At 36.5% G+C, this 72,089-nt stretch overlaps 1 protein-coding gene across 1 annotated transcript; it reads left to right on the forward strand.

The window, feature by feature from the left end:
* The first annotated feature begins 16,749 nt into the window (after nucleotides 1–16,749).
* LOC101976506 (testis-expressed protein 13B) lies at nucleotides 16,750–17,850 on the forward strand. The gene has a single exon (XM_005319513.1). It carries the CDS (start codon nucleotides 16,750–16,752, stop codon nucleotides 17,848–17,850), a length of 1,101 nt encoding a protein of 366 aa, XP_005319570.1.
* Nucleotides 17,851–72,089: the final 54,239 nt, after the last annotated feature.

Below are 72,089 nucleotides of genomic sequence, written 5' to 3' on the forward strand. Positions count from 1 at the left end.
TGAGAATCAAACTCAGTGTCTCATACATGTTAGGCAAGTGCTCTACCACTAAACAACAATCCCAGCCCAAGTATGTGTATTTTTAACTTTTTTTGTACCAAACAGAGAGCCCAGGGGTGCTTTACTGCTGAACCACATCCCCAGCCTTTTTTATTTGTTTATTTATTTATTTTTATTTTGAGATAGGGTCTTGCTGAGTTGCTTTAGAGCCTTACTAAATTGCTGAGGCTGTCTTTGAACTCACAATCCTCCTGCCTCAGCTTCCTGAGCTGCTGAGATAAAAGGCCTACTCCACCAAGCCTATTTTGTGTATGTTTAACTTAAGAAACTATCAAACTGTTTTTGCACCAGCAGTGTATGACTGTTTCCATTTCTCCAAATCTCTCCAATAATTGGTACTATGAACTGAATTGTCCTCCACCCAAAAAAGCATATGTTGTATCACTAACCCCCAACATGACTATATTGGAACATAGGATTTTTAGGATGCACTTAAAACTAAATGACGTCATAAGGATTGGATCTTAGTATGACAGGATTTTAGCCTTATATGAATAGGAAGTGAGATATCTTTCTCTCTTTCTACTATGTAAAGACAGTGTGAGAAGGTGTCCATCTGCAAGCAGGAAGGAAAGATTTACCAGGAATTTGATCTTGGACTTTCCAACTTCTAGAATTGTGAGAAAATAAATTTCTAGTGTTTAACCCAGTCTATTGTATTTTATTGTGACAGTCTAAGCTAATACAGTTAGTATCGTTAGCCTTTTTAATTTTAGTTGTTCTAACAGATGTGAAGCAATATCTCATGTGTTTTTTTTTTATTTTTTAGTTGTAGTTAGACACATTATCTTTATTTAATTCATTTTTTGTGATGCTGAGGATTAAACCCAGTGCCTCACACGTGCTAGGTGAGTGCTGTACCACTGAGCGACAACCCTCATGTGGTTTTGATTTGCATTTACCTAATGATAATAATTTTCAATATCTATTCATATTCTTATTTGTCCCCCAACTATCTTATTTGGTGAAATATCTATTCAAACATTTTTCCATCTGTTAATTGGGGTATTTGGTTTTTTATAACTGAATTTTGAGTTTTTATATAATCTGGATACACACACTTTATTTGATGTGTTATTTGCAGGTGGATTTTTTTTCTTTTCTGTCTCCTCCATAATGTAGCCCTTCAATTGTTGTCACGTTCTCCAGGGAATCCAGTTCTAAATACTATTTTCCTCAGTCCTAACGTTTCATCTTCTTTCCTCAAATAGTGATTGTTGAAATCCAAACTCTTTCACTTTTTTATTACCATTTGGACATCCCTCCTTGCAACACCTCAACCCTGAGCAACAGCTTCAGTTCATTTATATTTATTGTTTTCAGAGTTCCTCTTCATTTTTTCCCCATAGGCTTCACCTCCTTTTTCGCAAATCTTAGCTAATATTTATATAAAAGGATGTTTGCTGCATTTAATCCAACATTCTAGGATTTACTGGTGTACATTTTTGACAATAGGGTCAGCTACAGTCACAGAATTTTTGTGAGTAGGTGTACTAATCCCTTCATAGTACAATACCTTGTACTTAGTTTAGCTTTTGTCTTTTGAATACTGAATTGATTTGAAATTCTTTGACAGAGGACTTTGGACTTGATAGAATAGGTAATAGGGGACAATACAATTTTGTAAAAAGGGGAGAAAAGTTTTAAGCCTCATGATCTCTAAACTGGATTATTGCAGTAGTCTCTCCTAAGTGGTCTCCTAAATTTTGCCCTTGGCACCTGTAATCTGTTATTTGACTATCAGGTAGTGTGATAAATTCAAATCAAATTATTTCATTCCTCTGCTTAAATCATCCTGTGTCTTCTAATCTCCCTTTGATAATAAAACAAAGTCCTAACAATGACCTAAAAAGTCTCTACATGATCTGAATCTTTGCCATCACTCTTATCTCATCTGTCACCATTCTTTTACTCTCATTCCACTGCAGGTATACTGGACCTCCTGAAGGTCTTGAACAAGCAAAGCATACAACTGACTCAGAGCATTTGCATTTTCTCTTCACAGTGAACACTCTTTGCTCATAAATTCCCTGGATTAACTATTTAACCTTTAATTAATACTGATAAAACACATGAACCATTTGATTCTACTAGAGCTATTTCTCATTCCTGATGAACTTAATATATCAAGTGTACAATTGAAAAATCAGGTTTTTTTTCAAAAATTATTTTATGAAGATATAATTTACATGCCATAAAATTTACCCATTTTGAGTATACAATTCAATAATTTTTAGTAAACTGAGTTGTTTGGCCGTCACTAAAATCCTGCTTCAGAACATTTCCATCACTCTAGTAAGATCTCTTATGCCACTTGCATTAAATCTCTCTTTTTCACTTTATCCTATAAAACCACTAATCTCTTTTTGGATACTAACAATTTATATAAATGGAATGGAATCATGCAATATGTTGTCCTTTGTTAACTAGATTTTTTTCAGTCAGCATAATGTTTTTGAGGTTCATCCATGTTGTAGCACATATCAGTATTTTTTTTTCAAATGGTTGAGAGCTTCAAGTGTTAGTTTCCATTTATTCAGGAATTTTACTATTTTAATTTCTTTTTTAAGTTGTAGATGGATACAATATCTTTTATTTTATTTATGTTTTTAATGTGGTGCTTGAGATCGAACCTGGTGCCTCACGCATATGAGGCAACTGCTCAACCACTGAGCCACAACCCCAGCCCATACTATTTTTATTTCAATTCATGGATTTCTGCTTTCATACTAAATTAATTTATATTTTTATCAAATTTATTTTGGTGTTTTTCAGTTGACAGGTTAGTTAATTTATTTACTTTTTCTTATTTTGTTACACAGGTATTTAACTCTATTAAATTTTCTCAATAGATTTCATTTTTTACTCCATATTTTAATTATCAATTAAGTTTTTCAAAGATTTTTTGTATATTTTCACACTGCTATTAATTTCTAATGTTATACTACAGTTATAAAATACCACTAGTATAATTTCTGCTACTAGTATAATTTCTTTTTATTTATTCAGATTAGGATCCAGATAAAGCCAAAGTCAAGTTATGTAGCATTTGTCTGTTATTATTCAGGCATTAATAGCTCTCCTCTCTCTCTCTCTCTTTCTTTCTTCTCTCTCTCTCTCTCTCTCTCTCTCTCTCTCTCTCTCTCTCTCTCTCTCTCTCTCTCTCTTTATTTTTGTTTGTTTTTGATAGTGGGAATTAAACTCAGGAACACTTAACCACTGAGTCACATCCCCAGCCCTTTTTTATTTATTTTTAATTTTTTTAAGTGTTTGATTTTATTTACTAATTTATTTATATGTGGTGCTAAGAATCAAACCCAGTGCCTCACACATGCTAGGCAAGTGCTGTACTACTGAGCCACAACCCCAGCTCTATTTTTTGAATTTGAGACAGGGTCTTACTAAGTTACTTAGAACCTCAGTAAATTACTGAGGCTGGCTTGGAACTCATCATCTTCCTGCCTCAGCCTCTTAAGCCACTGGAATATGGCATATGCCACTGCACCCAGCTCTAGTTTATTTATTTATTTATTCATTTTGTACTATTTTTTTATACTGGGTATTGAACTCAGGGCCCTCGACCACTGAACCACATTGGCTATTTTGTATTTTATTTAGAGACAGGGTCTCACTAAGTTGCTTAGTGCCTCACTGTTGCTGAGGCTGGCTTTGAACTCATGATCCTCTTGCCTCAGCCTTCCAAGCTGCTGGGATTACAAGTGTGCCACCGTGCCTAGCTTCTAGTTTATTTTTATGCTATTGATTTGTTGGAAAAAACTGAGGAGTTTACCTATGGAAGAATTTATATTTAGTATAAGTTGATTGCCTCCTCAATTTGTTAATTTGATCTTTATTGGTCTACTATAAACTACTTGTTAGAGCTAAAAGATTAGATTCAGTTCCAACATTTTTAGCACAATACTTCACAGGTTTTGTATACTTCTTATTACAATATCTTATGAAATACAGTGATATCCATATGTACCAATTTTAGTGATGTGGAATTTGATCAGTTTATTCAGATGTTGTCAATCTGGGCTTCCTATTATAAATTTTCCTCATCCTACTTAATAGTTCTAACATCTGTTGATGACTATTGCCTAGATTCATTATTTCATTAGACATTCTAAATTGGTGATTTTATGACCTGCAATTATTGATTAAAAATTTTATGTAAATAATTTCTACTCTTTGACTTTTTGTTACTCTAAAATATAGTTTACACTGTTCACAGTGGCACCCACCTGTAATCCCAGTGGCTCAGGATGTTGAGACAAGATCTTAAGTTCAAGGCCAGCCTCAGATATTTAGTGTGCCCTAAGAAACTCAGCAAGACCTTGACTCTAAATAAAACATGAAAAAGGGCTGAGATGAGGCTCAGTGATTAAATGCCCCTGGGTTTAATCCCCAGTGTCTAAAATAAGTAAATAAGTAAATAAATACAGTTTATGTGGAAAGACAGGTTAAGTGACAATTTTTTAAAATTTACATGTCAACATTTAAAATAATGAGTTATCCTGTAACATCATTCAATGTTGATCAATGAGGTTTTTTGTTTTTTAAATATCATTATATCATTATAAGCATACTTTTGAAAGATTTGATGTGTTTTAATCAATTTCATATATTTTGGTTGTCAAAATTTTTCATCTTTAGCTATTTGTAGGCACTTTACTTAGCCCCATGTATCATTTGACATGACCACATTAGATTTTGATAGTTTCCTTAGACTAAAACAACTAGATGTTCCCAACATTTTTTGTTGTTTCCTCTCAAGTTTAGACATATCTTTAATAATGACAATAAACTATTATAAACCCAATCTAGGAAGTAGCTCCAGACACAGTGAAGCATGTGGCACTTTGCTAAAGCAGTTATTGACATAGTATGATTTGTGGAAATGCATTATTTTCCTTTATTTAATTTTTATGTGGTGCTGGGGATTGAACTCAGTGCTTCACGCAGGCTAGGCGAGCACTTTTCCTCTGAGCCACAACCCCAGCCGGAAATGCATTCTTTTCTATCTCAATTACAAACAGTTCTTTTTTTCTTTGAATGAAAACAATATACCTTTATAAATATATATGTGTATATATGTATACATATACATATAAAAATCACAATATGTCATCATAGTCATATATATAATTTTTGGAGAGTTTTAGACAATTTGGATCTCTTAAGAACATCGTTCGATCCATTACATTAATCCTATTTTATATTCACAAGAGGTGACTAGTATGCTAGAGGCTTTGATAAGACAGATGTGCTCCAGGTGGTGGAAGGTAAACTTACAAATTTTAGAGACCTGCCGCATCTATACAAGTTTTACAGGAGTGTGCCAATATATTCCTTCAAAGTAAAAGACATATTCCTGCAACCTGCACTTCCTAACACATAATGGTTATTCAAGTTCTGGAGGAAGAATACTCTGAATATTACTCTGACCCTTTGCTAAGTGATATAAAATATTGTCAGCTTTGATATCACCCAGAGTAGGGCAAGTCTGTGTAGGAAGTCTAGGCTGTGAGGCCTGCAGTCTTTCTACTTGGGCTATATTCAGTGTAGCTTATTATACTTGAACTATGATTGGTATGAAAAGATGTCATATGGCATTCATGGCAAACTCCAGTAGGAGAATCACAACCCAGGGCCATTAGATCCTAAAGCAAAAGCATAACCTTTCAAAGACATTTCATAGTATTCTACTGCCCTAGTATTCTACTGGGGCTTAGAATGTTTGACCATGTGTACAGAACTAACCCATGAGGAGATGAGTCTTTTATACTTTCCAAATAAAATATTGAGGTAGAAGCCAGGCACAGTGGTGCATACCTGTAATCACAGTGGCTCAGGAGGCTGAGGCAGGAGGATCGTGAGTTCAAAACCAGCCTCAGCAAAAGCAAGAAGCTAAGCAACTCAGTGAGACCCTGTCTCTGAACAAAATACAAAATAGGGCTGGGGATGTGACTCAGTGCCCTGAGTTCAATCCCTGGTGCAAAAAGAAAAAGGCTTTGCCAGCTAAATATTGTGGTAGACCTAGCAAAAATCCATTATAATATAGAAGTAGTATATCTATGATAGAGCACAAAGAGAACCAGAGTCCACAAGCACACTGTATGAACAGGTAGCTTGCAGCCTTGTGGCATATAATTACACTATATCTCTACATCAGTTTACATTTGTGATTGTGTGATCTTCTCATATGACCATCTGAAGGAGAAATAAAAAGACCGAGGTTGTTTTGCAGATAAGGCTACCCTCAATGGGGTCCTGACCAAAATGGATAGCAGTTATATTCCAAACTCTGTCAGGATGGTTTTATTTTTAATATCTATATTTTACATATTTACTTTATTTTTATTTATATGCAATGCTGAGAATCAAACCCAGTGCCTCACACATGCTCGGCAGGTATTCTACCACTGAGCCACAACCCAGCCCCTGTCAGGATGGTTTTAAAAGATAAAGGTATAAACAGTTCTCTCAATTTCCTGGGCTGTAGATTTTATAACTAGTTATTCACTTGTTTTGAACACAGACGTGGTCAGAGGTTAAAAATACCAAATAATCAAAAATGTGGAAGGCTATGGAAAAGAAGGCCTAAGATAGTCAGATGTGGATACACATACGGGTAGGCAAGAAATACGAAGATCTTTATATCATATATTAACAGCCACCAGAAAGCATCTGCCATAAAAAAAATATCATATAAGCAGACGAAAAAATCAGCCAATTGATATCAACCAGCCTCGGTCATCTGTCAGGGTTTTTAGCCCCCCATCTCCTCCTGACCAGCTGGAGAAGCGGGGAAAGCATGCCCTGACCAAAACAAGCCAAGAGAGGTAAGCCAAGAGAGGTAAAGGTCGACTGGCGGCCTGCAACCAGCCCTCCCTCACGGGAGGACAATCAGACATGTCAGGGAGACGAGTCGAAGCAGGATCTCATTTATTGAGGAAGTACACACAGCTTATATACTGCACAGGAGCCAATCAGGATAAAGGTCAGAGGGGTGGAGCGAGTCCATGTGTACACCCATCCCATAGTCTGTAAGGGAAGGCACAAGCTGTCCACTTGGGCAGAAGAGTCCTGGACCTATCCTGGAGGTGGTCCACCTCCTCCATCACTGCCCTAGAACCACCTCCTGGCTGATTGCCAGGAGCCATCCCAGCCACATGTGCGGCCCCAAGACCGGGAAGCGGGCAGCCACGCTCTACATCTTCCCCTTTTCATTTTATTAGCAGGTGTTTGCCTTACTCAAGGGAGTGCCTGTCTTAGGTTGTCCCCCTCTTGGGATCTTACCCGTCATTGACTACCACTCTAGCTCTTTGGGCAATCCTACCTGCAGGGCCTGATCAGGCCCAATGGGAAGCCTCAAGGAAGAGAGATGGCTCTGCTCCCGACTTACATCTGCACATCCCGGTAGAGGCTGTGGCCAACCTCATAGGGTTCACAGTCATTATCTTGTAAGATGGCGTATTGCTACCCGACCACCATCAGTTGAACAGCTCTGGCTCTATCCTTGAAAAACTGGAGGAGCCCAGTAGAAACAGTACTCCTCCTGTAGGAACAGACATAGTCCTCCTTCTCGGGCGGTAAGCAGGTTTGGAGGACTACTGCAGCCAAGGAGTCGAGTTGAGATTGCAGGTAGTGCTGACAACATGGTGCACTGAGGCCAGCACATCTCCGTGGCCATGATGAATGCCATGAGGGAGACTATGAGGAGTCCAGTCACAACCAGGCAAAGCATCCAGAGTGGTCTTTTCATTCCTACAAATGAGAAAATAAAGAATCCTACCTCAAGAGGGGGTGCTCTTGGGTAATCATTTTTGTTCTAATGAACAGTCATTTAGATGTCTAGCAGGTAGGTACCCAAATTGGACTTGGCTCCCCAATTGGGAATACACACCCAAATCTCCTCCCTGCACTAATGAGGGGATCAGGACCGCACCATGATCCAGTAAGAGGGTCCCTCCATCAGACCTCTACCTTTAAATAAGGTGTCTGATTAGACCAATGTCTCTGGAAAGCAGTTAGAGGTTGGTCTTTGGAAAAATTTAAAATATTTAATGTAAGCATGGCTGTCCTTAATTGGTCATGGGGGTTGTTTCCCCCTTTATGTTGTATTAGTTGGTCTTTTAAGGTCTTATTATGTCTCTCAATTATAGCTTGACCTTTTGGATTGTATGGTATTCCAGTGGTGTGTTTAATATTCCAAGTTTGGAAGAATTCTTATAATGATTTGCTCACAAAGCAGGGCCCATTGTCTGTCTTAACCTGAAGGGGTAATCACAAAATGGCAAAACATTGTAGGAAATGGCTTTCAGCGTGTTGAGCTTTTTTGCCTGACTGAGCAACAAATATGTGAAAAAGTATCTATAGACATAAATATATATTTTAATTTTCCAAAAAGTGCATAGTGGGTCACATCAGTTTGCCAGACAACATTAGGTCTGAGGCCCCTGGGGTTGACCCTGGGGGATTGAAGAAGTGGGACCTGTAAAAACGGCTTCTTTTTAAAATCTTTTATGGGAATCAGGGGGAATCTTTGATGTAACCCTCTCCAGTTTAAGTGAGTAAATTCATGAAGTCCTTGAGCCATCTGGAGGTTCTGTTGAGACTGAGCAGTAGCTATGATAGTCCCATTGGTAGCCAATCGATCAGTCATTTGGTTCCCCTGTGTCAAGATTCCAGGTAACTCCTGTCCCCTGAGATGCTGCAGAAAAATTGGCTCAGCCTGCTCTTTTAACAAGGATTGGATTTGAATCATTAGAGGAATAATTGGGTTTTTGTCCAACTTAATATATGTTGACACTAGAGTTGATAACAAGTTGACTACATATAGGCTGTCAGAAAACAAGTTCATTGGTCCATGGAGATGGGTCAAGGCCAGGGCAATTGCATATAGTTCCTTAAATTGTGCAGATCCCATAACTGGCTCAAAATAGTGGGTATTTTTTCCTTCACTGGCAGGGGAAGAGGTGGAGTACACCATGGCGGCAGATCCTGCCTTTCCCCCATCAGTAAAGACATTTACCGCTTTAATGAGGGGTCTGGTGGAAAAAAGTATGGGGGGCATCCATCGTAACCTCGAGAATGACGTCACCCATCTCGAAGTAACATAATGACAATCCACCATTCCCATGAAATCCTCCAAGGCATTGGATACCCAACTATGGTTTCTTCTGACCCATTCAAAGTCCGACAACCGGTAAGGGACTACTAGCACATCAGGATCCCGCCCATAATGTCTTAGGGAAATATCCCTACCCTTAACTATCATCAGATCAGCCAACTGGTCAAGTTGGGAATAGACCCTAGGGGCCCCTCCCACAGACACCTGTATCCATTGAAGAGGCTCACCTAACTGTGTAATGGCGGCTGAAGAAACCTCCAAGCTAGGGAGGATCCAAAGACAGAGGGGGCATTGGGGCCTATAGCAAGCCAATTGTGCTGCATCTAAGGCTGACTGAATCTTTTGGAATATCAGTTGATGCAATGGAGTCATTGTGATGACATCTGTGGGGACTTTATCTCTTAAAGAGTCAAAAAGCAGAAGCAGGTCTTCTGTAGGCAGGTGAAGCCAAGGCCTCAACCAGTTGAGTTCGCCCAACAGTTTTTGAAATTCCACCAAGGTATAGGATGATGAAAAAGTAATTGAGGCTTAAGGGGACAGACAGAGTCTAACTTAAATTTGGCCCCTAGAATTTTAAAAGGGGGTAAGGACTGGATCTTGTCATTAGATATATGTAATCCTCCCTTTTGTAAGAGAGTCCGGAGTTCCTTATAGGTGGAGCCTAACGCTTTGGCGTCCGCCTCCCCAATAATGATGTCATCCATGTAAACATATAGAATTATATCCAATCACCTCCAAAGGGGTTGCAGGACTTGTGAAACATAATGTTGACAAAAAGCTGGACTGTTAGCCATGCCCTGGGGTAACACCACCCACTCATATCTTTGGTCTGGCCCCTGGAAGTTAACAGAGGGAACAGAGAAGGCAAACTTCTCACAGTCCTGGGGATCAAGGGGAATAGAAAAGAAGCAATCCTTATATATCAATCACAATGAGAGTCAAATCCCAAGGGATGGAGAAGATCCAGGGTAGTCCTCGAAAGGTGGTACCAACAGGAATCATCCGCTCATTAATCTTTCTTAGGAACCATAACATTCTCCATTTCCCTGTGGCCTTTTGTATGACAAATATAGGACTATTCCAAGGGCTCAGGGAGGGCCTAATATGCCTAGGGTCAATTGTTCTGATATTATCTCCTTTAGCTTTTGTAGTTTATCTAGGGGAAGTGGCCACTGTTCCACCCACACTGGAAGGACCGGAAGCCATTGAATGGCAGAGACGGTAGGAACAGAGGCCTTTAGGATTGGGAGTGAGACCTCACACGGCGTACAGGAGTGTTTTGCCTCAATGTCTCAAAAAGTGGATCCCCCCGGTAATTTCTAAGGGGACCTGATGGGCCAAACTGTTGTTGGCACTCCTCTTCCTCTAGGATATCATCATATATCCCTTTGTGATCTGTGGTGATGAACACCTCAGCTTCCCCCAAAATATCCTGTCCCAGCAGATTAGCTGTCAGGCCAGATGCCACCAGAGGGCGTACCTCTCCCTGATTACCATCTACATTCTTCCAAGTAAGCCAGTCCTTGGTTTCTTCAGACCTTGTATCACACCCTACCCCCAATAACTGAGGTGCAGGAATCAGCTTCCATTGTGGGGGAACCTCCTCTTTCCTTAATACTGTCTGATTCACTCCAGTGTCAATCAAACAGCAGAACTTTTTTCCTGCTATGAAAATGTCCATTTTTGGCCTAATTCCCGGGATTATTGGGACTGTCCAGTGGGCCCTAGGCGGGCCACTAGGCGGAGTGCCTCCTTTGGGTGATGGGGCTGGAGGGCACCTGGTTATTAGTTTAAAGGCTTCCCCTCAATATCAAATTTGGACTTACAATCCCTCCACCAATGGAATCCCTTTCTACACCGGGGGCAAAGCTTCTTAGGTGGAGTTTGCCCTTTAGTCCAGCCTGAGGGACATCCCTATGGGGCACCGGGTCTTATTCGGCCTGAAGGGTAGTCTCTCTTGAAGTGGCCCTGTTGACCACATCCATAACAAACCCTTTCTTGGTGCCACTGGAAGAGGCAAGCGCAGTAGTAAGGGCCTCAGCAAGCAAAGCCATTTGGGCCTGCAAGGCTGTGACCAACAACTGTGATTGGTGGGTTTGAGTACTGACATCCTTAGTGGCCACTATCCACCTCCCCAAAGATCTGTCCTTCATCCCCGCACAGGCTAGTTTGTGGTCTGTGATCATCCCTTCCCAGACCAACATCTTGACAAATTGGTCCCGAAGGGGCCCTGTGGGGAATTTCCTTTAGAGGCTCTTTTCCACCCTCTCTATGAAGGTGGCAAGATCCTCGGTAGCCCTCTGAGTAATTCCTGCTATCGAGGGCTCTGAGAGGCCTTCCTCCAACTTTTTCCATGCCACCAGTCCTAAAGCCCATACTTGCTCCTGGTAGAGGGCGGGGACAGCAGCCTGCTGAAGGCCTGTGGAAAACTGATCACTGCACCCCGACAGCATCCCGTAAGTTACCGGAACCAGGGATTAATGGCCTGATTCCTCTCAGCCCGAGCGTGGCATTCCTCATTAAAGAAAGCACACCACTTCAGGTACAGGGGACCAGGAAGCACGGCCTTGGTTAAGTTTTTCCAGTCTTGGGTGGTACACTGTTGGTGGGCCAGACCCTGGAGGATGGTTTCAGCCCAGGATGAATTAGGTCCATCCTCAGAGATGGCCTTTTTGAGTTCTTTCAAATCTTGGGCCTCCCAGGGATACCATAAGGCCAGTCTATTGTCTCAGGGTTAGCATTTACCGGGAAAGCCATACAAGATGGTGGCTTACCCGGCTTTTCCGGGTTTGCATGAGAGGGCAGAGAATTTTCGCGGAGGGAGAGGTGATGATATGGCTGAGGCCGCTCCCCATCCTGACTCACTACCACGTGTTCTGGGTATCATATCTGCAGATATGATAGCTGAAAGTGAGAGGAAACTAGAAAAGAGAGAAAATGAGAACTGATTATGGCAGACACTATAATCCATTTCATTAACTTTCTCCTTCTAAGTATCTATACTATTTCAAGGCTGCTCATATCCAGTGACTAGGTGAGGTGGAGGTACAAGACCTGACCATTTCAGCCTATTATAAGGTGATGATTTTCATGGGTAATACTTCCAGAGAAATGAATTGAGTTGGGAAATGCTTGAGGGGCCTGCATTGAAGTCTGACTTCTCTCTCTGCTCAATCATGGCCCTTACCCCTTCAGAGGTATTAACCTTTAAGAAACATTTGGTATCCTTAACTCCATCTCAGAGGCTGTTTTAACATAACTCCACCCATGACAAGGGACTGTCTATTTAAGTCTTTAAGCTTTCATGTAATGCAGCCACAGGATTTAGCAAATGACATAAGAAATTGATCATGTGCTGGGACTCCTCCATCCAGTCTTCACAAAAACTCCAATAGTTTTTATATTCCCTAAGGACACTCTCTATGGGTGCAAAGCTTACATTTCTACCCTTCTGTCTGCTTTCAGAAATGATTGATACCACTGCTGAAATAATTTCAGAAGGAAGTTCATTGCTCTGAATTTTTCTTCCTTCTTTTTTTTAATATTTATTTTTCAGTATTATGTGAACACAATATTTTTTTATGTGGTGCTGAGGATCGAACCCAGTGCCTCATGCATGCCAGGCAAGCCCGCTACCACTTGAGCCATATCCCAAGTCCACTTTTCTTCCTTCTCATCTTGGCATTTCTAGTTCTTTGGACTCAAAGAAAAATAAACCCCTTTAAAAATAAATGGTGAAGCCAGGCAGCATGGCACACATCTGTAAACCCAGAAGCTCAGGAAGCTGAGGCAGGAGGATCATGAGTTCAAAGCCAGCCTTGATGCAGTCTGGATGGGCACACAATAATGAGCCACTCACAGCTTTGTAGATTCAAACAGCAATTCTTTATTCCTGAAACTCACACCGGATCTCTACAAACACGTTCTGGGGAAATCATGTTCTCCGCCCAAATCCACTGGGCTCTGCCGGGCTTTTTATCACAAATCTCTCTGAATCCCATGCGAACTCAACGGGAACTCAAGAATCGGGCATGCCTGAGGCAGCAGGATATGCCCTAATCCCAGCAGGGTACACCTTAAACCTGGAACTGCCCTAAACCCAAGGAGCGGGATACTCCCTAAACCCTGATCAGCCCTAAACCCAGATCCACCCTGGTCCTTGAGCAAGGTCATCTCTCTCAAACATACATGCAATGTCACTTCAAATGACCAAGGCAAGTCCATTTCCATGAGTCCTTCCTCTAAGCAACATGGGGTACGCTGGCAAGGAAATTTTGATGCATCATTCCTACTTGGCAATGGCTCTCAGACAGCCTCAGCAAAAGCAAGACACTAAGCAACTCAGTAAGACCCTGTCTCTAAATAAAACATAAAAACTGATGTGGATATGGCTCAGTGGTTAAGTGCCCTGGGTTCAATCCCTGGTATTATTATAATAATTATTATTATTTAAAAATAAAATAAATAATACAATTTAAAAATAGTGAAAAAAGAAAGAATTCTACCTTAATGTTTGTGCAGAAAATTGATATTTTGATATCAAAAATAAATAAAGGGGGTGGGGATATAGCTCAGTTGGTAGAGTTCTTGATTTACATGTACAAGGGCATGGGTTCAATCCCTAGAACCACTAAATGAGTGAATCAATCAATCAATCAATCAAGGAGCCCAGGCATGGTGGTGTACACCTGTAATCCCAGTGGCTCTGAAGGCTGAGGCAGGAGGATCATGAGTTCAAAGCCAGCCTCAGCAATGGTGAGGCACTAAGCAACTCAGTGAGACCCTGTCTCTAAATAAAATACAAAATTGGGCTGGGATGTGGCTTAGTGGTTGAGTGCCCCTGAGTTCAATCCCCAGTACTCCCCCCAAAAAGAAAAAAAAAATAAAGGAGTGAAAGGAATATAATAGAGGAGAAGAGAAAGAATAGGGGGAGGGAGGTGGGAAGCAAAAGGGGGTGAACAGGGATAAAATCAAAACACTTGCATGTATTATTTTGTCAAAATAAACCATAATACTCCATATAATTATAATTGTCTAATAAAAATGATGAAAGAGAAAAGATATTTGCAATACCTTGGTAATGTAAGGGTCCGGCGGAGCGTCGGAGGAAGAGACCACACAAGAGACTGACTTCATGCAATTGGCATAGGGGATTTATTAATTCAGCATGCTGAGGTTCCAGGCTCACTCAGGAAGATAGAGCAGCCCAGAGCCCAGAGCAGAGGTCAAGCAGAGCTTAAGTACACTTTTTGGAGAGGGCGGGGGGGGGGGGGCTTTGCATACATCAGAACAAATCATCATGAGGGGAGGGAAAATTGAACAACAACTCTGAGACATGATTAGTACATTCATTGGCGGGAACAGTCTGGGCAGGGGTGATTGGTCACTCCTAAGCGGGGTACACATTTAAACTGATTGGTTTTGGGGCCTGGATGCTTACGTGCCGAGCTACTTGGAGCCCTTAGCTATTAAACAACCAGGGGACCAGGAGAAATATTTACTTGGCAGTTCAGGTATTGCCCTAACAGTTACAGGGAATACAGGTTCCGGGGGTAGCAGAGGAATTTTAACAATACCTAGTCTTTTACACTTTAACTCAGGCTTTTGCAGCTTAGAATCAGCTTAGAAATTTTACCTTTACAGTAAAAGTATATACCTGTAAAAGAAATACAAGGTATTTTCACATGATCTTACACCAATGTGGATCTAAAAAAAAGTTGATCTCATAGAAACAGAGAGTAGAATGGCAAAGGCTGAGGACTAAGGGATGGGAAAATTTTGATCAATGAGTATTAAGTTATAATTAAGACAGTAGTAAGAAATTCCAGTGTGATGTCACACAATAGGGTTACCATAAATAACAATCATATACTATACATTTTAAAAAGCTAAAGGAAAAGATTTTGAGTTTTTTTCCATAAATAAGTGATGTGATTATGAGTAGGTACATATGTTTAACCTGATTTCAACATTACACAATGCATACATGTATGAAAACATTACAGGGTACCCCATTAGTATGTAAAATTTGATGTTTTATTTACCAGTTAAAAATAAATAAAAATAAATATAAGGAACTTAAATAGATTTAATAAAAATATTGTTTTGAATAAACAAAGATGTTTAAATAAACTCTTTTTTCTGAACTTCCCAAGTGGCAACATATTACATTTTTTACATTTTTATTGTGCTGTATGCTATTTAGCATTTTGGGATCTTTAATGTTGAAAAAGAGAGTTGAAGTATGATTTTATAGTTAAATGCTTTACATGTTTAATCTAGTTTTATCGTTTTTCTCAGGAGAAATTGTGCTGATAGGAAACATCTTTGTTTCAGAGTCTAGTTCAGTTCTCTACTTAATTTAAAGTGTCTCATTGATATTGGCAATTCCCCATTGTATTTATGTAACTCCAGGATAAGCAATTTGTGTATCTCATATGTGAAGCAGATATGTCAAGAATCAGATATTATTGATTATATATTATTCTTAATAATAATGCTGGGGAGTTTTTCTCTGAGGTTTGCACTTTATTTGCAACAGGCTTATCTGAAATATACTGTTCAAATTGGTAGTAGAAAATAGGCCTCTATGGCATAGGAATTATGTCTCATTGATCTTTATATCTCCTTCCATCTAACAAAATGCCTGGCCCTAAAAACTATAATAAATATTTATTGTAATATTACCTATTAAAAATACAAATTTTACTCTACAGAAATTAAATCTCAATTGGTAAAATATGGGTTTGCATTATCTGTAGCACATAAATGATGACCTACATTCATCATCAAAAATAGTTCTTGTGGCTAGGTGCAGTGGTGCACACCTATAATCCTCCCAGCGACTCAGGAGGCTGAGGCAGGAGGATTATAAATTTGAGGCCAGCCTGGGCAGCTTAGAGAGATCCTATCTCAAAATAAAAAATGAAAAGGGTTGGGATGTAATTCAGTGGTAAAGTGACCCTCTGTTCAATCCCCAGTACCAAAAAAGTGTTATTGTGTATTAAATTAATATTATTAAATACTATAATTAGCATAATATTTTAAAACAAGTATTGCCCAATTCAGTTTAGTAAATATTTATTAAGTATATATCTATATTCACTACCAGACTGAGCTGCCTGAGATAAATATTTCACTGGGCTTTTAATTTTGTGTTAGATTTTAATATTTGCATGTACCTCCTAATGGTTAAATTCACTGACATTCTCAAGACTCGTTCTTTTTTTTTAATATTTTTTAAGTTGTCAATGGACCTTTATTTTATTTGCTTATATGTGATGCTGAGAATTGAACTCAGTGCCTCATACGTGCTAGACAAGGGCTCTACCACTGAGCCACAACCCCACCCCTCAAGACTCATTCTAATGAATACAGCTCTTAAGTAGTTAAGTATGAACTGTGGGTTAAACCCTCACCCCACTAGATGGCGTTTGACTTTCCATGAGGAGCTGTTGAACTCAGAGGTCAAAAGTTCAGAGTTGAGAGGGTTTCATTTGGTTGCCAGCCGTCTGGTTCTCTGAGGCAAAACAGAGCAGAGAGAAGTAGTTAGAATGGCTGTGAATTTTAATGACCCAGCCAGTGGCTTCTATCAAAGGGAGGTTGTAGATTTTATAAATGAGCAAATACTTCGAAATGGAGTTAGTGCAGACCTCTATACAATGCAGACAAGCAAGACCTGGGGTGAATTGGAGAAGAAGTTACAGGCCATCCTGACTGACTCAGCAATTCCAGAATCCATTAAGAAGTCTTGTGCCTGGAGTGCCCTGGCCCTGGCAGTGCGCTTGGCCAGGAAACAGAAGAAAGAGTACACAGAAAAGGTAAAGAAACTGCAGGAACAGGTAGATGAACAGAAACTGTTCATTAATGTGCTGATAGGAATGGTAAATAGACTCAGGGATACTCAACAAAAGGAAAGGGAGAAAGCTCAATTTCAACTCCAACAAAGCCTTATAATCCTTCATAGAATAGAAGGGGAACGAAATTTACTCAGAAGTGAGCTTCTTAAGGTATTAAGCACTCCATTTCAGGGGCCGGAAGTAATGAAAGAAGAGGAGAATGGAAATGAGACAAAGACATTAAACAAGTTTGCATTTGCTCAAGACACAGGAATTGATTGGACTGGGGAGGAAACTGTGGGGGAATCAGGTCAAGAGGCTGCAGCAGCCACAGCTGCTACTATTACTGCTTCTGATGCAGAGGGAGAAGAAAAGGAAAATTTGATTTCTGTTAGTGAGAATGACCAGGAGTTAACCGTTTTTTCTTGCTCTGGTATCTTGGAGGACTGGAGCCAGGCTAGTCCACTGCTACCTCTTAGTCTGTCTGAACCATCCTGCTCATTCCTGCCTAGCTTCCTTCCAGCAGAAACTGCAAGGGAAACTGTGGTAGTTTCTCCTGGGAGTTATGCTGGCTCTAGCTGGAAGGGTAAGCGACTCCATACCAGGAAGTTTCTGCCAGAAAGGTTTAAGCCAAAGCCTGGCTCCTCTCACTCAACAAGATGTGGCATCAAGCGCAGAGAGGGAGATTGGGATTGTGAACAGTGTCATCTGATGAATTTCTCATGGCGAAATGTGTGTTTCAAATGTGGAAAATTCCCGTACACAAAGGAAAGCGTACAGTTTTTTCTCCCAGTTAAGGATCTCTCTGAATTTTAAATAATTCATATCCTGAGGTCCTTTTCTGATTATAAGCAAAATGAGAATACATTCTTGACTACATATTATTATAAGAACAGTCAAGCAAAAAAGGAATAAGATATAAACATCATCTTTGACCTTGATACTGAGAAATATTTTATCTGTTTACTTCCATCTCTGAGTACAACCAACTATGTCAATGAACCATAGTAAATAGTTATATTAAACAGTTTTCTACATTTATTTCTACATGTATGAATATAGTAGTTTTCTACCTGTTTTTCTACATTTACAAAGTATAGTAAGTAGTTACATTAAATCATTTTCTTATAAAATAGAATTGTTTAGAAATTATTTATAACTTGCTTTAAATTGGTCTTTCATTTATTTGAGAAATTTTGGAGAATATGGAAAAAATACATATAAAGAATAAAAATCACACAAATGCCATCACAAGTAACAATCCTTAGAGCTGTTTTGCTCATCTATATTTGCAGGGCATATAGATTTAACAAACACAAATTCACACACAAATGCATGTGGAAACATGCTATTTTCATTTCTATAGTGAAACCAAACTACATATATTTTTGTAATCTGATTTTAAAAATTACATTCATTTACATTTGGAAAATTAAGGAAGATACATATATACATATGAAAATTTATCCAACCACCTGCAGACAATCTCTTTCAAATATTTGGATGCATATAGTTTTCTTTTACTTGCATATATATAATTATATATATAAAATATTACATATTATATATAATATATATATAATTAAATTTAACACTCTCATTTCCAAAGTGAAAAACTGAAGAAAAAGTGAAGAACAAAGAAGAAAATAATGTTCATGCTTAACCTCATTATTCAAAAAAGTCATTATTTTATCTATGTAAATATTATTTTTATGAAACTTTTTTGTGTGATTTATATATTTTTCCCAATTTTTTGGAACCTTGTACTAGATTTGGCTATTTATTTATTTATTGACTATTTTTATTTTATTTATTTATTTATTTTTTTGTGGTGCTGGGAATTAAATTCAGGGCATTGTCCATGCTAATTATATGCTCTACAACTTTGCTACACCTCCAGACCAGCTCTTTCTTTTTTATTTGTTTATTTTTATTTTTTTTTAGGTCCTGGAGATTGAACCCAAGGGCCTTCTCTATGTTAAGCAATCACTCTACTACTGAGCTACATGCTCTGCAACTATTTCTTTGTTTTTGAGCAGGTGTGGTACTGGGGATTGAACTCAGGGGCACTCGACCACTGAGCCACATCCCCAGCCCTATTTTGTGTTTTATTTAGAGACAGGGGCTCACCAAGTTGCTTAGCATATCAGTTTACCAGAGTTTGGTTTTGTTGTTGTTTTGGTTTCATTTTTGTTGCTGTTTTCTGGTCCTTACAAATGAACCTACTCCTGATTTTATTATTACATTTTTCTATGTACTGTCAGATTTATCTGTTTTTCTTTATTTTCATCTGATTTTGAGGATTTTTTATTTTTGTTTACATTCTAAATTCTTGATTTTATGTGCAGTTCACATATTTTCATTCTTTTTATATAATTTTTACGGATGAAAATTTTCTACTAAAGTGTGACTTGGCCTTTATGCTATAAGAAAAAATTGTGTGTGTGTGTGTGTGTGTGTGTGTGTGTGTGTGTGTGTGTGTGTTTTCTCTGGAATTCTAATCAGATATTCCTAGTTAAAATGAAAAAAATTGGTTAAATTTTTTTGGTTATGTTTTTTGCTATGTTTTAAAAACTGACTACATTTCAACACTGTTGTGGCTGTGCAAACTTTACAGAAAAATTTGGAGAATAAACATGGTATATTTTAATCCATGCAAAGATTAGCACGTTTCCACTAAATTTTTCTTTGACAGTAAATTTCAAAATATATTTCTACATCTATGAATTATAGTAAATAGTGATATTAAATCATTTTCTTTTTAAAACAGAATTGTTTTAAATTGTAACTTGTTTTAAAATGATCTTTCATTGATTTGAGAAAATTTAGAGAATATGGAAATACAAAAATACAGAATATTTTATTTTAATATGAAAAATATTTCAATATATGAATGTGTTTGATATAATATATTCAGGAAATATGTAATATGAAAAGCATGTGTAATAATTATTAGAATATAAAGTAATCTAATTTGTGTATTTTAAGACATCAAAAACTTAAAAATTTGGGGCTGGGTCTGTAGCTCCCTGGCAGAGTGTATAGCTTTGCATTCACAAGGCCCTAGGTTCAATCCCCAGCAACACACGCACAAAATGAATTGTATATGAACTTTTCAAAATTAATCTACAGGAATTTGTTGTATAAAAAGTTTAAAACGTTTAAATAATGAGAACTTTTTAATAGTAAAAATTTTACTATTAAAATTGCTATTATAATAATTACTATTTATATTGATTCTTAATATAAATTTCATTGTATTCGCGGACATTTTAGTTTAAACTTTGAAGGATTTTGAAGTAATAAAATACTCCAGCAATATATCTAGTCTGTCTATATCTGAAAGACACTAAAACATTAACATTTGCTGCTAATAATTTCCTGTGAGAGCAGTAATTCAGATAGAACTAGTAAGACAGTTACTAAAGAAAAAGACCTATGTTCAAAAAGAGGGACTCAAAGAAATACATGTCCACTTGGGCCTATGAAAATGAAAATTCAAGAGATTTTAAACAGTGTTAAAAACTAATATTTTTCATATTTCCCTTTCTGTTTATATCTGTTAAGAAATGTTTTATATGTGATACTCAATGATCTGTTTTCAGATTTCCTATTATTCCCCTGGGAGTAGAATTTCCAGATAAGATACAGATATATTCAGTTAAATTTGAAATTTGAGATAACAGATATTTTAAAGTATGTTCCAAATATTGCATGCACATTTATTTACTGAGGCTGACACTTCTTTCTGAATGGAAAGGCTTTCATTTTCAAGTACAAATAGCGTAGATGATTCTGTAATTGAAGAGAATTTGGATCTTTACATATTTTTTATTTTTGATTGATAAATATTGATTATATATATATATATTTATGGGGTATAATGTGATGTTTCCATATATGATGACAACATTCAAAATCTATTTTTTAGCAATTTTGAAATGTACAATACACTATTATTAACTATAGTGTATACAATGCAATAAATCTCAAAAATTTATGTTACTGAAACTTTGTATATTTTGACCAATGTCTCCCCATTTTCCCTAGCCCCTGATTCTGGTAACCACCATTCTACTCTCAATTTCTGTGAATTTAACTATTGCAGGTTCCACATATATGTACATATATACTGCATTTGTCTTTTTGTGTCCGGCTTATTTTGGAACTTTACAATTTGGAGTAAACTTCAGGATCCATAGAGGAAGAGCCAAAAAGAAGAAGGAAATGGAAGCTTCTGAGTGTTTGTCAACAGTGAAATCTCCGTGCAGGAATTGGGCATGGACAATATATAGCATGGTATGGCACATCATGATTGGTGAAATTGGATTTGTAAAAGTACTGATACATTGGAAATATCAGCTCTTGCCTGTGGAGACTCTTGCTCTGTGGCTGCAATAGCCTGGTCATCTTACCCATTACCAGTTGCATTGTGGAAAAAAAAATCTTTGCTGTACTCTAGCGCCTAGATTTGGCTCCTTACACTATTCTTCATGAAAAGGAACCAGGGCTCCTTGGAGGGTAGCTGGCACCAAATCGTGGGCTGGAGAAGGTAAGGTGAGCCTGGACCACCTTGCCATTTGCAGAAAGTGAGAATGCTGACTGGGGTTACAAAGGATAAATTGGCCTGAAGAGGCCTCTCACTGGGCAAAGAGTGTAAATTGAGCATAAAAAAATGTGCAGGGGGGCTAGTAGCATAGTGGTGCAGCACTTGCATAGCATGTGTGAGGCCCTGGTATCAGTCCCTAGTACTGCAAGAGAGAGAGAGATTGAGAGAGAGAGAGAAGTGATTTTGCCATCCATGATGATACTAAATATAACATAAAACATGCCAAAAAATACCTGTAATGAACACAGTAATTTCTAGTATGATTTCTGAAAATGCTATATATTGACCTATCCAATTTATGCAACTCCTACACTCAAGTTTTCATCAATGAAGAAGTGAACACAAAAGGAGATATGGACTACATGATTTATATATAACAAGTTATTAGTTTTAAGTTGGAGAGAGATGTGGGCAATACAAAGTTGGACTTTTTGAAAAGAAATTAATATAGAGTGACATGTAACAGGTGGAAGCAATTTCCTTCAGAATAAAAACAACGTTTTGGGAATTGGAGACTATTGAATTAAAGAGTTTGTAAAGCTTTAAAATATTACTAGAAACAACATGTTATACTAGAAACAAAATGTTATGCAATATTTTGCAGTCCTGAAATGTATGAAGATATATATAAGAAAGAAGATGTTTGATTATTTTCATCATTGTGACTGCATATTGAGCTTTCATCCTTAAGAATTTCAAGTATTATTATACTTATATGATGTTCATTTAGCTGATGTGACCATAGATAGCATGAATAAACCATTTTTGAATTTACATTACCATATGTATCTTGTGCATTTCTATTATATGGAAAGAAATACTGGCACAGGGTAGGAGCAGCCTATTTTTATAATCATTTCTCTTAAATGCTGAGTACTTAGGAAAATTTTTTTTCTGCTTGTTCCTTTCCTCAAGTAACAATTTCTGTTTTGGTTTATGGTTTATAAGAGTAAGAAAGTTCATATTTTAATATGCATTAGATTCTGAAATCACCAATTTATCTTGGAAAATTGTGGGAATTGATTACTTAGATTATGATTTTTTAAAAGTTCTCTTTTATCCTGGGATATAGGCTGATTTATCTATAATTTTGAATGTATGAGGCTGGTGTTTGAATATTTTTGTTTCCTAGTAATTTAAGCATTTAGACAAGTTGTATAGATTATTTACTTGGGGTTAAAATATTCAGTATTTAGACATTCTTAAATAGTAGCAAACTGAGTCTCAATAGAAGATGATACAAGCTATAGCTGATTAAAAAAGAAACCCAAACTTGATTCTACTGAATCAAATTCTCTGGCTGAAACTGAGTAGTATTAGAATAAATAGGATAGGAGCCTGGTGCAGTGGCATGTGCCCATAATCCCAGTAGTTTATGAGGCAGAAGCAGGAGGATTGCAAGTTCAAAGCCAGCCTCAGCAATTTACCAAGATCCTACGCAACTTAAAGGGACCCTGTCTCAAAATAAAATATAAAAATGGGGCTGGGGTTGTGGTTCAGAGGTAAAGCCCTTGCCTAGCATGCATGAGGTACTGGGTTCAATCCTCAGCACTACATAAAAATAAAATAAAGATATTGTGACTACCTATAAATAAAATATTTTTTTAAAAAAGTTGGCTGTTTAAAATGTATATATCTGAAGATGTGGCTCAGTGGTTGAGTGCCCCTGGGTTCAATCCCCAGTACCAAAAAAAAAAAAAAATAGAATAAATGTGATAGGATACTGTGGCTACATACTTAATTGACTCTTGGAAATAGAGGAGACAATATTCATTCTGTGGGATATTTTGATAAGGGAACAAGACATTTAACTTAAAATGGTTATGGTGAGTGTAGTATGATTAAATAGTGATGACAAATTTGGGGTATTTGTATTCAGCTTTGTATTTTGTGGACTCTTGTCTTTCTTTCTTTTTTTTTTAAGTTGTAGATGGATACAATACCTTTATTTTGTTTAAAGCACTCTACTGCTGAGCCACAACCGCAGCCACTTGTCTGCTGTAATTTATACTCTTGAATAATCTTTACTAGGTAATATAGCTTATGATTTATCATGGAATGTGGACTGAACAGTATCAAAAAAACATTTGTAAACTATTTGGGGAACCATGTTGTCCATCCAATATGACTCAGATGAACACACAGGAAACATGTCAAGTTTGGAGATAGTTCTTTCTGATATGTCATTGGTCTACTCCATCATTTAAAGGGTCACTTGCATGTTGGAATATCATTTTATAGGTATGTTGGATATTTGAATTCCATCTTCTATAGAAGCTCATTCTTTGCACATTTTATCTCTTAATAGATTTTTATTTGGCACAGTATAATTATGCATAATATTTAAAATCATTGTTGCACACTTATACATGCACACAGTACAATAATATAACTTGGTCAATTTTGTTTCCTAGTACCTCTCCTTTCCCTTCCCTCCTCCCTCTCTCTGGACCCCTTCCTCTGTTCTAGTAGTCTCCCTTCTGTTTTCATGAGATCCCCACCAACTTTTCTTCTCCTTTCTCCTTTCTAGCTTCCACATATCAGAAAAAATCATACAACCCTTGATTTTCTAAGTTTGGTTTATTTTGCTTAATATGATACTCTCAAGGTTCTTAGCACATTGGATACTGATTTTTTGTTTTGTCTTTCTGCTTCTCAGTTTATAGGAACCCTTTGTATATTACAGATGTTAATGCTCTGCCTGAAGTTTTGTTAAAATATGTTTCTTCAATGACTTTTGTCTTTGAGCTTGTTTATGTTTTATCAAAAAATCTGTATTTTTGCAAACTGTAAAAGACAGTCTTATTTTCATAGATTTTTATTTTCTAATTACCTTTAAATGATCTTTTTTTCTTTATTGTTTTTTAAATTTATTTTTTCCACCTGCAGTTTTTTTTATTATGGTGTGATAATAGGATCCAACTTTTTTTTTTTGCTATAAAGTGGGTAATAAATTGTACTAGGATCTATTATCTCTCATTCTTTAGCATGGAAATTAGACTTTTTTTGTATTAGTGATTGAACCCAGGGGTGCTTAAACACTGAGCAACATCCTCAGCCCTTTTTAAAAAATTTTATTTAGAGACAGGGTCTCACTGAGTTGCTAAGGCTGGCTTTTAAATTTGTGATCCTCCTGCCTCAGCCTCCCAAGCCACTGGGATTACAGGTGCTCCAGTTAATTACTAAATAATTGGATATTTTTGTTGGACATTCTATTCTGTGCCACTCATTTATCATGTTTTTTCAATTATATATATATATATATATATATATATATATATATATATATATATATCAGGGATTGGACCCATGGGTGCTTAACCACTGAGCTACATCTCCAGCCCTTTTTTATTTTAAAACAGGGTCTCAGTAGTTGCTTAGAGCCTCACTAAGTTGCTGAGACTAATCTTGAACTTGTGATACTCTTGCCTTGGCCTCTTTAGTCACTGGGATTGTGGGTGTGTACCATTGTACTCCGCAAATTCAATCCTTTCTGTTAACTCTTTTTTCAATATGATATCAAACAGTTAAATATGCAAGAATAGTATAAGTAACTTATATAAATCCTTTAACCTGTAGTCACCAGTTATTTCCTGTCGAGTAGAAAGTCTTTATCAAGTAGTTTTACAATATTTCTCTTTTATAGTTTTTCCCCCCAATAAAGAATGGGTGCTACCTTTCTCAAATACCTTTGCTGCGTTAATCATGATTTTATCCTTAAATTTTTTAATGAATTCTGCTAAAGTTGACTAAATTCTTACATTCTAAAACCAAAACCATTTGGTCATGGTATATCCTTTGATGCACCAATAGCTTTGATTTTTAACATTTTTTAAATAAAAGACTTTTTATCTGTTTTCACTATTCAGACATTTTTGCATTTTGTCTCTTTTTTTGCTAAATTTATGAGGTTCTAGTTATAAAAGATATGTGAGATGCATAAAATGAATGTGTAAGCTTACCATCACATACAATATTATAACCATATAGATTTTTATTTAAATTATGTTCTTCTGAATCTTTTATTTATTAATACATTTCAAAGAACAAAATTATATTAAAAAGCAACAGTAAAAAGTCTCTAAATATAATATAAAAATAGGGCTGGGGATATGACTCAGTGGTCAAGTGCCCCTTTCAATCCTTGGTACCCCTCCAAAAAAGGAAAGAAAAGTCTCACTCTCACCCTATTCTTCTTTACCCCTTCTCTACTGCACCCTGCAGTCACTAAAGTTAAACATTTAATATTTTGTGGATCTTTCAATTGTTCCTCTATCCACACACTCAAATAGATGTTTCCTTATTTCCAGCATTTTTACACCAAAGGAAGCATCTGTATAGTCCAAATGTACATCATTATTTCATTTAATATGTAATAGAGATCATCCATGTCAGTACAAAAAAATCTTCCTTTTTTTTTTCTTTTTGTATAGGGCATTGAACCCAGAGATGCTTAACAACTGAGCCACATCCCCAGGCCTTTTTTATATTTTATTAATGAGGTCCTCATTAAGTGACTGAGAATGGCTTTGAACTCAGGAACCTTCTGACTCAGCCTCCAGAGCCACTGGGATTACAGGCATGTGCCACAACACCCAGCCATCTTCCTTACTTTTTAACCTGCATAATATTTGATCTTGTGGCTGTGCCACATCCTATTGATAGTAACCAAATATTGCCAGAATTTGGGTATTATAAATACTGCTTTAACAAATATGCATATGATATTTCTTATTTGTGCATGTGTATATGTAGGATAAGCTGCCTAAAATAGGATTCCTGGATCACAAGGCAAAACAATTGTAATTGTGGTAGCTATTACAAATTCTCCTTTCCAGCCATTGAAATCTTTTCCATTCCCAAAAGCCATGCATTGTGAGAGTGCCTGTTTACGCACATTCCAGAAATGCTGTAGAAACTCCTTCCATTTTCATGAAAAGTAGTCTAGATTGCTGCTTTGTCTGTTGCAGCAGTGCTGAAGATATAAATGACACAGATTTTCACCAGGTAGTCTTCCTCCTGGGCCTGAGTAGAACAAGAAAATTAAAAAAGATGAGAGAGATGCTTTGTAAATAAGGTAGTCTACTCTCTTCACACTAGCAGAGCAAAGGAATAGATATGTACTTTGTCAGAAGTTTAATTTATTGGAAAAATTCGGAAATCAATTGTACTCTATACTGATAAATTTTATAGGGTGATAAAAGCTGGGCATTTTTTTGTATTTGTAGTGTTTGGTGCTTTTATCTGATGAATATTTTATTACCAATTTCTCTGATGGGCTAAGATTGCTAATCTGATTGAGCATAGTTGGATATAGAAAATAGAATGGAGGGGACTTTTGGCCAAATTAGTATTAAAAAACATGTATTTGCCTGGTGTTTTTCATGTTGGCATGCACATGTCCTTAGTGAATATACTGTGGCTGGATTCATGGCTGTAGAGTCTGACCAAACGTTTATTCTATTACAAAGTGTGATCAAGAGGCGTTAACTACCTCTTTTTCCTTAGAACTTCTCCTCTTGTCTATAGAGCCACTTTTCTTTCCAGGGTCTTATATACTTTTCCAGCTCAACTTCAGTCTCTCCCTAATTTGTCTTTTTTAATCTCTTTCTAAATATTCACATTCTCTATAGAGTTTTAATCCTATTGTCTTCTTACTTTGTACTGCCTCTGGAAATAGTTTCATTCCCTTTCCCACACTTGACTCTTAAATGCTGAAACTACAGACACAGCTCTAGATCTATGTACCAACTTGTATATACTCATACCACTGGTTATCAGTGCCAAGTTCTGCTTCCTCAAATCTTTGTTCAAAAAGTTTGAACATTAGAGTTGGGGATATGGCTCCCTTCATAGAGTACTTACCTAGCATGCACAAGGCCCTGGGTTTAATCCTGTACACCACACACAAAAAAATATTTTTTAAAGTTTGAACATTAGAGAAGTCTTAGAGAAGTGCACAGAGGCAAGAATAGAAAGCAGGTTTTATTTAAAAACTAGTAACACAGACTTCTCCCAGTAGGGAGAAAGAGACCATGACTGGTGTCCCAGGGTGTCCTGGTATCCCAAGAAGTGAGCACATCCTGCCCTTTTTATACATTTTAGGTTTTATTTTTGTTGTTGTTGTTGTTATCTTGTCCTCTTCCCCCTTATTTCTCTCCTTCTTGTGTTGACTAGGCTCAGGAGATATCCTTGGGAAGGCCGAAAGATGGAAGGAGGTGGGCTGAAAGGGCTAAGGTGGAGTGATGGAGCAGGAAGGGAGCAGCAGCCCAGGGGGCATTAATTAGCAGCTCCCAGTCTGTTTAGCAGGTGCTTCATTACCAACTTTCAGGGAGGGGGCAGTATATGCAGGTAATCTTGGCAATCAAAGGACTCAGGAGGCATTAACATTCCAATATCCCAGGGCAATTTCCAACTTCCTAGACCCAAACCAGTCTCCATTTTCTACATCCAACCCAATTACCAACCCGATTACCTTTCACACTGACTGCCTGTCTTTAATTCTTGCTTCAGTACCAAAACCTGTCCCAAACTGAATCCATCAACCTTTACAAACTCCTCTTTAGTTTATTTTTCCTTGATTAATTGAAACCTAGAAGGGAATTGCTTTTATTATTTTCCCTCTCAGACTCTCATAATCTAGTTAGTTATGAAGTTCTGATAATGAATCTCTCTCCTGGCCTTCGTTTTCCATTCCCACTGACTCTAATTCAGAGACTTATTCTCACCTGCATGGTGTACTGAAATAACTTCCTCCGTAGTCTTACATAACTCTAACCTCTGCTGCTCACACACTGCTATCGCCCTTCAGAATATACTCTCCAGTACTCGGCTAGTGTAATTTTTCTAAAACAAATTTGAGCATACCCATCCTTGGATCAAAACTTTTTGATGATATGCTATTGGAACAGAACGATGTCCAAAGTTTTTAGTTGATCATTGTTAGAGGAAGCTTATGAATGAATACATAAATTAAGAAGATACTTTTGGAAGTTTGGAGAAAAAAGTGTTTAATTGTTTAGAGCTAAAGAAGAAATATGGATGCTGTAACCTAAGTCATAAGGAGGTATTACTTAAGTGTACACGACCTGGTCATTGTTGATGCAAAAATCAGATACTGTCAACTCATCAAGGGTATATTTATTGCTGGTCATGGTGGCACATACCTGTAATCCCAGCAGCTCAGGAGGCTGAGACAGGAGGATTAGGAGTTCAGAGTCAGCCTCAGCAACAGGAAAGTGCTAACTAAGCAATTCAGTAATGTTGGGAAAACATATAATGGCAGCAGCACCCCAGAGAAAAACCCCAACATGGCACCTAACCACCCTCTTTCTCCTCTTTTTTCTTTCACTGATGTGAAACGTTCCCACCGGCGCCAATGTTCAAATCCTGCAGGTGGGAAACCTTAGCCCCAATAAGAATTAACTTCTTGGGCTCTGGAACTGACATGTGGAAGAGCTTTATCATCTACCTCAGCCCTGCTACCTCTCCTTAGATCTATATAAACACACAGCCTTTTGTAATAAAATGGAACCTCTCTGGTGATCTGTGTCATGTGGTGTCTCCCATTCATAGTGCGGTGCGGCATCTTACAAGTAAGACCCTGTCTCTAAATAAAATAGGAAATACACAAAATACGGTTGGGGATGTAGCTCAGTGGTTCGAGTGGCCTTGAGTTCGAAACTTGGTACTGAGGGAAAAAAAAGAGTGTATTTATTGCCAGACGTGGTGGCACACACCTGTAATCCCAGCAATTCTGGAGGCTGAAGGAGAAGCATTGCAAGTTTGAGGCCAGACTCAGCAACCTAGTGAGGCCCTTAGCAATTTAGCAAGATCCTTACTCAAAATTAAAAATGAAGAAGGCTGGGGATGTGGCTCAGCAGTAAAGTGCCCCTGAGTTCAATTCCCAGTACCCACCCTCAAGAAAAAGAGTGTATTTATCTCTTAAATGCTGGACATGACATGCTAATCAATGTGGCCTGTATACTCAGGAAACAATGTCTTCTAGATGAAAATGCTTTGTTCATGGTTCCTTGCACTAAGAAAAAGCTGTGAAAGTCAAAGTCCAAATATCTATCTCTAGTCCAGTCAGATTCTCTCTCACAATATGACAGCAGAAATGCTGCAGGAAATATGCTGTTGTGAGTTACTGAGCTGAAAGGTAATGTAAACGTGATGGTTGAGCCTCAGGACCCTTTGTAATCTGATGTGTGAACAAGAAAAGCCAATCTTCAGAAGCAGAAGAATGAAGATTTGAAAAAGAAAGACCCTATGGCCCCTGAGAGATAGAAAGTAATCTGAGTTTATGACTTTTTAGTTTTAGTCCTTGGGAGACTCACTGTCTTCCCTTGGAAGTCAATTGAACTATACACATAATAAGCTTCCTTTTTTTAAAGTTATTTCAGTGTGACAAAAATATGTGACTAGAATACTTAAAAGTTCACATTGGGCTGGGTGTAGCTGAGTAGCAGAGCTTGTGTTTAGGATGTGTGAGGTGTTGGGTTCAATCTCCAGCACCCAAAATAATAGCTTGCATTATTTAAGTTCATAGAGTCTGCTGTAATAATATACTAACTATATTCATATGTTACATGTCATTCAAGTTGATCATAAGTATTAGTCAAATATTTTAGAGATGAGGAAACTGAGGCTCAAGGAAGTTAAGTAATCCATCCAATGTTATATATCTTGTAATTTACTTAAACCAAAACATAAACCAAATTAATCTGTTGCTAGGGCCTGCATAATGTATATATATCCACTTGCTCTACAACTTTGCCTCTCCTTTATCTAGATCAAGTTCTTCCTTTTCTGCTCCATTCTTCGCATGATTCAACTTCCTTTTATCTCCATAACTTAAGTAATACCATACTCTTGACCTTTTAAGAGAAACACTTTTTCCATCATTACATGTGTTGTTAAAGTTGAGATCCAAAGCTGTGATATTATAAATATATGGTGCCTGAGCTCAGCAACAAGGACATGTTGGAGGAATAATTTACCAAATGGCATAGCAATGTCTAAAAGAATTCCTCCCTTCTACAAAATAAGCGCTTTTTTCTCATCAATTGAATTTGGCCTTTGATAATAGTCTATCTTTGCTTTAGTTTCTGTTTGAACCAAAGCTTATGTTATTCAAAACAGTCCTCAGACAGATGTTACCCTTTGTCTTTGAGAATCAAATTCTAAACTCTGCTAGCCCATTACTGATTTCCTTGGTTCAGAATGGGGTATCTTTGCATAAAAATGGCTGCCTAAGGAAGTTGATAGCCCCTTAGGCCACAATTTTTTATTATGTGGTATGTGTGTGTGTGTGTGTGGGGGGATTGAACCTAAGGCTTTATGCAAATACTCTACAAACTGAGGGATAGTCCCAGGCCAGGCCTCAAATCTTTTTGCTTGTTTTTTCCTGTCCCAAGACCTCATGGTCTGTCTTTTCTCACTATTCTCTATTTAACTAATGGCATCAATACCCACAGAATTTCTCTTTTCTCTTTACCTCACACCTTGGTTCAGTCAATTACATGATCTAGATGTCTTTACCATCAAAATAGATGCAAATCCCATATCATTTGCCAATACCCTACAACAACCATTTTATCTTTTCTGGATTTATTTCCTTAGTTCCTGAATTGCTCTACTTGCACCCACTCTTTTGTCCCTCAGAAATATTCATCACATTGAGGGATGTGGTTGTGGCTCAGAGGTAGAGCTCTCGCCTACAACATGTGAAGCCCTAGGTTCGATCCTCAGCATCACATATAAATAAAATAAAAATAAAGATATTTTTAAAATACCTTTAAAAAAAGAAATATTCGTCACATTGAAATCAGACATTTAAAATACACTTCTTCCCATGTAATTGTCTTGCTTAAAATCACTCAGTCTCCCTTACCTACAGGGGGATAAAATTCCAAAATTCTTAGCATAACTTGCAGTAACATTTATGTCCTGAATACCTCTGTACTTCAAGTAACACCACAATTATATAGAATTGTTTTTAGAGACTTACATAGTGCATGTAGTATTTTTTTATTATTGAATTGTAGTTATACATAATATTGAAGTGTTATGCTCGAATTCGGGACCCCCAAAAGATCACCAGAGACCAAGATCCATGTAAAGAGCAAAGAGGTGTTTATTGCGAGCTTGCTCAGTCCTACGCTCGCACACACAGCAACTGGTGATACTGAGAGGCCCCGAGCCCACAGTTTGCAGCAGTTTTATACATTCTTTGGAGAAGGCAGGGACCCCCCTCATACATCATAGCATCTCTTAGCAAATCATCACACTCCGCGGGAAAATCAAATAACAACTCTGAAACATGATTAGCACATTCACTGGTGGGAACAGGTTGGGTAGGGGTGATTGGTTACTACAAAAGGAGGATTTGTTTGAACTGATTATTTTAAGCCAAAGGGGTGTAAGTGCTGAACTACATGGTTTCCCAACATGTTATCAACCACCATAAAATACTGGGAGGGTCATCTGTCACCCCAGGTATTTCCCTGTCTCATGCTGATTGGTGGTTGCTAGGGGGTTGCTATGGGTCCCCACCTAGCCTGACTGAGTCAGGGACACCTGGCTCAGCAGATCTCTCCTGTAGATAAACAACTTAGCATGGTGGGAATGTGCCTAGGAGTGCTCTGTGGGTCTTTCCAAGGACAAAGTTGATGTCCCCTCCTTGGACAGGCTTTGATCTGAGGTAGAGGCTGGTTTTTCAGAAGTTCATTTTAACACAATTATAAAAACATGGATGATAATTTGCTCCAATTCAGTCCCTGGTAGTTCCCCTTTTCCTCTCTTCTCCTTTACCCCTTCCCTTACCCTTTCTCTACTGATCTTCTATTTATTTACATTTCTTAATTAGTACATTATGGATATGCACAAAGATGAAATTCACTGTGGTACATTCATATATGTACATAAGAAAGTTAGGTCAAATTTAATTCTACCTCCCTTCCCTTTTTATATCCCTCTTCACTCCCACTGAATCCCCTTTACTGATTTTTCTTCTACTTTCATGGGATCCTCCCCTTTTCCCCTTATTTTGTCCTAGATTTCACATATGAGAGACAATTTTTGACTGCTGACTTTCTGAGTCTGACTTATTTCACTTAGCATGATGTTCTCCAGTATTATCCATTTTCTAGCAAATGACATAATTGCATCATTCTTTATGGCTGAGTAAAATTCCATGTTGTATACAGACCACATTTCTGTTCCATTTGTCTGTTGATGGGCATCTGGACTGCTTCCATAGCTTGGGTATTTTGAATTGCACTGCTATGAACAGTGATGTGACTGTGTCCCTGTAGTGTGCTTTTTTTTTTTTTTTTAAGATCTTTTGGATATATACCAAGGAGTGGGAAAACTAAGTCATATGGTGGTCCCATTCTTAGTTCTTTGAGTAATCTCCATACTGCTTTCCGGATTTGTTGTGCTAATTTACAGTCCCACCAATGAGTATCCCTATCTCTTATCTTGCACAAAAGTCAACTCAAAATAGATCAAAGACCTAGAAATTAGACCAAACTGCAATTTCTGGAAGAAAATGTAAGCCCAACAGTCCAACATGTTGGTGCAGTTAACTGAATTACTTAGCAAAACTCCTAAAACACAAGAAATAAAATCAACAAATGGTATAACATCAAATTAAAAAGCTTCTGCACAGTAAAGGAAATAAGAGTGTTAAGAAAGAGCCTATGAAATGGGATATCTTTGCCATCTGATCCTCAGAAAATTAATATCTAAAATATAAGAAGAGTCGGGTATGGGGGCACATTCCTGTTATCCCAGTGCCTCAGGAGGCTGAGGCAGGAGGATCATGAGTTCAAAGCCAGCCTCAGCAACATAGTGAGGCCCTAAGCAACTCAGTGAAACCCTGTATCTAAATAAAATATAAAAGAGGGCCAGGGATGTGACTTAGTGGTAGAGTGTCCCTGAGTTCAACCCCCCGTAAATAAACAAACAAAAAATACAATGAGGGGCTGGGGATGTGGCTCAAACGGTAGTGCGCTTGCCTGGCATGCGTGCAGCCTGGGTTCGATCCTCAGCACCACATACAAAGATGTTGTGTCCGCTGAGAACTAAAAAAATAAATATTAAAAAATTCTCTCTCTCTCTCTTACTCTCTCACTCTTTCTTAAAAAAAATAAAATGAGACATTGCATACCTGAAATATTAAATGACCATCATAGAATAGTGGCTCAGTCAGTTGGACTGAAGATGGCTATTAAAATATGTCTTCTTATGATTTCATTTATATTGATAAGAAGCCTCTATTCTAGGTTTGATAATAGTATTTCTTAAAAGGATGACATTTGATAAGCAATAAACTAGAGTACAAAGAAAATCTAGAGTTCAATATCAGATATACCTCAATAAAGCTACTAAAGTGTGTTTAAAATAATTTAATAACATTTAATATGAATATGTTAATATGTTAGGATTGAATGTCAGGTCATTAGTGTTGTATAACAAAAATTGCTGATATCATTTCACATCCATTCATAGAGCCAATGCAACACAATAAAATGTTAAGTTTTTTTCCACAGCATGATTTTGAGTGATGAAACAATATTTTATGCTTGTGACACAATTTCCTCAAATGAATAATAACATTATCACTGTATATTTTCCTTCAGCATCCTAACAATATGATTGTCCATTATGGGCAGCTTATCAGGATGACTAAAGAAATATAGTCATATCTACATTGTTCCATTTCCTACAGTTAATTGTTTATCTATCTTTGATTTAGGTTTGGTTCTAAAGCTACACTATCACTTTGTCATGCTAAAAACAGAACCATTCAAGTATTAGCATCTCAAGTATTAGCTGATTTGAATATCTAAATACATTGCAGATGGATGGTGTTCTTAAGTTTTAGGCATTAGAAGGCCAATCATTAAGAGATATAATTTTAAATACAGACAAAGCTACATAATTATTGTTAATACCTTTTATTATCAAATTCTTAGATATATCACAATTATATTAAAGGAATAGAATCCATGAATATATGCAAACTTGGTATATGACAGCTGTGGCATTGTAAATCCATGGAAATGAACTCAAATTGATTATGATCTCTCTTATACACTTCTGGACTTGGTTTGTGAGTTTTTAGAAGTTCTGCATCTATATTCACAAGAAATTTGGCCTATAATTTCCCTTTCATATATATTCCTTGTCAGATTTTGGTAGAAAGTTTTTGTAATCATCATGAAATTAATTAAAGTTATTTCTTACTTTTCTGTATTCCGAAAAGTTTGTGAAATACTGAAATTAAGTGTTCCTTTCAAGTCAAGTGCAGTTTCTCATAAAACTGTACCAAAGGGGTTTTGTGGAGATGGGGGATGTTAAATTACCAATTTGGTTTATTTAGTGTGATTATAGAAACATTTCTTCTTGAATTAATTTAGTAAGTTTTACTTTTATATAGGCATTTATATATTTCAACTAAGCTTTCAAATTTATTTTAATAAATATATCCTTAGTGTCTTCTTGATATTTTTTAAAAAATATTTTTAATACCTGGGGTATGAGTGTCATTTTTAACATCAGGAAAGAAGCAGGGAATTTGGCACTTCTCAAAGTTCACTTACAAAAACATTGTGTTATTTTGTAAAAAATCAGATGGCCATAATTCATTGTGTTGTTAATACCTTTTATCATCAAATTCTTAGATACATCACAATTATATTAATTGTTGTGTAAAGGTAAAATTTCTAAGCTGATTCTAAACTGAAAGGCCTGGGTTAAAAAGTAAAAGACTAGGTATTGTTAAAATTCCTCTGCTACCCCCAGAACCTGTAATCCCTGTAGCTGTTAGGACAATATTAGAACTGCCCAGTAAATATTTCCATTGATTCCCTGGTTGTTTAATAGCTAAGGGCTCTCAGTAGCTCGGCACGTAGGCATCCAGGCCCCAAAACCAATCAGTTTGAATGTGTACCCCGCTTAGGAGTGACCAAGCACCCCTGCCCAGACTGTTCCCGCCAATGAATGTACTAATCATGTCTCAGAGTTGTTGTTCAATTTTCCCGCGCCTCATGATGATTTGTTCTGATGAATGCAAAGCCCCCCCTGCCCTCTCCAAAAAGTGTACTTAAGCTCTGCTTGACCTCTGCTCTGGGCTTTGGGCTGCTCTATCTTCCCGAGTGAGCCTGGAACCTCAGCATGCTGAATTAATAAATCCCCTTTGCCAATTGCATGAAGTCAGTCTCTTGTGTGGTCTCTTCCTCCAATGCTCCCTCCGAGGGACCCTTACAATTGCTGTATTGTTCTGTTAATAGAACAGAACAATACAGCAACAAAAGTGAATGAACTAAATTTATAGGTGTCAATGTGGAGAGAAAAGCAAGTTCTAGAACTTCATATACAGTATGAAATCATTCTTAGAAATGTATTAATACACACATATGCACACATATTGGAAACATAGGAAAGCATGGATTAGAGCAAAAGCAAATTTATTATTATGTGATTGCCTTTAGGAATGAGGAAGGGATTTTAGGCTTGGAGCAGAGGATTGAGTAATTCAAATTTGTAATTCTTTATTTCTTAAAAAAAACTAAATATAAGTATTCATTAAAATGTGGTATTTTCCCTTTTACTAAAGTTGTGATAACAAATAAATGTCATGAGACGGAAAAGAGCTTGTTATGGATCATAAATATGTTCAGTGTGACTAGAATGCAAACAGGTATAGAATGTCATGAAATATGGTTTTAGAGGGCAATAATCACCAATTCATACAGGGTCTTTAGGCCATGGGGGAAAGTTTTGTATTTTATTTGGTTTTATCATAGAAGAAACATCTGTGCCAAAGGAAGTACAGGCTTACCTTAGAGATTGCTGATTTGGTTCCAGACCACCAAAATAAAGCAAATATTGCAATAAAGTGAGTCACAGTATTTTTGGTCTCCAAGTATATATAAAAGTCATGTCTTGATTTTACTATAGTCTATAAATCATGCAATACCATTACATCTAAAAACAATGTACACATATGAATTTAAAATAATTTATTGCTAAAAAGGTTAATGATCATTTGAGTCTTCAGAGAGTTATAACATTTTTTTCTGGAGGAGGGGTTATCTCAATGTTAATGGCTGTTGACTGATCAGAGTGGTAACTGCTGAAGGATGGAGTGCCTGTGGCAATTTCTACAAATAAGACAAAAATGAAATATGCCTCATTAATTGACTCTTCTTTTCATTAAAGATTTCTTTGTAGCACATGATGCTATTTGATAGCATTTTATCCATAGTCAAACTTCTTTCACAACAGAAGTCAATCCTCTTAAACATTGCCACTGCTTTGTCAACTAAGTTTAAATAATATTCTAAATCCTTTGTTGTCATTTCAACAATAAGTAGACTTCATTTCAAGAAACCACTTCCTTTTTTCATTCATAAGAATCAGCTGCTTGTCCATTAAGCTTTCATCATGAGATTGTAGAAATTTATTTCAGGCTGCATTTCTAATTCTAATTCTCTGCTATCTCCACTATATCTGTAGTTACTTCCTCCATTGAAGCCTTAAACCCCCATCAGTGTCATTCATGAGGGCAGGAATCAACTCTTTTCCAAATCCTGTTAATATTAATATTATGATATCCTCCATTTAATCATGAATTTTCTTAATGGTACCTAAAATGGTAAACCCCTTCCTGAAGTTTTTCAATTAACCCAACCCAGGTCTATCAGAGATATCATCATCTCTGGTAGATATAGCCTTATGAAATATATTTCTTAAATAATAAGACTGGATGTAGGGCATGATGTAACATGTGAGGCATGTTCATCAGAAAGGAGGAAACCTAACTTGATGTAGGGCAGCAACATGTAGGGCATGTTCATCAGAAAAGAGAAAACCTAACTTGCTGGCTGCTACCCGCTTCCCAGTCCTGGGGCCACATGTGGCTAAGATAGCATCTGACGATCAGCCAGAAGGCATTGCCCTGGGTTGTGATGAAAAATCAGACCACCTCTAGGATAGGCTCAGAATCCTTCTGCTCTCGTGGACAGCTCCTGTCTCCCATTACTGCCTGTAGGATGGGTGTACACGTGAACTCTCCCCACCCTGCTGACCTTTACCCTGATAGGCTCCTGTAGGTTATATTAGCTGTGTGTGTTGCTCAATAAACTGAGATCCTGCTTTGACTAATCTCCCTGACTAATTGTCCTCTGGGAGGAAGGGTGGGTGCTGGCGGTCAGTGGCTCGTCCTAGTCTGGGCACGCTTTCCCCATCTCTCCTGCAGGTCAGAAGAGAACGATGGCTAAAAACCCTGACAACTGGAGGGTCAAAATTGCTCTTTGATTCATGGGCTAAAATATGGATGTTGTGTTAACAAGTGTGAAAGCAACATTAATCTTGTATATCTCAGAGTTCTTAGGTGACCAGATGCATTGTCAATGAGAATTAATATTTTAAAATATTTTTATTTTCTAAGCAAAAGATCTTAATGTTGAGTTTAAATATTCAATAAGCCAGGTGGTAAACAGGTATGCTGTCATCTAGACTTTGTTGTTGCATTTATAGACTACAGGAAAGGTAAATATAGTATAATTCTGTAAAGGTCAGGCGAATGTCAGAGGAAAAGACCACCAAGAGACTGTCTCATGCAACAGCAAAGGGTTTTATTGAGGATCCAGCATGCTGGGGCTCAGAGCTCACTCCAGAGGAGCAGAGAACAAAGAGCCCCAAGAACAACTTGAGCAGGGTTTATATACATTTTTTAGAGAGGGCAGGGACTTTACATACATCATAGCCTCCTTTAACAAATCATCATACACCATGGGAAAATCAAACAACAACTCTCAAACATGATTAGCACATTGGTCAGGCGGGGGTGATAGGTCAGTCCTAAGGAGGGGTATACATTCAAATTGATCGGTTTAAGCCCTGAGGTGCATACATGCTGAGCTGGATGGTGTCTGGGTTGTTAAGGTGGTCAGGGGGGGATTTTGACACACATCTAATGGGCAGTTCCAGGAATTGTCTTAACTGCCACAGGAATTTCAGGTTCTGAGTGCAGCTTAGGAACTTTACAAAACCTGGTCCTTCATATTTTAATTTCAATTTCTTTTATCCTTTCAATTCTTAAGGGCCCTAAAAGTTTTGGAATGGTGCATGAGCATTGGCTTCAACTTCAAGTTGCCAGCTGCATTGCTACTAGCAAGAGTCAGCCTGTCCTTGAAAGCTTTGAAGTTAGGCATTGACTTTTCTTTAGATATGAAAGAACTAGCTAAGCATGGTGGCACATGCCTTTGATCCCAGTGGCTCAGGAGGCTGAGGCAGGAGGATCATGAATCTGAAGCCAGCCTCAACAATTTAGTAAGGCCCTAAACAACTTAGATCTTATTGGAAAATAAAAAAGGCTGGTGATTTGGCTCATATGTTAAGCACCTCTGGGAAGGAAGGAAGGAAGGAAGGAAGGAAGGAAGGAAGAAAAAAAGGAAAGAAAATAAAGAAGGAAGGAAGGACAAACAAACTGGATGGCATCTTTTAATATATGGCTGCTTTATCTGCATTGAAAATCTGATATTTAGTGCAGCCAACCTTCATTATTTATCTTAGCTATATGTTTTGGTTAACTAACTTCAGTTCTACATCATACTTGCTGCTTCACCTGGCATTTTTATGTAATAAAGATGGCTTCTTTCCTGAAACCTCATGAGCTAACCTCTGCTAGCTTCAAACATGTTTTCTGCAACTTTCCAATCCCTCTCAGCCTTCAGAAAATTTAGGATAACTGGATTACATTTTTAAAAAATATCTTTATTTTTATTTATTTATTTTTATGTGGTGCTGAGGATTGAACCCAGGATCTCAGGTGTGTGAGGCAAGTGCTCTGCCATTGACCTATAATCCTAGCCCTGGATTAGATTTTGATTTAAGGGAATGATGTGGCTAGTTGGAGCTCCTATTTAAATCACTAAAACTTTTTCCATATCTTCAATAGGCTATTTCAATGTCTAATTATTTGTTTATTCACTGAAATATTGAAAAAAATTTTTCAAGACAAATGGAAACCTATAAATTGCCTTGAAAAATTTTTCAAAATAATTGTTATAAGGAAATTCAGCAAGCTGCAAGAAAACACAGAAAACCCAATAAAATTAAAAAACCAATGCATGAATAAAACTAACAGTTCATTAAAGAAATAGAAACCATAAAGCATACAATACATTTTGTAGCAGAATACAATAAATGGGATGAAAATAGAATACAATAGGGGGCATCAGGAGCTGACTTGAAATGGTAGAGATGTGGCTCAGTGGTAGAATAATTTCCTAGCATGTGCCCAACCCTGGTTTGATCCCCAGTGCATACACACACACACTCTTCCTCCTCCCCGCACTCTCTCTAACATATACACCTATCAGCTTGATGAAGCAGGAAAAAGAATCTAATGACTCAATGACAAGACATTTGAAAATTTCAACTCAGGAGAAAAATAATGAAAGAAATAAGGAAAGTCTATGGAGTGATGCGGTCACCATCAAGAGCATTAATATTTGTATTATGTGAATCAGAGAAGATAATAGAGAAAGAAAGAGAAAGCTTAAAGAAATTATGTGTAAAAGTTTTCCAACTCTGGGGAACCGCAGGAGACAATGTCTGTTATGTCTCTGGAACTTCTAAGAATGCCTGACATATTACATTTCAAATAGTGAATGTTTGTGGTTTGGATAGATGAATGGATGGATCAACAGCAAGAGGTATTATTACTGGTTTATTTTTGGCAACAGAATATTATTGAGAGGAGAGTTAATCTCTAAAGCAATACCAAAATTTTGAAACTATAATGGGGTCACATGAAGTCATAGATTTATTGTAGCAAATACATCTTAGGGTTCAGAGGAGAGAGAGATTATTTTCTCAGCATCCTTTAAGCCTAAATTCTCCTGGATATCTCAGCCAGTATTCTCTTATAAAGTCCAAACTTCTTCATAATCTCTCTCAGCATCAAACTATTCCAGGCTTTGTGTCACTTCAAAGTCATTTTCTGACAGCATTAGGCTTCCTTCCACATATGTGCATAGAGTGGTTTTTAAGTAAATTTGGAACTAGACTATTGACTACGTAGAAGCTGGTAGTTAATTACAATATATATTTATATCAACCAGGGAGTGTGAGATTGCCCCATCTTTCCAGGGAGATATATATATACCAGCTTCTACATCATGAAGATCCTGCTTTGACTGTTCTCCATGGCACATCTGATTGTCCTCCTGGGAGGGAGGGAGGGAGGGAGGGCTGGGTGTGGGCGCCCAGTCAACCTTTACCTTTCTTGGCTCGTCTTGGCTGGGGCATGCTTTTCCCTCTTCTCCTGCTGGTCAGGAGGAGCAGGGGCTAAAAAAACCCAACATCTGGCATCCGAACAGGGATGCTGAATACGGACTCGGAACAGGGACAGGAAGAAAGTATCGGCGAGCCAAGCCAAGCGAGTACCGAGGTAAGGGTATCCCTGGAAAGATGGGGCAATCTCACACTCCCTGGTTGATGCTTCTCCTGCTTCCCTGTATGGCTGAGGGAGAGGAGGAGGGAGAAGTTTGCCAGAGGGAGCCAACCCAGAAGCCAAGCCAGCTGTCTTGAGGCTCACCCTGTGCCCCGCTGGTGCCAGGAGGTCTGCATCCCCCGTCCCGTCCCACTCCACCCTTGGGCATTGGGCCACCTGGAACCGCACAGAACAGTTGGGGAGGAAGAGGGAGAACCTGGGAGAGGACCCCCCTCTTGGGGTCTACCCAACCCTATCTGCCCTCAAAACCTATTTCTCCCCTGGCCCCTAAGTATCAGAGTGCCATTTTTTTTTTTCAAATGCACCTCTAGTTGCCCAGGAGGAGAAAGGCTTAATCCTACACCTGTCCTGGACAGCCAGGATGGGGAGCGGCCTCTGCCATATTGTTGCCCCTCCCCCCACGGAAAATTCTCTGCCATCTTTTACAAACCCGGAAAAGCCGGTAAAGCTGAATTAACCCAATTTAAATTGGGTAAACAGATGAAAGTAAAGATGTCTTTAAAAATAAGCTTATCAGTCATATTTTAAAAGGACAAAGATTCCTTAAAACATTAGTCTACCCATAACATTGTGTTTTATTAAGTTTTGTTTTTTGTTTCTAGAGCAAGTAATCTTAAAGAAATTAAACAGCTGGTTAAACAAGAACTGTTATTTTAGAGAATTGTGCTATGTTAATTCTTTAAAAGCTAAATTTAGTTAATATAAAAACATCAATGTATGAATCTGGTGTTCTAAAGTTGTATGGTAATTTAGGCTTAAAAGAAAAACATGTTTGAGATTTGTTTGTATCATTTGATGTTCTATGGCTGGACCTGTTGTCATTGGGATATTTGGGGGTTTGTGTTGCTTTTTGCAGTGAGGTATGATTCTTTAATTGTAAGAATGAAAGACTATTCTGGACACTTTGCTTGGTTGTGGCCGGACTCCTCGTTGTCTTCCTCGTGGCATCTGTCATTCGTACCGGGATGGGAACTGGACTTGCTGGCCTCAGTGCACCATGTTATCAGCACTACCTGCAATCTCAACTCGACTCCTTGGCTGCAGTAGTCCTCCAAACCTGCTTACCGCCCGAGAAGGAGGACTATGTCTGTTCCTACAGGAGGAGTACTGTTTCTACTGGGCTCCTCCAGTTTCTCAAGGATGGAGCCAGAGCTGTTCAACTGATGGTGGTCGGGCAGCAATACGCCATCTTACAAGATAATGACTGTGAACCCTATGAGGTTGGCCACAGCCCCTACCGGGATGTGCAGATGTAAGTCGGGAGCAGAGCCATCTCTCTTCCTTGAGGCTTCCCATTGGGCCTGATCAGGCCCTGCAGGTAGGATTGCCCAAAGAGCTAGAGTGGTAGTCAATGACGGGTAAGATCCCAAGAGGGGGACAACCTAAGACAGGCACTCCCTTGAGTAAGGCAAACACCTGCTAATAAAATGAAAAGGGGAAGATGTAGAGCGTGGCTGCCCGCTTCCCGGTCTTGGGGCCGCACATGTGGCTGGGATGGCTCCTGGCAATCAGCCAGGAGGTGGTTCTAGGGCAGTGATGGAGGAGGTGGACCACCTCCAGGATAGGTCCAGGACTCTTCTGCCCACGTGGACAGCTCGTGCCTTCCCTTTCAGACTATGGGATGGGTGTATACGTGAATTTGCTGCACCCCTCTGACCTTTATCCTGATTGGCTCCCATGCAGTATATAAGCCGCCGTATGTACTTCCTTATTAAAGGTGATCCTGCCTTGACTGTTCTCCCTGGCACTTCTGATTGTCCTCCTGGGAGGGAGGGAGGGAGGGCTGGGTGTGGGCAGCCAGTCAACCTTTACCTTTCTTGGCTTGTCTTGGTTGGGGCGTGCTTTTCCCTCTTCTCCTGCTGGTCAGGAGGAGACGGGGGCTAAAAACCCAGACAATAAAATTGGTGAGATATTAGGGGAGGATTATGGCTAGCCATAGAACTTATACAGAGATAACTTAGAAGTTTTTGCCTGGACCTCAAAAGGGAGAAGAAATGAGTGAACAATTGTTGGGTTATACAGGGAAGATGAACATTTTTAAAGTAACGAATTTAATAGCTATGAGATATAATGTGGGGTGGCAGAATCCTAGTATTACTTGGCCCAGAGTGAGTATATCATTTTGGCCTCAGTCTTTTCAACTGTAAAATAAAATGATTCTATTAGTTAATATTTGCAATCTGGTCCAGCTCCAATATTTTATAAATTTATGGTGAAAGTGATACTGCTGCAAATTACAGATTGCCTAGGTCAAGGGACAGGTAGGATGTTATGTTGGAACTTAGCAATTGTCACTACTTATTCATAAAAGTGAAGCCTCATCATATTGTCTCAGATGAACAATTGTGTAACCAATCCAAAAGATATAGAGATGGCTGTTTTGCAGGAGGACGACATATTTATAATAGATGAATTGGTATATTAGCATAGTGAAAGATCATTACAAGTATATTTCCTAGAATACTATCATTTGAAACAATAGTAAAATTTCCCTTGAATTAATATGTGCAAAGCTTAAATAAAATTGAACTCAATATCTTAGCTTTTTGATTCTTCTCTGATAGGCAGAAGGAAAGGAATGATTTCAATGTGTCCTCTGTAGAAGAGTGTATAGATAAACTGCACATCCACTACCAGCAGCTCCCACTCACTCCTAAAAAAAATATTAGAAGCCAAAATATATATCAATAACAAATTAGAGACTAAAGTCTGAAATGGGCACATTGTACGAAATGGGAAGGGATTACCATGGACAAGGAGGGATAGTCCCAACTTTTTACCCTAGTGATAGTGTTGAGGGCAATGTTATTGGATGAGTGTATATGTATCAACTTCCTGATATTTTTAGTATAGCTAATGGGAATCAGCTAGCCAAATTTTCTGGGTCTGTACAGATTCTGGCAGTACTAGGATCCCATACTATGGGGTTTAAGATATTCAGGAGAAACAGTAGGATTTCCAAATCTTTTCAGGAAATGGGACAATAACAGATAATTTGGGTGATACTTACATATTTTTTTCATTCATCTCTTCAACCAAAATTTGCGCTGGGACCTATACTATGTATCAATGATGAAATTATAAATAAGACAGATATGGTCCCTTCCCTTATCAAGTTTGATAATCACACAAGCAAATATATGTAAACTGTGATGTATTATAAAGGAAAAATGCTGGTAATTATGTACATGCCTGTAGTTCCAGCAAATCTGGAGGCGGAGGTAGGAGGATCGCATGTTGAGACCAGTTGCCACAACTAAGTGAGATCCTGTCTCAAAATAACAAAAAGAGCTGGGGATGTAGATCACTGGCAAAGCAACCCTGGGTTCAATCCCAATAAAGGAAGGAAGGAAGAGAGAGAAGGGAGGGAGCCTTTTAGACTTCTTAACAGGAGATAATTTAAAAACAAGAGAAGGAAGGTCTGGGGAAAATTTTCTGTGTAAGTGACATTTGAAACTGAGATATGATTGATGAATAGGAGTTTGATTTGGGCAAAGGCCAGGTTAAAACAGGTGAGTCATTAGAAATAGCATGTATATGTATAAGCTAGGAACACTTGACACATTCAAATAATCAAATAGGGTTTCTAGTTTATGAACAGTGCAAACAAGTTGTAGGGTTCCAAGGATCCAGCTGTATTCAGAAAAATGTATGATTTTTGCTACCAGGTATTTCTAGAAAATGATAAGGTCAAACTAGAGAACACAAATAGGCAAAAAGATAAATGTGTAGATGGGAATGCGAGAGAGATACAGGTCAGGTTCCCAGGTGAACTGGAAGATGGAGACAAGATTAAGGCAAAAATGAAGTGAAAATTTGGGGGATTTGGGCCAAGAAATGGGTGGTAGAATTGATGGCCTTGTTTAAATTTAGAAAATTAAATACAAAAACTGGAACTGTAGCTCAATGGTAGAGCAAGAGTTTACTTCTTGACTCTGTATTCTATGACATTGGTCTTATGTCTGTCTTTAAACCAGTAACATAAGACCTGTATTCCCATAAAATACAGGTCTTGTGTTACTGGCTTAAAGGTAACACAGTTCTTATTGATTACTGTAGCTTTGTAGTAAGTTTTGGAATCAAGAGGTGTGAGTCTTCCAACTTTGTTTGTTTGTTTGTTTGTTTTTTAGAGAGAGAGAGAGAGAGAATTTTTAATATTTATTTTTTAGTTTTCGGCAGACAGAACATCTTTGTATGTGGTGCTGAGAATCGAACCCGGGCCACAGGCATGCCAGACGACCATGCTACTGCTTGAGCCACATCCCCAGCCCCCAACTTTGTTTCTATTCTTCAAGATTGTTTTGGCCTTTCTGTTCATGATACTGATAATATGTACATTTCATATGAATTGTAGAATGGATTTTTCAACTTCTACAAAAATCATCAATGGTAATTTGATAGGAGTTGCATTGAATTTCTAGATCCCTTTGGATAGTAATCTTACTATATACAGTACTGTCTTCAAATCCATGAGCATAGGATATCTTTCCATTTACTATTAATAATTATTTATTTCCTTTGAGAATATTCCATAGTTTTCAGAGTACAAATATTTCATCCTCTTGGTTAATACCTAAGTAATTTATTTTTTGAGGCTATTGTAGGTGGAATTTCTCTCTCCCCTTTTTTTCAGATTGTTGTTAGTGCAGAGAAACAATTGATTTTTGTGTACTGTCTTTATGTACTGTACCTACTATTCTAACTAGTTCTAACAGTTCACATGTGTAGGTGAGTGAATGGTTGGGATATTTCTGTCTAGAAGAACATGTAATTTTTGGGAAAAGAGCATTATATTTATTTCTAATTTTTCTGCATTTTCTGTCTTTCATTTGCTAAATTTTTCTGTCTATAAATTTCAATACTGTTGAATCAAAGCAAAAATAGGTATCCTTATCTTTTGCTGATCTTAAAGAAAAGATTTCAGTCTTGTATCATTGAGTATAATTCTAATTATGGGTAAAGTGAACTAGTGATCTAGCAGTTTTTGAGAGAACTCTGCACTAAAGAATGACATTGAGTGTTCACACATACTGTAAAACATATCCCAAACTCAAAAATGTTAAGATGGTAAAAAATGTACCATATAGGAATTATAAGGGAATATAATTCTTTGTACTATCATTTAATATACTGATTTGTCAGCACTTGAAACTATGTGTCCATGTAAAATACTTTAAAAATTTTTAATGGACACATAATAGTTTTACATATTTATGAGGTACAGTGTGATATTCTAATGAATGTACATAAGATATTATGATTATATCAGTGTAATTAATATATACATCACCTCATTTTTTGTATGGGGAAATTCAAAATCCTTTCTACTAGTTATTTTGAAACATAGAGTTTCATGTTGTCAACTATAGTTACCCTACTATTCTATAGAACCTTAGAAATTATTCCCCCAAATTAGGCATCTCTCTTTCCTGCATACCAACTCTTTTGTTACATGCATGCTCAACTCATAGTGCTACTCTGTCCTCCAATCTGAAATTTAGGTGTTGTTTTAGACTCCTTTTTATCTTCTACTCTCTCTAGTTCTCTCTCTCTCTCTCTCTCTCTCTCTCTCTCTCTCTCTCTCTCTCTCTCTCTCTCTCTCTCTCTCTCATTGATCCCTGACACAAAGAAAAGGCCACCAACTCCAACTTTAAATCTAATTAAAGCAAGCTTATATTGAGTACACAAAAGAAGAGCTGATCAGCAGCTATCTCTCCCAACACAGGCTAGAGATCAACACCCCAGGTCTCTAGGAACAAGGTTGTATAGCACAAAAAAGTTGCAAAGGGGGGTGTCTTAACTTACAGATAATAGGATTTTGACAAGCGTAATACAAAGGTAGATAGCAGGTTAATGATCTAATGGAATGATATGTCAAGGTAGGGAGTAAATTCAGATCACAATATCAGAATTTATGAGGCACTGCTGAGGTTTCAGAGAAGGTTGTTATCTGGTCAGGGGGATCCAGGCATGGATGAGTTCAAGGCATGGGCAGGAATTCCAAACAAGTTTAGAAATCACAGTAATTTATAGTAAAACCAAAATTAACTTTTCATGACTTTGTGATGAGATGGCTCCCAATCTTAAAATGGAATTAGGCTGGCTTCATCACTCTCTGTGCTGGGGATGAAACCTAGTGCCTTGTTCCTGCTAGGCAAGTACTCTACTATTGAACCATATCCCCAGACCATGCAATTCCTTTGCTTCTACTACAGAGGTATGAAACTCCCTCAACTGTCTATTTCTCTTAAACTTCATTACCATTTACTGTGGTCCTGACCATTCTCAGTTCCTGGCTGAACTGTAGCAGTAATCTCTTAACTGGTCTCTTTGATAATAATGTTGTCTCCTTGAATGCATTATCACACTGCCAACAATTATCTTTTTTTAAAGAGAGAGAGAAGAGAGAGAGAGAGAGAGAGAGAGAGAGAGAGAGAGAGAGAGAATTTTTTAATATTTAATTTTCAGTTTTTGGTGGACACAACATCTTTATTTTTTTTATGTGGTGCTGAGGATTGAACCCAGCACCCCATGCATGTCAGGCGAGCGCGTTACCACTTGAGCCACATCCCCAGCCCCAACAACAATTATCTTAATGTAGAAAAAAGTGATCATTTCTTTAATAAAGTCAGACATATTAGATACAAAAAATAATCACTACATTTATGCATAAATTTCTTCCCATTCCTCTTTTGTAAATTCTTGTGTATCAATTTCTCCACGTACTTCTAATATTCCCCTACTGATCAGACATGAATGCAAAATCATATTTGAGTGTATTTAATGTAAGAAGGTAAAGTGATAAAAATTTGATCTTATAATCTCTTTTGGTGCTTGATTCTGCCAGGACAACCATGGCTTACAGGAAAAGAATTGGGGGTTTCATTTATTTGTCAAAATCAAGTTGCATATTTAATATGGTTTTCTTAATTCTCTTTTGTATCTTCTATAGTCTTATGTTGGTTAACATGCCTATAAATAAAGTTAGAAATATAATTAGATAGTTTCTTTGTCTCATATTTAGATTGGAAGTCTGTTAGGCACTTCCACAGTACCTCTATTACCAATCAGCTCCAAATGCCACTCCAGCTGAGGCTGAGGGGTACTGAAACCAAAGTCACCCAGTAGAGAGGAGCTCTTATAATATTAACATTATGTTTGTAAATCTCTTTTGCTTTCTATCTAACTTGTTACCTATACATCCAAAACCTCTTACAATCTGTTTTCTAACAACTCTCCTAGCCTCACTTAGTTCTTTGGATACCAAAATATAATGTGGTAACTAGGAAGAATGCAGAGTTTTAAAAAGAGCCTCCAGCATAAATCAGAAGCAAACAGGAAAGCAGGTGCTGGAACATTAAGAAGCCATTTAGCTTGTCATATCTCCATCTTGAATCTGTTGCAATGACTTTATACTTATCTTCTCCAAGGAAGTACAGCTAAATAGATGGAACACTATATTTACAAATCCAAGACTTGGTTTTGAGTGCTCTGTTTTTTTCCATTTAGAGAGGGGAAGAGAGGATTGAAAGCACTCTCTGAGCAATGCAGATTTATAAAGACAAAGCTTCATTCATCTGTCTATGTCAGACAAAATTTGAGATGAATAATCTAAATAATTCCTATATTACTTCATGTTATTATGTATGTGAGACAATCAAATAAACCCATTTCCTTTCATTTAGCTTCCTTTCATCTTGAGAAATAGTGTACTCAATTTAATGTACTGTTGGAAAGCCAAACAATCTCTTTTAATTTCCTAATTTCAACTCCATTCAACAAACATTTGTTGAGAGCCTACTGTGTGCCAGGAACTGTATTTTAAATTTTAAATGAGTTGGATTTACTATTTAAATAGTGTATTTCATGACTTTATACCTTTTTCGAACAATTATGAATGTACATATTAGGTTGAAAGGCTAATTACATCATAATAAGCAAATGATTTTAAGCCAGCTGCATGACAATTAAAGCAACTGAATTTGATTTTGTCAGACTTGGCCCTTGAATGGGGAGTGACTTTCATGCTAGCTTGTGTGCCAGAATTCAAACTACTGGTTCCAGGCTTGTTTTCCTCAGATATAGCTGAATACTGGGCCTTCTGTCTGTAGCTCTAGAGTCAACTTTACTATTGAATAAATAATGACAGATTTTTGTCTGAATGTTCACTGTAGTTATGCCACAATGAACAAAAGTGAGTGCAGGAAAGCACATTGCTAGTCGGATACCACTTGGGTGTTTGTGGAAGGCTTTAAACTTCTGACAGATTAATACCCTATGCATTGCTAATATTTGTCGGTGCTATCATTTTCTAGCCCAACCTGCTGCTTGTTATCTGCAATTTCAAATTTCTTCCCTTAACTAACCTTATAATTTTTGCCCCTGACCCACACTCCAGCTCATTGGACATTCTGGTGACTTTCCTTTAGATATTGATTTTGTATTATTACTTTTCCAGATTAGCCTAGCCACTGCTCTTGGTTGAACATTGTCTTTCCCCCTTTTTGGTATCAGGGATTGAACCCAGGGGCACTTAAAGGATAAGCTATATCCCCAGCACCCCATTTTTTTTCATTGTGAGACAGAGTCTGGTTGAGGCTGGTTTGAATTTGTGATCCCCCTGTCTCAGCCTCTCTAATCATTTGGATTACAGGCATTTGCCACCATGCCTAGCTGAACAGAGTCATTTGAACATTCATGTTCAAACTTAATCATCAATTCAAAGAGGCTCCTCTAAAGCCTATATCCTCCATCAGGACCACAAAGCTAATAAATACCTAGTTTTACAGTGAATAAGCATTGTAATACCCTTTCTAATCATATATAGGAAAAATAGTGAAGTCCACAAGGCTCTTGGTGTTACTTTCCCAATTCTTATTTTTATCCCATTCCTGCTTATCTTTTTCCATGCTCAGACACTCAGTGTCTTCAGTCTGCTCATATTCCTCCTTTTCTAAGGATGACTTCATTCACACTCATATAATAGAGCCATATGTGTACTTAAGCAGACTTGCATTTTGAATGAACTGTAGGAATAAGAAAGTCCTGGGATTGGGTGTATCATTCAGTGGTTGAGTGCTTGCCTATCCTGTGTGATACAATTAGTACCCCATTCCCAGAACAAAAAGAAGTGAAGGAAAGAAGAAAAACACTCAAAGTACAAAATGGAGTTTAGGATTTTTTTTGTCATGGGAAGATGAGATAATTATGAATAGGGATGCCATTTAGACACTGCACATGGCACTAATAGTGCCATGGCTCAGTACCTTCAAAACATGGACAAAACATTTAATCATGTGTCCAAAGACCCTCAGGTAAAAGGAGGTTACCAGGCCATGACTCTAACAAAGACCATTGGACCTCTGATCTTCACTGAGACCTCTCAAGTGCAGTAGTACCAGAACTGTTTTAAAATTATTTTTATTATAAGATACATATATAAGAAAATATATGTGCATATTTTAAATAATAAAAACAAACATACATATATCCACCATCAATCCTAAGCAATACAAATTATTAATTTCTTTGAAGTTCCCTTTATGATGTTGCTGCCTAATAGTTTTCCCTCTTCCAAAAAAGGGAACTAATATACTAAATCCTAAACTATGTATCCATCATGATAATGCTTTCCTCTCATAGTTTTTTATATACAAATATGTCCCTTAAAATATATAGTTTAATTCTTTTATGTCTTATCATTTCTATGGAGAGAATCATTCTTTATATGTTCTTCCATGATTTCTTCTAGCTCTGGTTCACTCATTTTCTTTACTCTATAGAATTCCATGTGTGATGCTATGGTTTGAATTTTTTGTCCCCTCCAAAATTCATGTTCAAACTTAATCATCAATGCAACAGTATTAAGAAATTGGGTCTTCTGTAGGTGATTAATTCCTGAAGATATAGCCTTCATGAATAAAATTAGGTGCTTTTAGAAAAGGTCTTGGGGCTGGGTTTGTAGCTCAGTGGTAGAGTGCTTGCCTAGCATATGTGAGGCACTGGATTCAATCCTCAGCACCACATACAAATAAATATAATTAATTAATTAAGTAAGTAATTAAAGGCATTGTGTCCATTTATAACTAAAAATATTTAAAAATAAAGGTCTGGATGGAGGTAGTTTTGTCTTTTTTGGCCTTCCATGTTTTGCCATGTTTTACATAGGCAAAACCACAGTTAATAACTCTATTGAGCCTCAAAAAAAGTCTATATATTTTACTATTTATATTCAGTAACAGATGATATAAGTTTCATTTGGACATACCCCTCAATTTCTTCTTTTGGGAGAGGAGGTTCATAAACTGACAGATTATTGTGAAGGGAAACTGAAGAATGGGGGAGATAGGTTTGAATCTCTTCATTAAAATATGGAGTGTAAATTTAAAGCAATCATATTCTTGGTACAATTATTGAAAAACTGGACAGGCTGTTCAGTTCAAGAGGTTAGAAAAGGCACTGTCCCAAAAATGTGGTGACAAATAATCTTTGGGTTGATCCCTATGCTTATTAAACTGTCAGTGCTGAATTATCAGTAAATCAAGAAGGATGCTAATGAGCATCTGTGCTTGAGCTTTCAATGCCATTTGGCAAACAGTAGCACAAAAAGAAAATGGTAATTAGCAATAAAGGTGTGTTTATTGGTTTGTACAATTGACAGAGGCTGTATGTCTCTTCTACACAGTATGTGTCCTTTATAAAACTGCCAAACAAAGGAGGTAAAACCTGTTCTCTTTCTTTTTAGGCTAGAGCTTTATGACCTTGAAGTACCACTAGAGGAAAATCAATTAATGTGGAAAGGAGAATTTATTCTTTTCATTGAAAGAAAAACAAAGGAATTTAAGAAAATGAGGAAAAATTGGCTGGTAATAACTACTTCCTCTAAGGGCCTTCCATAAAACCTACAATCCATCCTCTATATTGCATACTATGATCTTTTTGAAGGGATAATTTGATAATGGCATTCTCCTGATGAAAATATTTTACTAGATTCTCAGGCTCAAAGCTCTCTAGTATTTTCTATAGTCACTTCATGATCAAACCTCACCTAATCTCTAACCTCTTCTCAGTCCCCTAGCGCATCATATTCTGTACTGTGATAAAGTATTGATGATGAAAAATAAGCAGAAATATTGATATACTTCTGGAAAAGTGTTGTCAGTCATGTTTGAGAGCAAAGTGGTAACCTGTAGTAAAGTAAATAATATTCATAACTCTACAAATCTGTCATTTCACTTCTAGGTATAAGTTTGAAAACTTCTACGCACATCCATCTATAGAAGTCCACTAATATTTTTGCAGTGTTTCTTACAGCAATGAAAAGTAGGGTGAGAAGGAAAATAATTCTTCCAAATAAATAGGATAATAAATACATAAATTGTTGTCAATCTGCATAATACAGAAAATGACAAAGAGGTAGTGGTATACTATATGGATAAATATCAGAACCCAAATATGGGATTTAGAAACAATGGTACAAAGTGATTTCATTTGTTTAAAATGTTTAAATCAAAAAACATTATATATTATTTAGAGACATATACATATATGCCAATACATAAAAAAGAAGGATACAAAAATCTTCAGGAGAGAGGTTACTTCTAGGAAGAAAGATGAGAGGAAGAATAGGATCACAGGGAATTTCAAAGGGTTTTCATTGTTATTTTTCATATTTGATTTTGGATACTTCTCATATGCACATTGCATTATTATAATAAATTGGCTTTTGATTTTTTTGTTTTATGAAAAGGTTTTGTATGTGTAAATTAAACTACAAAAAGAATAGACAAAATACCTGTATATTCACTGCCATGATTTCATAAATGATAACATTTTGTATGTTTTTAAGGATGAATATGTATACATATATGTATACAATATATATGAATACAAACATAAAATATTCTCTTAAGGAAATTCTTAGTCTATTTTGCTGCTACAACAATATAGCTAAGCCTGGGTAATTTATTCCTCACAATTCTGAAGGCTGAAAGTCCAAGATCAAGGTGCTACTAAAGTGTCTGATGACTGCTAGTCTCTACTTCCAAGATGGTGCCTTATTGCTGTATCCTCTGGGAGTTGAACATTGTATTCTTGTAGGGAATGATGTAACGTGGGGCATATTACATTAGAAAAGAGGAAACATAACTTGCTGGCTGCTACCCGCTTCCCAGTCCTGGGGCCACATGTGGCTAAGAGAGTACCTGGTGATTAGCCAGAAGGCATTGCCATGGGTTGTGATGAATCGGACCACCTCTAGGATAGGCTCAGAACCCTTCTGTCCTCAAGGACAGTTCCTATCTCCCATTACGGCCTGTAGGATGGGTGTACATGTGAACTCTCCCCACCCTGCTGACCTTTATCCTGATTGGTTCCTGTACATTATATTAGCTGTGTGTGTTTCTCAATAAATGAGATCCTGCTTTGGACTGTTCTCCCTGGCACGTCTGATTGTCCTCCGGTGATGGAGGGCTGGGTGCAGGTGGCCAGTCAACCTTTACCTTTCTTGGTTCGTCCTGGTCGGGGCATGCTCCCCCAATCTCTCCTGCAGGTCAGGAGGGAATGGGGGGGGGAGGGGAGGCTTAAAATCCTGACATATTCTCATATGGGAAAAGGAAAAGAAGGCAAAAAAGGGAACATTGCTTGTTCCCTCTGATCCTGTTAAAAGATTACTCATCCTATTGATAAGAACTGTATCATTATGACTTAACCACTCCCTAAATGTTACCCCTCTTAATACTACCGCATTGGTGACTAAGTTTCAACATAAGGACTTTGAAGGGCACATTGAGACCACAGGGTAGTGAATGTATTGTGGTTTTTTTTTCTTATAGTTTAGCTTGCTTGAAATTTTCATTAAAATCATCATTTACACAAATGAGAATTGTGTCATAAAATGAAAAATACACAAATAATAGTCAAGCCATGCAAAGGATAAGGCATGGTAAGTGGGTGTTAGATTGGTTTTCTTCTCAATCATTTTTTCTTCTTCCTGTTTTGGGGATTATGGCTCATAAAATAAGTTATGCCTTTTATGGGCTTTTTATACTGTGGGATTTTCTGAATAATCGAACATTGCATAAAGCTGTAGCCACAAGATATAAAGCTAGATAGGATGTGAATTTAGATGTCTAGGTGAGTGGGTATTATAGTACGTTGTTCAATGTGGCTGTTGGTAATGGAATTAACATGAATTACATTTTCTTTCCCACAAAGACCCTTCTGAACTTAATTGATAGCATTGTAACGAAGTGTGCCTTCATATAAGAACATGGAAAACCACTTGGCATTAGTAATGTCATACAAGTAATGTAACACCTGTGCTTAACATATGAGCTAGTAATTATATTTCTATTATATACTCTGAAGGAGCTAATATAAATGTGCATCAGGAGGTATATTAAGAAAGCTATTATAATACAAAAAAACTATCAATATATAATCAGAAGTATAACAATGTCCAAACACTGAAGAATTAATAAATTGTGTTAGTCACATGTCTTAGTTCATTTATTGTGCTATAACAAAATATCTGAGACTGAGTAAATTGCAAAGAATGCAAATTTATTTTCTCACAGTTTTGGAGGCTTGGAATGTACAAGATTAATGCACTTGCAAGTCTGTTTGTCTGGTGAAAGTGTCTCTCTTCTTCCAAGATGGTGCCTTGTTATTGAATCTTCCAGAGGGGAGGAATGCTGTGTTCTCACATGGCAAGGTTATCCTTGTTGGATAAATACTGGATGAGATACAGTGAAAACTTCTTAGAAATGGTTGGCTTATTGCAAATTTTTTCACATTTATTAATCTGGGGGAGTGATCCCAGGGCATGGAAACCTCAGCAGATGTTCAAGACATAATTAGAAATTATCCAGCCAAAAATATTTCCCTTACTGTCCACTGTTTTTTCTTTATATTAGAGATAAGAGATACTTTTATATTGGCCAATATAATAAACCTGTAAAAGGGAATATTTTAAAAGTGTTCCTCCTCTTCTTGTCCACCAAATCTCCTTCTCATGCATATTCATTTAACATATGACCTTTAATTCCCATTGGATGTGGCCAACATGGGATCATTGGACAAATTTCCATGGTGTAGGATATACCAAGGAATATGAACTGGTTGGTTAATATATGCTAACACTTCCTATCAATGGTTTCCTGTAAGACATTAAAAATACCAACTATAGGGTTGGGGCTAGGGCTCAGTGGTAGAACACTTGCCTGGCATGTGTGAGGCACTAGGTTCAATTCTCAGCACCACATATAAATAAATAAAATAAATAAAGGTTTATCAACAAATTTAGGTTTATCACTCTGTAATCTTGAGCAAGTTAAATCATCACAGATTTTAATAGTAACTAATATTTTCAATAACTTACTAAATAACTGACACTGTTCTAATTTCTTTACAAGCTATATATATATATATATATATATATAAATATAAAATGATACAGGTTCTAGGATAGTGATGATACCAGAATATCCCACTTTTTGCTAATTCTTTTCTATAATTAAAGACTTTGATTGGGACTTTGATTTTGAACTTCACTTTTAACAAATTTATCAGTGAATACTAATCCTTTTTCTTCAATTTTCTGTGTAAAACAATGGTGAAATGGCAAAGAATAGACTGATGTACCATAACCAGTACTGAGCATCCAGACAGAATATCAATGATGGTAAGCAGAGAGATTCTAGGTGATGTTTAGTGGTCCTTCAATATTCTTTACATGTACTTAGTGAAGAGGTAGATCAGAGAAAGAATGATTCTGACTCTGAAAATCAATCACTAGGAAGTTGGTACTAGGGAAATTTTGCTCAAGAGTCACCTTAACTCCAGAAAGAATCTAACAACAAGCAAAATGGATCTGAAAAGAAAGATCTAGAGCCTAGTAAACTCATGTTCTTGAAGCTAATTAGTGTTTGACAAACAAATTGAAAAATGGGAAATAGTCTTAATTTGGAGGCAGGAAGATCTGGATTTGAATTCAACTCTCCTCACACTCTGTGATCTTAAGCAAGTTAAATCATCAGAGATTTTAATAATTATTAATATTTTTCAATAACTTACTAAATAACTGATACTATTATCATTTCTTTTCAAGCATTGTTTTATCTAACATCTTCCCAACCATGTCAGGGAGCTATTAAAGTTAACTCTATTTTCTAATTGGGGAAACTGAGGCACAGAAAGAATAATGAGTTACTTAAGTTCAATATGCCTATTAAACTATAGAACTGCAAGTATCACCCAGTCAGCTAGACTTCAGAGGTATTACTTCAAATGCTTCTCACTGGGTTTCTATTTCCTCATGAATAAATTGAAAATGATGTAACTGTCTTGCCATCCCAAAGATGGCATCAAGGATTAGTTATAGGCATGCAGACTTTAGACATTTTTTTTCTGTGTTATGCAAATTAAAGGTCATTTTGCTTTTGCCCCATTTTAGTACGTGTGTGTGTGTATATTTATTTATTCCCTGCTGTCAATTAGCAACCACTTCTCAGTGATTAACAAGAGTTAAAACCTGTTAGATATGCATAATTCGTGCTTATAAGGACTTTACCATCTATCTGAGAAGATAGTTAAATAACAATATACAGTGGTCATGACTAATAAAAGAATATCACAACACAAGGTACACAATACATTGTCTTTTGATAATACACCTAGCAAATGATGTTCAGAAAGAGTTTAAGATGAGCTGGGGAAACTTTGAAAAATCTCCATGAAATATATGTCTTTGTGTGTATAGTAGATTTCTTTTTATCTTTTTATTTAGTTTATCTATTTAGTTTATTAACTATGGTGAATTTTGTCACAGTACAGGGCAATCAAATTTGAGCTCCCTGAACAGAATATAAGATGGACTATCTAGTCAGTGAGATAGGTAAACCTATTGGAATTAAAAATAAAGGATGCTTTTACCTTCTTAAGGAGATAAATTTTCAAAGTAAGTTAATGTTTACATGAAAACAAAACAAGACAAAACAACACCATGCTCAGATCTTAGGGATTTATTCTGCTGAGGTGCTTCTGTGTTTTTCTAAATGTTACTTGTAAAGCAGTTTCAAACCATAATGAAGCATGATTTTTTTTTGGGGGGGGGTACTGGGGATTGAACTCAGGGGCACTCAACCACTAAGCCATATCCACAGCCCTATTTTATATTTTATTTAAAGACAGGGTCTCACTGAGTTGCTTACTGTCTTGTTATTACTGAGGCTGGCTTTGAACTCACAATCCTCCTGCCTCAGACTACCAAGCCCCTGGGATTACAGGTGTGCATCACCATGCCCGGCTTGAAGCATGATATTTTAAACAAAAATTATGTGAGAGATGTCCTCAAAAGTATGAGGCTGTTATGTATTTCCAAGCTTTAGAATTTTACTTTTGTGCATTAATCAAATAAGGAAAACAAGATTAGTTTTATCTGAGTTAAAATCTGCAGTATAGATTGATTTATACACTCTTGGTTATAATTTGGTGACTATCATAAAAGTCAAATGGATTCTGATTGCTCTATTTGGAATGATGGAAGAGATATAATTTTTTTCTATTTCTTCCACTAAGTACAGTTGGAAACCCTAGAAATTACATATTAAACGTAAGAAAATTCTCAAAGGTGTATAGAAGAAGATGGTTTAGACAACCCAGAATTTGAGGGAAAAAACAGTGCTGAGTTTCTCGTGTTTTTGTTTTGCCTTGTTTGTATGTGAGTGGCTTATGGAGAAACTGAAAACCCAGAAATGCTAACAGGCCCAGACAAAAAGAGCCATAGGAAAAGCCTACTGTTTCTACCCAGAGGACCAGGAGAAGAACTCATCATGAATACAGAACAAAACTCCTCCAAACAAATGCCAGAAAAATGAAAGGGCATTCCTACCTTTCCTCATCAGCAAAGGCTGCATGGGGAACCTAGGCTTCCACATTCATTTGATTCTAATGAGATGTCCTTTCTCATCGTAGAATGAGATTGACATAAGCATCTCACTAGCAGGTGATCAGGACATTACTTCCCAGCAATAAAAAAGCCATTTACCACCTTGTCAATGGAGGTCACCTAGGGAGCTTAAACTCCCACCCCACCCAGCAGTGTCAAGCATTTCTTTTATTCCAGGATGTCAACAGAGGCAGAGTATGGAATCTGGAATTTAACCACCATTTGACAGTGATGAGGTGATATACATTTTCCCTCCATTGGAACACGTCAGAGGAAGTCTGCTAAAACAGAGACTCAAGTTCCAGTATCTCAAAGCACAATACCCCAAGTGTATAGTATTCAACCAAGTATCACTACTTTTATGAAGAACCAGAAAACCTCAACTTGAATGAGAAGAGAAAAATCAACAGATGCCAGCAAGATGATACAGGTTTATAATTATCTAAAAGTATTTTAAAGTACCCATTATACTAATTTTTTAATGAGTGATTTTAAATATTCTTGAAATAAATAAAAAGTAGAAACTTTCAGGAAAGAAACAGAAGATATGAATTAAACCAGTCCCCCACCAAAAACAGGTTGAATGTTTTCTCTGATTTGTGGAAGCTAACCAACAATAAGGGGGAAGAGGGAAAAACAGATATTGAGTAGATTATATTCAGTACATTAGACAACGTAGAATGAAGGGAAAAGAGGGAGAATAGGTAAAGACAGTGGAATGAATCTGAAATACTTTTACTATGTACTTATACAATTATATCAAATGAATTTTACTGGTATATATAACTAAAAAGAACCAATGAAAATACAAGGCACTTCTTATTTTCTTTTTTAAAAAAGTCAAATGTAAATTTTAGAACACAGATAGTTAAAACTTGATGGACTTAACAGGAGAATGGAGGGAACAAAATAAAAAAAATAGGTGTACTTAAAATAATATGAACTACTCCATGTAAACTGAGAAAACAGGTTGGGGTAAAATGAACAATGTCAAGGATATTTGACATTTCTTAGGATAAAGGGTGAAAACATGAAGATCTAAAAATATTTTAAGCAATAATAGATGAAATATCCTTAAACTTGGGGAAAGACACAAACCACAAATGTAAGAAGCTGAGCAAACATCAAGAAGGATAAATCTAAAAAAAATCATATAAGAAGTAAATCCTATCTTCTGTAAACTAAGGACAAAAGACCAAATATTGAAAACAGAGAGAAAAATGACACTTCACCAATTCAAATAACATAGGATTGCTCATCAGAAACCATGGAGGCCACAATCTGCAAGTTCAAAAAGATAAAAAGAGAGGTTTTTATACTGCACTTATCTTGGTATAGTAACATTGGAACACAGCTTAACCATTTTTTAATGAAACATGCATACAACTGGTATCCAAAAAATCACCCTCTTGAGCATTTATCCCAGAAAAATGAAAACTTGTGTATACACAAAAACTGGAATATAAGTGTTCATAGCATTTTTATTTGTACTATCTCATACAAAATAGCCTATACTAGGTGAATAGTTTAGCTACAGTACATCCATACCATGGAATACTACTCAGAAATGAAAGCAATAAAAAGAACAATCTGTTTATAACATAAAATAATTTCATTGATATCTAATATATTATGTTGCATGAAAATAAAATTTCAAAATGTCATGTACTGTATGATACCATGTATTTATCATTCTAAAACTGATGAAATTATAAAGATGAACAAATTAATAGTTTGTACAGGTTAGCAATAGCAAGTGGTCAAAGGTTTGGTGCAAGGCAGTGTACAACTATAAAAAATAGAATAAGGGATCCTTGTTGTGATAGGATAATCCTGTAACTTGATTGTGGTGATGCTTACATGTAATAAAATGGCACAGTACTAATGGTAGTTTCTGATTTGATATTATAATATGCTTACCAAATATCTGATCATTGAGGGACTGGGCAAAGGGTGCATGGAACCTCTGTCTACTGTCTCTGCAACTTTCTGTGAACATATGCTTACTTTGAAATAAAAAAATATTAGAAAATAAAACATAAAAATTCAAAATGAAATAGATTCTTAAAAATGTAGTACATTTTCTCTGAAGTATTATGACTTGCTGATTTTTTGTTTTAACTGAATACATAGAATATTTAAATGCCATAGTCACTTCAAATGGAAAAACTTTTGTTTTCAAAGTTATTCGGTAATGGCTTGATCAACTGGGTTTGCTTTAAAATATTCTGTCTTTCTGTCTACTCTTGTCCAGTTTTATGAGTATACTAACTTTTTTTCACTTAGAATCATTTACATAAAGCATGGTCTCTTTAAGATTGTATAGAACATGGGTACTGATCAACACTCATTCAAACTAGCAAAGGCATGCTACACAGTATGCTGGGGGGGGTGTGGATCTTAAATTTATGCTGAGTAGTCAATATGATGTCACCAGGTAGCAGTAGTGTATTATGGCCACCAATCTAAGAACTGTATATTAGACCTGCAGTAATTACCAGGAAAAACTACTAAAACTCTGTGTATCTCCATTGCAAATATCACTCTAACAGAACATATACTTACATATCACAAAATGCATTTGCATGCTTAAGCAGAGAAACACTGAGTCATATTAAGATGTAAGCAAAGTGGAAAGGAACTGAAACTAGGTATGCAATCCTGTTATTCAAGACATAATTCCTAAGTTACACAACATTATCTGACATTAATCTAGAATAGAAATTCTCAAAAATTTTGGTCTCGGGACTTAATAATTAGGGATATAATTAAGCTTCTATCCACAGATTTTGTTGCCTGTACCCTCTTCATCCTCATCCATATAGAAGAACTTCAGCATACCTTGGGTTCACCCAAGGAGACATTTGAACCCAGTCTCCAGCCTTGGGAAATTATAATTCTGTACCTGTCAGCCCCTCCACTCTCTTTCCACAGGGCCAGCTTTCAATGCTGGTCATTCAGAGACACTTACCTCATTTTCTATGCCCACTCTGCTGTGATAGTCCAACAACTGACCAGATCATAGATTATAGAGATAACAGAGTAATGTTTTTACCTAGAAGGACACACACATCAGAATATTCAGGCCTTCAACATGAATACCTGTTTGAGTCAGCTATTGTGCCACTGTGGCTAAAAGACCCAATCAGAACAACTGTAGAAGAGGATAAGTTTATTTGAGGACTCACAGTTTCAGAGGTCTTTGTTCATAGAAGGCCAGCTCCATTTCCTGGAGCTGGAGATGAGGCTGAACATCATGTCAGGAGAGTGTGGCAGAGGGAAGTAGCTCACATGATAATCAGAAAGCAGAGAGAGAGATCTCCACTTGCCAAACACAAATATATATCCCAAAGCCACACCCCCATGACCCACCTCCAGCTATGTCCTACCTGCCTCCAGTTACCACTCAATCCCATCTTGATTGAGCTTTTGAGGGACACCTCACATCCAACTATAATAGTATCCAAGAACTTACCCTAGAACAGTACAGCCTGCAGAATTCTAAAGTTCTTCCGTATAAATTTTTTTAAAAAGTCTATAATCTGCAAAATAGGTAAAAGTTCTCCAATAGAGAAAGACCACCTCTATTTATGCCTTGCTACACTCTAACATACCAACCTAACTCATTTTCATCACAGTTGCTATGTAAACTGGGGTTTCATCCATAAAAAAAAGAAAAAAAAAGATGTAAGCAATAATGTTAAGTCATGTTAAGCTTAGAAGTTAGCTTGGTTCACTCATAAACTGAGTAACTCTATTTCATATACTAAGAAGATAATGTATATCTCAGCAAACTTCATTACTCAGTAAAGTTACACATAGGTACATGGCATTAGTATTTGGGTGTTCTGTGCATAGTTGAAACATTGAATAGTAAATTCTCAAACACCATGCTTTAAGACTAAATTTAGTGGAATCATTTCATTAAGAGATTAACTTTTCTTTTGTTTCAAGTATAGGAAATAGAATCTTGTATTCACCAGCTAAATTAACAAACTATTTGTAAAGCTTATATCTTTTAGGGAAAATACTTGAAAATGAATCAATACTCATATAATTACATAAATATTTTAGTAAATGAAATTATGAAAATATTTATTGAATAATAAATTGCCTTAATAATGATATTGAGGGACCAATGATGCCCAGTGGTCAGATTATATCTATCAATCTATTTATATCTAGAATATTTTTTCTGAATATTTTTAAATAAGCAAAGAAACATGATTTTCAGATCAAGGAATTGAGTCTGTTTCTGGTAAAGAGTAAAGAAACATAATGCTTTTGAATCTCCAGAACTAGAGCAGATATTTCTCCTTTTACATCCTATAGCAAGAGTGATCATATAACCTAATATCTAAATAAAAATATTTTTGAGAATCAAAGACTGTGATATCAGTTATTATGTTGGTCCAACAGCTATAAACTCTACCTGTAGCAATCTATATTTTCCTATCCTCACACTTTTGACACAATATTATGATTATTGATTATTTTTTTTTTTTTAAATATTTTATTATTTTACTATAGTCATACATAATAGTGGAATTCATTATGAGAGAATCACACAGGCATGGAGTATAATTTGTTCCATTTCAGTTCCTAGTACTTCCCTTTTGCCCTCCTTTCTCCCTTTCCCTGTTTCACTTCCTCTGTTATGCTGGTTTTACTTCTATTTATTTATTGTTTTTTTAAAGTAGTGCTTTATAGATATACATAAAGGTAGAATTCACTGTTGTATAATCATACATGAACATAATACAATTTAGTCAATTTTATTCTGCATTTCCTCTATTTTCCTGTCCCTCCCCCTCCCCCTCAATGATTTGCTTTTCCTTATCCCTTACCAATAGGGGACTCCATAAGGATAAGAATCTTGTGTATCTTACTCATGTTTTTATCCTATAGGTCTTTCTAAGTGTTTAGCAAAAAACAAAATGGTTACTGATTTTTTTAAAATAAGCAAATCAATCAAATGAATGGATATAATGACATCCCCAGAAAAGAGAATTGATTCAGGGAAGAGTTTGTTCCTCTACTTCAAAAGAAGCATTCATTTGAATGGAATCCTATATTGTGTTTTGCTTTGTTAGAGGGGAAGTATATGGTGGCTGGGCATGGGGGTTGGTGAAGAATATGAAGCTAAACTGATAAAAAGAAGAAAAAATGTTCGTGTACCTTGGGACATTTATTCTCTTTGCAAGGTTCTTCTAACAAGTAACACTGAATTTTTGCAAACCTCCATCTGAGAAAACGTTTTTTGAAAAAGAAAGATACCATGAAAATTTAAGGTATCAAAATCACTTTCACTTAAAGGAGCAATTTCACATCTGATGCTGGAAATTACTGTCTATGATTTCCAGCCATTCCCTGAAATAAGATGTGAATTTGGCCATTATTGACTTGATATCATTTTCTCAAATATGTCTAAGATTTTCAGAGGCTTTAGTGGTTGAGTTCTGCTTCCTCTTCCTTTCTCTTGGAGTCATTATTTTCCCCTTTTCTGTGCATCAGATGTCTCCAAATCACTTTACTCAGATTGTTCTCCCTCTACTTTGATTCAGTTGGATATTTTCTACCATCTGGTTTTGAGCTTTTAAATGGGTATCTGGAGGCTAATATTTCTACATTTTAGTAAGAAATGGTAATTAAAAAATGTTTCTTTTATTACCCTGTGTTGACTGAAGGAAAACCAACAAATAGCACTACATTTTTTTCTTATTTTAATGCAACTGCCTGTCAATCAAATTCTCAGCTACTTGTCAATATCCTTTTTTTTCCCTGCTTGAAGAGATTTTATTTCTCAATTAATGAAATGTATATCTTTCTATAATTCATAAAGCCAGGGTGAATTTGTTAGCTCTGGTGCTAAGTTTTATTTGATTTATTTTTCTGAAGGGAAGTTATTCTTCTTTGGGATACCAGGGAGAAAGGTGTTTTATAAGCACTGGTTCTCACCAATAATATAAATATGATAAAATCAATGATGAAAAACTGGATGAAGTGGCATGCACCTGTAGTCCCAACTACTTGAGAGGCTGAGATAATAGGAATATTTGAGCCCAGGAGTTTGAGGCCAGACCTTTATGAAAGTATATGATAGTAATACTCTCTCTTTCCCTCTCCCCATTATCCCCTCTTCCATATGTGTGTGTTTCTATAGCTATTGACATAATTTATATACTATCTTGACATTAACAACTTCAACAATAATTATTACTCAAGGCAGTTAACAAATGGAAGCAAATTTATTATATTATGTGGAAATGGATAATATTTACCTCAAGTCATATTCACTTCTGAGGTAACATAAACAAAATTATGTGTGTAGCTAAACCTCAGTAAAAAATGTTATGAACAATTTTAGTAGAAGACTCCCAAATAAACCTGAACTTATACCATAAACAAGAAATGGCTTTCACAATAATGGAGTAATGACAATTGTCTTTTCAGTAGACCTTCTGGATCAGAGACTTCCTGAATTTAGTTGACTGATAGAAGAAATCTCATAATAGAACCTTTTAACTTTAATTCTAAGGTTTAATCCATTTTAAATGCAAATCCAGTTGGAAAGAGAAAACTATTAACCTTACCATCCTGAGATTTCTAAGTTTCAAGGAGCTTATTACCTTGCTTCTTGAAAACTAAAATTTTTAAATGAGGAAAAAATACAACACGAACACTTTAGAGTACTGGATATCCAAGAAAAGTAAGGACACTGTACCTCTGTTAAGAAAAAAAAAGCATGAATAAGAGTGACCAAAATAACTAAACTCCTATTTATGAATTTTACAGCTATGTTGATGAAGTGCCCATTTTCTCAGTCATTCAGTTAATCAACAATTAATTACTAGGCACTGGAAATACAAGTAGACAAAAGCAAATATACACTTACAGAACTTAGAGTTTAGACTCCAGAGGAAAATTACATACAATAATAACCACACAAATAAACAACTACAGACTAAGATTGATGAGAAGAGAAAAAGAATATCAGAAAAGGATTTGACTGAGTTCTTTTGATGACTTGAAAGGCCATCAAAAACTGTTTCAGAATAAAAAAAAAATAGCATATCCAAAGACCTTTTGGTATGAGGAAATGTGGAAGGTAAGAAGGTCTGTAAGAAGCCTTATGTGGCTGAAGTACAGAGAGATAGAGGAGTGTAGTAGAAGAAACACTTGAAAAGTAGGCAAAGAGCCAGACATGGTAGACCTGTAATTCCAGTGACTTGAAAGGCTAATACAAGAGGATCAGAAGTTCAAGGGCAGCATCAACAATTTAGTAAGGCCCTAGGAAACTTAGTGAGACAATGTCTAAAAATTAAAAATAAAAAGGGCTGGACTTGTAGCTCAGTGGTAAAGCACCCCTAGGTATCAAAACAACAACAACAACAACAACAACAGCAAAACACCCAGAACGAACACACACACACACACACACACACACACACACACACACACACACAGGATGTAGACAAAGGCCAAGCTACCATTTGCTGAAATGTCAAGGTTTTTTAATCTTATGTTAAAAATAATGGGAAGACATTGATAGATACTTTGGAAGAACAGCCATGGATAAGGATTGTATTACAATTGTTTTGATGTTGGCAGTTGGAAGCAGATGGAAGGGTGTGATAGTAGATATGAGAATAAGTTAGAAAACTGTTATAATTCTAATTTAATCAAGACGTGCTGTTAACTTAATTAGGATAGTGGCAATGGAGATTGAGAGAACTGCATAGATGAGACACATTGCAGAGACCAAATCCAGAGACTTAGTACTACATTAGATATGGGGTAGAAGTGAGGTGGTATCAAGGATGTATTTTATTTCTGGCTTGTGAAACTTGATGCTTAGAGGTAAAATTCTCTGAAATAGAGGACCCTGGAAGAAGAATGTATGTGGCAGGATAGGTTTGTGCTTTGATCTTAAGGACCTTTAAAACAACTGAACGATATAGAACAATTAAATGAATATCCTACTTTAGTTTACAAATGTCTGAGATGAATGTAGATTCTACTCCCTTGTGTATATGTGCTAATTGAAGCCATGGGAAAGATGACAGAAAAAGAAGCTGGTGAGGTTTATGAACAAATATTGATTAATTCTGACATATACTGGCTAAGAAGAGGATGAGCCTGAAAAGGAGGAGAGAAAAAAATAACAAACTAAAAAAAAGAAAGAAAATAACACACTATTGTGTTTTGAAAACTAAAGGAAAATAGTATTTTAAAAGGGTTCATATAGTTTAACAGTTAATATTTCTGATGAAGTCAAATAAACTTTATAATATAGTCTATTTTATTTGATAATACTGGTGTTATGAGCCAGATCTGTATTTATGGAGGGATGGTGCAAAAAGTTAAATCAAAGTGGGTGGGTGGGAGGGAGATGAAGAAATGGAGACCATAAGCATAATTAATGTGGAGAGATTAGCCTTAGATATAACAAAGGACAGTTCCTAAGTTCTAGTTGGAGAGAAGGATAACAGACTGTCTGAAAATTTAAGTGTATGTAGTTTTGTGTTGAATGAGAATGTTTCCTTCTGAATTTTTTTCTAGTCACTATTCTCAGATTTCTTACTCCTTTCCCCACTTTCTGCATAGCTTAGGGAGGTAGAGGGATTCAAAGTTTTGAGAATAGTACAGAAGCCTTGAAAGAGAACTTCAGCAGATAAACATAGTGAAAATATTGAGTAATATTGAAGCCCTACATAAATTAATGAGTATAAATATATACCAGGCATAATTGGCTGCATATTATCGAAATGTTGAACCACACAGTCTATGCTGGACAAGAAGGCAAGAAGGAAACATTAGGGGCTGGGGATGTGGCTCAAGCGGTAGCTTGCTCACCTGGCATGCATGCGGCCCGGGTTTGATCCTCAGCACCACATACAAAGATGTTGTGTCTGCTGAAAACTAAAAATAATAATAATAATAATAAAATAAAAAAAAAATAAAAAAATTCTCTCTCTCTCTCTCTCTAAAAAAAAAAAAAAGAAGGAAACATTACTGGCAACAGAACAGGAATTTGTTGTTGAGGGTTTTACTTATTTTGTTTGAAAGAATTTGGGAGAGTAATGATTGAAAGTGGCTATGGAAATCAAAGAGGACATAACTCTGACAAATCTATTTTATTAGGTGTGTGAAAAAGCAACACCACTTTAGAGAACTAAACATAATCCAAGGGAGAGCTAGGATTCAGTTGAGAAAAGAAAATGATTGCAATGGTCATATAAGTGTTCTGAGTAGTTTGCATAAAATAGTTTGCTAAATATGATACAAGGAATATTTAGAAGTGGCTCAGTAGAAGCATTTGAGAAGAGAGGGTAGTTACTTTCATCATAAGAAAAAAAGTACAGAGCATCCTGTTTTAGTATTTTGGGTGATGAGTTGTTAAAATAGGATGAAATGGGCTGTTTGGCTATGTAATTTTGGTACAAGAAGTTTTTATTATATGATAGATATATGAGGGAAATATTGAATGTTTTGATCCCAAATGCCTTCTCTCTCTTTATTGTTGATTTGTAAGAAAACAATGAGAAGATTAAAAATTAAAAATATATCAGATGTCAGGCTGGGGTTGTGGCTCAGTGGCAGAGTGCTTGCCTTGCAGGTGTGAGGCACTGGGTTCGATCCTCAGCACCACATAAAAATAAATTAAAAAAAAAATAAAGGTATTGTGTCCATCTACAATTAAAAGTATAACGGATGTTATGGTCTGAATGTATGTGCCTCACTCACAGCTCAAATACATATACTGAAACCTTAATCCCTATGTGATAGTTTTGGAGGTAGGACCTTTGGGAAATAATTAAATCATGAGGGTGGCGGCCTCATTAGTGGGATTACTGCCCTTATAAAAGAAGCCTTGGAAAGAATGCTTACCCTTTCCACCATATGAAGACATGAGAAAGCATCATCTATGAATCAGAAAGTAAACAACAAATTTGTCTTGATCTTGAACTTCTCAGCCTCCAAAACTAAGGAATAAATTTCTGTTATTTATAAGCTGCCCAGTTTATTGTATTTTGTTATAGTAACCCCAAAGAACTAAAACAATGGAAATCTCATTTGTAAGAGGCAGACAGTCTCTACATCCTGGCCCTTTCCAGACTTGATTCTTATTCTAGAACTCATGCACAATAATGGATCCCAAGTGTAAGAAAATCCACCATTTTCTCAATATTTATGAATTTTTGTTCCAGTTAGCTCTCCCAGTACAAGGCAATTTGCCTTGCTTTCTAACATTTAATCTTGCTGGGATCTGTCCTTTCTCTGGATTTCAAGTCCATATCTTTCTCAAGGCAGAAAAATCTGAAGAGTTTTGGGCCAGTAATTCAGTACCTCAGAAGCATGAGCCTTACTGCTGGGTTTTCTCTCAAATCAGACCCTACTTTCAATAATTGGGCCTGATAAACTTTACTTTTGAATTCTTTTCTGCTACCCTAGCTTTTCATAGGCTTTTCTCCTTCCAAGAATTTCATTGTGGAGATCTTGCTTTGAAAGAGTTGCTTTGGTTGACTTCAATCCTCACCTCCACTACCTTTCTTTTTCTCAAATATATTTTTGTTTATCTTCCAAAATCATTGGTTTGCTCTATTTTCTGTATCTCATGTACTTTTCTATTATAATAAAATTTATTATAATTAATATTTTGTTGTTTTTGATATACATGACAGTAGGGTATATTTTGACATATTATACACACATGGAATTCAACCCATTAGAATTTTGATTCTATTCTTGTGGTTGTACATGATGTGGAGTTACACTGGTCATGGATTCATATATGAGAATAGGAAAGTTATGTCTGATTCATTTTACTGTTTTTCCTATTCCCATCCCACCTCCTTTCCCTTCATTTCCCTTTGTCAAATCTGATGTACTTTTGATCTGAATATGGTTGCTGCTATAGAAATGTATTAATTGAAAATGATTAAGTAAAGGAAAAGAAAGGAGATATATGGGTTTGATACTTCCTAACTTTGTTTTTAATAAGACTGTATGAATGTACTAAGGGCACAATACCTTGATACACTAGGAACTCATTTGCAACACATCAGTGTGATATACTAGTTGGGAAGCTTTAGGTATAGGAAAAGGTTATATCAAGAACACTTTGTTGGTTGACAGAACTTGAGAAAAATAATTTCATTTGTTAAATTTGTAACAATATGATGTCATATTTTGTTATGATTTTTTACCATCTACTCTTTACCATTCATGCAACCATAAGTTTGTCATTCTATATGCACTGCCTTCAGGGTACAGTTGCAATGACACAAATAATTCAAAGAGAAAGAAAAGTCAGCTTTTGAGTTTCAAAATAGACTTCAAAATGGGATTTGAAGTTCATAGGAGAGATAGGAACTTACAAGTATAGGTTTTTGAATCTCAAAATGTCTAGGTTTTTTGCCTTTTCCTTTTGGTTTTTTATTTTAAAAGAAAAATGTCCAAGGAATCAGGTTAATAGAATGATTCTTTATTGAAAAAGGGAAGGAAGCAGAAATATAATGAATTTAGTCTGAAATAAATGAGAAACCTGAATTATCTGAGTATACCACCATGAATTGAAACAAAGATTCAAGTTGGACACCAATATCAGTTTTAGAAGCATGAGCCTTTTTTCACATTTAAGTTGCATATTAAGAAATATCTTAAATTGGTGCATTCCCAAATCCTTTGATATGTATAAATTTGTAAAGAAAAAATAACTCCTCAGTTAATAAATTCACTCATATTATCAAATTGTCAAACTGAAAAATCACTGGAACAATAATACCTTGCTAATTTATATAATTGTTAATAATACAATACTTAATTCAGCAAGCCAACATATTTTCAATCTTAACAAATGCCTTCTACCTTTTTTTAGGTTCACAGTATTGCTAATTTACTAGCAGTCAAGGCATTTCACAACAATAGCTAACAAAATCCTAAAGAAACCTATTGCTACTGAACTCAGGCTGTTTAGGAAAGGGGTAATACATTTTTCTGGGTCCAGTTTCACATTTGTTCCCCTTATAAATGTATTGTTTTCTTCTGGTTATGTGATCACAGTTGAACTTTTGAAGTTTCAGGGAATTCCAATCCCTGCTTATCTGTATTTATTTGTTCATCAAGTAATAATTACCTACATAATTCTACTAGGTAATTCCATGATGCAAAATCTGCATGACTTCAGAGAACTTAATGATATTTCCTTGAGCCTTCTTTTTTTTTCCTTATCAAATGACCACAGTACAAAGAATTAAGCAAGCTAGAAGATATGAGGTCAGGAAATGAGATTCTTTATATAATGTGTTTTTTCAGAGTGGAACAATGATGCGTGATGTCCTTAAAAGAAGTAAGAAAAAAAAATAGGCAATTGTAATGATAATTTAACAGATGCTTAATGTGTGTTGAGGCTATATAAAGGTGCAGCCAGAGTTATAATAGCAGCTAATGTCTTGTTCATTTGTGTAAGCATCATGCTAAATGACTATATATTACTTCACTGTTATGGTTTAGATCTGAGGTGTCCCACAAAAGCTCATGTGTCAAACAATGCAAGAGAGTTCAGATGTAAAATGATTAAATTATGAGGGCCTTAACTATTGCGAGGTGGCCAGCACCTCGCCAGGGTAATTTTTCCTAGTCAGGAGGGGATAAGCCACCTGAGAAGTCTGAAATAGTTAGTGAGGAAATAAAAGACAAAGTCAGAAAAATAGTTTTAAAGGCAGAGTGCCTGATAAGTCCAGACCACACAGGTGCTGGAGCTGAACAATTAAAAAAGGGCTCCAGTGGTTTATTTAAGGAGGTACATCAAAGGCAGGGATAAGATTTCAGGGGTGGAGTCTTGCTTCATGATGTCTTGCAGTCAATAGGTTGATTGGCATCTTGGCAGGTCACCCCATCCCCAGTGCTGTGTGGGTTCTTTGGTAGAGATCTGTGGGAATTCACATGTATTTTGGGCCATTTTACAGCAGGATGTTATGCAGTAAGTTCCCAGATACCTAAGTCATTCCCATTCAATGGGCTTCCATGCCATTCTGGTCCACACATAGTCCACAGATGGTGCTCTAAATTTAACCTAATCAGTGAAGTAATCCTCTGATTATCTTGATAATTTTCTCAATTCTAGGAAAAGGAAATATTATTGGTCTCAATTATCTGTGCAAATAATCTGGTGAATGCCTCATATTGCACACCTGGATTGGCTCATTCACCTTATGTTGAAAACATGATCCATGAATTCTTTAATTTTTCTTCTTGCTTATCTGTGAATTAAAAATAATGCAAAGATACTATGGAATATAAGGTCTCAATCAATAATCCAAGTCACTAACAAAAACCTAGCAATAACAAACTAAACTCAATGAAAGCCAATTAAGTAAATAATAAATTTAAGTGCAGGAATCAATGAAATTAAAAATAATAACAGAGGAAACAAAAGAAAGCTTGTTTTACTTAAAAATCAATACATTTATAAATTTTTTAACATTTAAATCTGGAGAGAAGAGACAAATCATCAATACCAGAAAAAATAGGGAAATTTATACATATCTTTCAGCCATTAAAATATTATAAAACAATACTATGAACAATTTTTGGTTCATAAATTCAACAAATATCACAAACTATCAAACAACATATAACCATGTAATATGAATAGCCCTATAACCATTAAAGAACTTGAATATGTAATTTATTTTTTAAATATTTTTTTTAGTTGTAGTTGGACACAATATCTTATTTATTTTTATGTGGTGCTGAGAATCGAACCCATTGCCTCACACATGTGAGGCGGGCTTTCTACCACTGAGCTACAGCCCCAGCCCTTGAATGCATAATTTTAAAGTTTCCAAAAAAGGAAATTTGCAGATAGTTTCACTGGAGAATCCTACCAAATAATTAAAGAAGAATTAACTTGACTTTTACCTACTTTATTGATATTTTGTTGAAGTATTATGTATCTA

Source organism: Ictidomys tridecemlineatus, chromosome X (genome assembly GCF_052094955.1).
Source record: "Ictidomys tridecemlineatus isolate mIctTri1 chromosome X, mIctTri1.hap1, whole genome shotgun sequence".
Lineage (NCBI taxonomy): Eukaryota > Metazoa > Chordata > Mammalia > Rodentia > Sciuridae > Ictidomys > Ictidomys tridecemlineatus.

Coding starts and splice junctions, on each gene's coding strand:
- LOC101976506 (XM_005319513.1), top strand. CDS start 16,750: ATGGCTGTGAATTTTAATGACCCAGCCAGTGGCTTCTATCAAAGGGAG.